General features: G+C 38.2%; 2 non-coding genes across 2 annotated transcripts; both read left to right on the top strand.

Annotated features, from left to right (window-relative positions):
* Positions 1-15,351: 15,351 nt before the first annotated feature.
* Positions 15,352-15,458, top strand: LOC141715759 (small nucleolar RNA R71). The gene has a single exon (XR_012572509.1). It is a non-coding gene; the product is annotated as a small nucleolar RNA R71 (small nucleolar RNA).
* Positions 15,459-54,591: 39,133 nt separating this feature from the next.
* On the top strand, positions 54,592-54,698 carry LOC141715842 (small nucleolar RNA R71). The gene has a single exon (XR_012572589.1). It is a non-coding gene; the product is annotated as a small nucleolar RNA R71 (small nucleolar RNA).
* Positions 54,699-72,089: the final 17,391 nt, after the last annotated feature.

The raw sequence follows: 72,089 nt of genomic DNA, 5'->3' as shown, positions 1-72,089 counted from the left end.
ACCCTGTTTGACATTACATTATCAATGGCACTATGCAATAAGTGTCGTACCTTGGCATCCTTAGCAATAGATGCTATATCTTCAGCAGTGTAATCACTCTTTTCCTTTGGTACGGTCTTTGCTGCTTCACCTGCAACTACAACATCGAGCTTGGTAGGTTTGTGAGGCCCTTCCTTGATTCTATCAAGGTATTCTGGATCTGTTGCTTCCAGAAACATGGTCATCCTTACCTTCCATATGGGATATTCAGATGGTCTCAATATGGGAACTCTGATAGTCTCATATCGACTCTGAGTTGATGTCTTTGATGATTCCTCAGTTTTGGTAGGCTTAGTTGGAGTTTCTGTGTCAGACATGATTGTTTTTGGATCTTTAACTGTATGTGTGTTAACAGAAGGCTCTGATACCACTTGTTAGGTCACACTTTCACTGTAGAGGGGGTGAATACAGTGTTTATTACAATCAAATCAAACTTCAAGAACTTATGTAACAGAAAACAAACTTTATTGAAACAATAAACTCTGTTACAATCTGGAACTGTTATCTCTCAGTGATGAACAAAATATCACGAGAGCTGCTAGGGTTACAGTAAATAATATTCTCGATAATGATAACACTTATAGTGTAAACCCTATGTCTGTGTTTATATATTACACAGTTACAAGATAATCGTTAATTGATATGGAATATAATTCTGCTTCCTAATATATATCAATCAGATATCTTTTCTTCCAAGTATTCCATTCTTTACGGAATTCCTTCTTCATGCATATCTCTTCTTATGTTTATCTTGATCTTCTTAACTTTAATCAGCTACTGTCCTTATCTGATCGTCCTTCAGCACTTAAGTTCTGATATCTATCTCATGATGCTTATCTCCTGATAACATAAGTACTGATATCCCTTAAGTTCTGACGTCCAGTATAAGTACTGATCAGTTAAGTACTGATTTGTTCTGTTCAAATAAGATCTGAAATCTAAACATAAAACATATTAGCCATGACAGTATCAAATATATCTAACAATAGTTAATAGAACTTGAACGGTGGTAGCTCAAGTAGTATTTGGAAAAGATATAAGTATATTGGAGTATCTTGTAACTTCATCTTTTAAACTTATATCTAGTAAATGATTATCTTGTGCATGTCAAAAATTTTTAGAAAAACATTGAGACAAGGTTAGATATATGAGATCACCTTGAAACGATATTTTTATACAGTTATAAACTGGAACTCTGTGTATATTATACATGTCAGAGGATTTCAAAGATTGTGATAAGTATATATGTATATATATACTGAATATTTTGCGACTTGGTCGCGTTAAGATATCAGCTTGGTTCATTTCTTCTTGACCAAGACTTTCATGAGTACTATGAGAATGCTCATATATTGTTAATTATTATACATATTATTTCGGTGGGCTTGTTGCTCACCCTTGCTTTCTTCTTTCATCACACAACATCAGATAGACAAGATGAACAGGACCAAGCTCCCAATTCGTGAGCGGATAGGAAACGTTCCGCAGTTTCCTATAGACGTTGATGTCGCTGTAGCTGAGGTAGGAACTACCAATAGGCTAGGCTTTCAACTTTTGATGTACCAGATTTATGTATATTTATGAATTGTAATAATGGCAAAGAAATATAAATTTATTCAAATACCCTTTTAAGGTGTATTGGCATTTAATTGTGTAATAAAACGACTTGTGATTATTTTTGGATATTCATCTCTGAGACTATAACTTGTGGTGTGTGTGTTTATGGTGGGGTCACAGTACAGAGTAGTTGATTATTTATTAAGATTGGGTGTTATTAAGGGAAATGGAACTCGTGACAACCCGGATCCCCGACCCCGGATTTGGGGGTGTTACAGCTGGACTGATACCTCGATCACCTACGCTGTAACCAGTAATCAGTAACCATTCCAATCTTCAAAACTTTTTTATTGAAAAAGGAGCCGAATCAATCGACATCCCAAATAATTTTATTCCCCCATTTATTTAGACAGGAATACTCGCAACAAAATCATCTTTCTCAAAACCCAAAACATTTATATATCCGATAATTTGATAAGTAAAATCACTTAGCTATTCTGAACATAGAACAACAGAAGAATATTTGCACAAACAGAATCATTTAATTAAGCGATATGTAAAACATTTATCTATCTCGAACTGAATAAGAAAATCAATATTTGCATGATGATTTAAAATAAATATCACTTGAACAATAAGTGATGATAGGGATACTTGCCTTTAGGTTTTACCAGTTAGTCACACTCGCAACGACACATCTATTCTGACATTCTGTCTCAAAACATCACCGTCTTTATTCAACTAATCATTTGGTCTACTGCTCGTGCAGTGCTGCAACCCAAGATTCCATACTATTCAACTCTACTCTTCACCCATTCCATCTGGTCTTGATCGACTTGAGAGATCCGCATCTATAATTAAAATATAGAACTTAAATTGTCTAATCGATAATCACTCGAAGAACTACGCGTCAATAGCCTATCGTCTACCCATACGATGGCCCACATATAATTAAAACAGATAAACACAGGACTCTTGATTCATATACATATATAATTCATATAGCACCTAAGCACATAACTCACGTATCACATAATTCATATCACATATGACTCAGTTCGTCAAAAGGGTCGACTCGGTACGTTTAAAACTAAAATCGGGTCAAAATATGATTTATCGATCAAAAATCGACTCAGAATGATTCGTAAAACAAGCGACCTTTCGAAACAAAAGAATTTGGGTCTCGAAAGTATTTTTATTGAAAGCGGAATATTTTTCTGAGTCTGTACGACTTCGTATCGTATTAAAAGCACGAACGGTTTATTTATTATGAATTTTTGAACATTTTTTGGAATAAAAATAGATCTCCGAATCATTTAATAACTAAATAATAGGCTCGAACACTCGAAAATAATTTTAGAAAAATTATCGAGCTTGGAAAATAATTTAAAATAATATTTTAAAGCTAGAAACTATTTTTCGGAATTTTTAAATCAAAAATAGATGATTAAATCTAATTAAATAATCAATTAAAATTAATTAATAACTAATTAAATTAATTAATCAATTAATATTTAAATTAATTGACTAATTAAATAATTAATTATCAACTAAAATTAATTAATTAAATAATTTGGATTTATTTTTGAATTAAAAAAAAAATTCAGAATTAAAATAATGATTTTCAAAATAAAATTGAATTTTGAAATAATTTTAAAAACAAAATATGTAAAAACAGTGTAGAGGTTTTGGGTTAGGGTTTATAAAGATTGAACCCGGGTCAGGATTAAACCCAACCGGGTCGGGTCACCGGAGCTCAAGAACAGGCCGGCGAAAATCTGGGTTTTCCAGATTTCGGCCGGCGAGCCCGAACTCCGGTCAGGTTCCGGCTGTGCAAACCCCATTCCCAATCGACTCGATTCTGAGCGATTTTTCGCCCCAAAAATTCTTACACACCTCCAGCCACTTATTTCAAGCTACAACCGGTCTAAATAACCTCGGGAAGGAAGAACGCCGGTCGGGAAGCCATAAAAATCGGCGACCCGAGCTCTTTCCGGCGAAACAGTGAAGTCGACCAATCCCCATCCAAAAATAACTGAAAAATACCGGAAATTAAAGCTAAAATTCATACCAATTTACTCACATAAACAAAATTGATAACCAAGTCACGATTAATTCAGAAAAATCAAAAACAAAACAAATTTAGCACTAAAACTCGACTTATCAATTCCTGAACTAAAACAACGATAAAAACAGTCATAATCGATTGTAAACATCATTTTGGAACTAATTACAACATCAAAATGAAGCAACAAACATCAGAGACTCAAAAACGATTTCAAGCTATGAACTCAAAAAAATCGATTTTCATAACAACTTCACCTCAGGCCACGATTATAGTATCAACAGATAGGGCTCGTTAAGAGCTTTGATTTGGTTATTCAAGCGTCAAAAACGGATGTCAGAATCATCCTCAACCGATTGATTGATTTCCCAGAGCTCAAGAACACAACCCTCACCCCCAAATCATTATTTTCTAAATTTCTAATTATTTAGCATAATTATGAAAATAAAGTAGTAAATCCACTATTTATATTTTCTGAAGATAAATACCCTAATAATCAATTAAGGGTATTTTTATTCCCTAATTAAAATAATTAAGCCCAAAAATACTAATTTCGGGGAATAATTTTAAAACAGTAAAATATAAAGTTCGCATCAAAATTCCCCAAAAATAGCGAATAATTCGAAAATGCAGAAATACTAGGTATTTAAAACACGAATGATTTTATAAAAATAAAAACATGGATTTTGTGGGGTTTGATGTCCTGGTGGGGTCCCGGTCCGTTTATTTTCGAAAACAAAAACGATACTTAAATTAATAAAAACCCAAACACGCATAAAATACATTCAAATGCACATAAATGAGATAAAACGATTACCTCGATAAGGACGCAAGTAAACACGCATCCAAATTACGGATCGATTCATATAAATACAATTTAAACACGTAACAAGTATCACATTGGATCGTATCGGATCCGAAAATACATTGCTTAGCCGCTAAGTAACTATATAACGATACAATTTCATATTAGATTTGGATAATTATCAAAATAGAGCTTTTTATAAAACACTATATACGAAAATAATATAAAAATATCCGTCTCTCGAGAATACGGGTTTTATTGATTACCGAAATGATTGTCGTATCGAAAATATTGCGCCGGGCCACGCACGGGTCAAACCGTAATCCAGATCGAAAAAGTCAAAACACGGAAAATGTCCGGAATTACCAGATTAGGTTAGGAAGGAGTTTTCGGAAGAGTTTCGGGTTGAAAAAACGTAAAAACGGTTGAGGTTGGACGATCCCCGGCTTTATAAAATAATTTTGGTAATTACTCAGAAAATAATTAATAATTCATAAATCAATTTAAAATCATCTAACAGTCCAAAAATTACCAGAAAAATATCACAATTATCTATATTTTATTCTGGACATATAAAAATTCAAATATTCAAATAATTTCACATCTAAACACCCAAACATCAATTCCACTTATCAGATCTTCACATTAAATCACATAAACAATTCCAAATAATTATAATAATAATATTTAAAAATATGGGATATTACAATCTACCCCCCTTATAAGGATTCCGTCCTCGAAATCAGCAGAAGAGAGCACTAAGGGCTTTCTAACCAACTTTTCATTTCCAAATAACCTTAATTTTCCAAAATCTCAAATAAATCTTGTATTCCTTGTATAATAAAACTCTTACAGGAGCTTCACTGTGCACCACTGTTCCATCCACATCTTTTGACCAATTCCTCAATAGAATCGCTTTTACTGATCGCGAGAAAAAAAGAATAGAGAAAAAGATAAAGAGAAGAAAAGAAAGATTGATAAAGAGAGAAATAAAAGAAACAGATTGACTTCGCTATATGCCAGTGATAGTTTAATCGCATTGCACTCCACTATCGTCCTTCATAATTCCATCAGATCGCCTTACTTTGACTTGGCCAGGATACTCAGCTTAACTTGATTGGCATACCTTCGATTATTTGGAATGATAAAATCATGGAATTTTAAAAGAAAAGAATTTGATACCATAACGGGACCAAAATCTGAATTTGAGAAAGATATTGTTGAAATAAAAGAATAACTGAGAGATCAATATGACCAAACGAACTTGGTATTGCGTGTCCAAATTAAGACACTACTAAAGGTTGTTAACCTTCATGTATTCACAATACACACAAGTGATGGCGTCCCATCCAACTCCTATCACACAGACAGCTATACCTTGTGTCCCTTGTAGTTAAGGTTGTTCATCTCAGTCAGAATAAAAGAAAATCAAAAGAATCCAAAATCAAATGAATAAAACTGAAAAGATTTCAAAGATGATATTTCTGAAGGAAATGAAGTCCAGAGAACAAGATTCAGTAACAAAATGATTAAACGAGTGTTAGGGAATATATCCTCTAACTAATACTACTTTTTGAGAGATGACAAAGGAATTTATAGAAAGAGAAGGTATTGCCAAAGTCTTAATATTTATCTTCAATTTGAACTCTCCAGTTGACTCGCCATCTGATTCTAGACGCTTCTTCATGTTCCAAGGATATCGATAATCTTCATCGTCGTCAAAACGTAGTAGCCTCGAAAGGTTCCACAATAGAAGTTTACAAGCGCCAGGAGTTTTATCCAGCTAAACACAACCATCTCAAACGAATGCGCCTATCTTAACTTACTCATTGGTACTATATCCAATAGTCCAATAGGAACTCGATATGAGCTCAAACGTCCTCACATAGCTATACACACTCCAACACACTCTTGTTTCCAGTTTACTATAACCTCAGCTCTGATACCAACCTATAACGCCCCCAAATCCGGGGTCAGAGGATTTGGTCGTCACTATGAAACCTCAATCTAAATCAACCTTTTGATTTAATAAATAAATGCCAGTGGAAGATATTTAGCATAAATGACCCCAAACTATACCCAAGATCTTTTAATGTTACAGTTCTAGAAATAAGACATCCAAATTCCACCAATAAATTTTCACTTTCTTTTAAAACTCTTTTCAATAAATTCCAACTCACAATTAAACCCACTAGTATAACTTCGAAATGAAGTATACTAGGCCCAAATAAAATAAACAACTATAATATAATATAATATAAATAACTTTATACAATAAAACTTACACTAGTCCGCAAACCCTGGACCAACCACCTTCCCAAAAGCTTCTTCTTTGCTTCCTTTAATTACGTAGCTAAACAGCTCAAGCTAGTCCTCACTGGAGATTAAATTTAAAAATAGGCAAGTATGAGCGGAAGAAATGCTCAGCAAGATCATTATGACATATATAGGATCGTTTGATATAAAACCGACATCTGCATCAGAGCAGAACATTTAAAATCATAATTGCTGAATCATAAAACTCTTTTTGATATTTTTGAGCGAAAGGCTTCAGCAATACTTTGAATCTTGACGAGAGCAAAGCTCGTAAAACAGTGTTTACAGAAATATCGTAAACAACAATAACATGAAACAATGATTATGGATTGAATCATAAACTTTACTCAAAACCGAACTCTAGAAATTAATACTTATTTTGTTGTCATATCAAATTAGATATCAATACGAACTTTGATGCCCACAACATCCCATACTGAAGTCAACATCAATCATCTATACTAATACCACCTTTGATATTTAACAACAACGTAAGTATCAGCATAAATCAAAATCTAAATCAAAACTGCATTTTACCAATATTCCAAAACAGAAACAGTTGATAAATCATTTATTCTATGATTATCAAAATAATAAAGAAATTTAGATATCAATTTAGATTGGAACCAATAACATTTCATGTTGTTCCCGATGATCAGTCGCGAAACAACACCGGTATCCCGCAGCCATACCGTAAATAAAGGTACTACCCGTATCCTGAAGACATACGGTACCTATAGGGCGCCAGAAAAGGCATAACTGGCCTTGAAAGATATCACAGCTGGACCGATATCTCGATCACCTACGCTATAACCAGTAACCAGTAACCATTCCAATCTTCAAAACTTTTTTATTGAAAAAGGAGCCGAATCAATCGACATCCTAAATAATTTTATTCCCCCATTTACTTGGGCAGGAATACTCGCAACAAAATCATCTTTCTCAAAACCCAAAACATTTATAAATCCGATAATTTGATAAGTAAAATCACTTAGATATTCTGAACATAGAACATCAGAAGAATATTTGCACAAACAGAATCATTTAATTCAGCGATACGTAAAACATTTATCTATCTCGAACTGAATAAGAAAAGCAATACTTGCATGATAAGATTTAAAATAAATATCACTTGAACAATAAGTGATGATAGGGATACTTGCCTTTGGGTTTTAGCAGTTAGTCACACTCGCAACGACACATCTATTCTGACATTCTGTCTCAAAACATCACCGTCTTTATTCAACTAATCATTTGGTCTGCTGCTCGTGCAGTGCTGCAACCCAAGATTCCATACTATTGAACTCTACTCTTCACCCATTCCATCTAGTCCTGATCGACTTGAGAGATCCGCATCTATAATTAAAATATAGAACTTTAATTGTCTAATCGATAATCACTCGACGAACTACGCGTCAATAGCTTATCATCTACCCATACGATAGCCCACATATAATTAAAACAGATAAACACAGGACTCTTGATTCATATACATATATAATTCACATAGCACCTAAGCACATAACTCATGTATCACATAATTCATATCACATATGACTCAGTTCGTCAAAAGGGTCGACTCGGTACGTTTAAAACTAAAATCAGGTCAAAATATGATTTATCGATCAAAAATCGACTCAGAATGATTCGTAAAATAAGCGACCTTTTGAAACAAAAGAATTTGGGTCTCGAAAGTATTTTTATTGAAAGCGGAATATTTTTCTGAGTCTGTACGCGTTCGTTTCGTATTAAACGGACGGACGGTTTATTTATTATGAAGTTTTGAACATTTTTCGGAATAAAAATGGATCTCCAAATCATTTAATAATTAAATAATAGGGCTCGAACACTCGAAAATAATTTTAGAAAAATTATGGAGCTTGGAAAATAATTTAAAATAATATTTTAAAGCTTGATACTATTTTTCGGAATTTTTAAATCAAAAATAGATGATTAAATCTAATTAAATAATCAACTAAAATTAATTATCAACTAAAATTAATTAATTAAATAATTTGGATTTATTTTTGAATTAAAATAAATTTTCAGAATTAAAATAATGATTTTCAAAATAAAATTGAATTTTGAAATAATTTTAAAAACAAAATATGTAAAAACAGTTTAGAGGTTTTGGGTTAGGGTTTATAAAGATTGAACCCGGGTCAGGATTAAACCTAACCGGGTCGGGTCACCGGAGCTCAAGAACAGGCCGCCGGAAATCTGGGTTTTCCAGATTCCGGTCGGCGAGCCCGAACTCCAGTCAGGTTCCAACTGTGCAAACCCCATTCCCAATCGACTCGATTCTGAGCGATTCTTCGCCCCAACAATTCTTACACACCTCCAGCCACTTATTTCAACCTACAACCGGTCTAAATAACCTCGGGAAAGAAGAACGCCGGTCGGGAAGCCATAAAAACCGGCGACACGAGCTCTTTCCGGCGAAAGAGTGAAGTCGACCAATCCCCATCCAAAAATAACGAAAAATACCGGAAATTAAAGCTAAAATTCATACCAATTCACTCACATAAACAAAATTGATAACCAAGTCACGATTAAATCGGAAAAATCAAAAACAAAACAGAATTAGCACTAAAACTCGACTTATCAATTCCTGAGCTAAAACAATGATAAAAACATTCATAATCGATTGTAAACATCATTTTAAAACTAATTACAACATCAAAATCAAGCAACAAACATCAGAGATTCAAAAACGATTTCAAGTTATGAACTCAAAAAAATCGATTTTCATAACAACTTCACCTCAGGTCACGATTCTAGTATCAACAGATAGGGCTCGTTCAGAGCTTTGATTTGGTTATTCAAGCGTTAGAAATGGATGTCAGAATCATCCTCAACCGATTGATTGATTTCCCAGAGCTCAAGAACACAACCCTCACCCCCAAATCATTATTTTCTAAATTTCTAATTATTTAGCATAATTATGAAAATAAAGTAGTAAATCCACTATTTATATTTTCTGAAGATAAATACCCTAATAATCAATTAAGGGTATTTTTATTCCCTAATTAAAATAATTAAGCCCAAAAATACTAATTTCGGGGAATAATTTTAAAACAGTAAAATATAAAGTTCGCATCAAAATTCCCCAAAAATAGCGAATAATTCGAAAATGCAGAAATACAAGGTATTTAAAACACGAATGATTTTATAAAAATAAAAACATGGATTTTGTGGGGTTTGACGTCCCGGTGGGGTCCCGGTCCGTTTATTTTCGAAAACAAAAATGATACTTAAATTAATAAAAACCCAAACACGCATAAAATACATTCAAATGCACATAAACGAGATAAAACGAATACCTCGATAAGGACGCAAGTAAACACGCATCCAAATTACGGATCGATTCATATAGATGTAATTTAAACACGTAACAAGTATCACATTGGATCGTATCGGATCCGAAAATACATTACTTAGCCGCTAAGTAACTATTTAACGATACAATTTAATATTAGATTTGGATAATTATCAAAACAGAGCTTTTTCTAAAACACTATATACGAAAATAATATAAAAATATCCGTCTCTCGAGAATACGGGTTTTATTGATTACCGAAATGATTGTCGTATCGAAAATATTGCGCCGGGCCACGCACGGGTCAAACCGTAATCCGGATAGAAAAAGTCAAAACACGGAAAATGTCTGGAATTACCAGATTAGGTTAGGAAGGAGTTTTTGGAAGAGTTTTAGATTGTAAAAACGTAAAAACGGTTGAGGTTGGACGATCCCCGGCTTTATAAAATAATTTTGTTATTTACTCAGAAAATAATTAATAATTCATAAATCAATATAAAATCATCTAACAGTCCAAAAATTACCAGAAAAATATCACAATTATTTATATTTTATTCTGGACATATAAAAATTCAAATATTCAAATAATGTCACATCTAAACACCCAAACATCAATTCCATTTATCAGATAATTCACCAAAATTCACATAAAATCACATAAACAATTCCAAATAATTATAATACTAATATTTAAAATATGGGATATTACATTCTTCTTGCTTCCTCTACCTACTAATGTACAACAAATTTGGGTTGCCTCCCAAGAAGCGCTTGTTTTATGTCGTTAGCTCGACGTAGAAATGCGAGATCAAATGGACAATAAAACGGCACTAACCACCTCGCGGTTTGCCGTGTCACCATAGTAATGCTTCAACCTCTGACCATTTAACTTGAATGCTTGGCCCAAATCATTCTCAAAAATCTTCACTGCTCCATGTCGAAACATAGTTTTGATAACAAACGGCCCTGACCACCTTGACTTCAACTTTTCAGGAAAAAGACGGAGACAAGATTTAAACAAAAGAACTTGCTGCCCCGACACAAATGATTTGAGCACTAGACCCCTATCGTGCCACATTTTGACTTTCTCCTTATATTTTTTTGTTGTTTTTATATGCTTGAAGTCAAAACTCGTCGACTTCATTCAATTGAAGCATCCTCTTCTTTCCAGCTGCATCCAAGTCCAGATTCAACTTCTTCAAAGGCCAATACGCTTTATGCTCTAGCTCCACCGACAAATGACACCCCTTACCATAAACCAACTGAAATGGAGACATTCCCAATGGAGTCTTGTATGTGTTCTATATGCCCAAACAACTTCGTCAAGCTTTAAAGACACATAATCGACCGCCAACAAGATGTACTAATTGTTACAAGATGAGACAAATGGCCCCATGAAGTCAATACCCCAAACATCGAAGAATTTAACCTCGAGAAGAACATTAAGAGGCATCTCATCCCTCTTATACATATTACCCATACGTTGACATCGATCACATTTCAAAACGAACTGATGAACATCTTTAAACAAGGTTGGCCAAAAGAAACCTGCTTGAAGAATACGAGCTATTGTCTTTTCTCCACCATAGTATCCTCCATAAGCCGTTGAGTGGCAATCTCACAAGATCCCCCCCCCTCGTTTCACTGTAAGGAATACATCTCCTGATGATTTGATCAGCTCCTTGTGAATAAAGAAATGGCTCATCCCACATATACCACTTCACTTTATGTAGAAACTTCTTCCTTTGAGCATATGATAAGTCAGGAGGCATGATATTACTCACAAGGTAGTTCACAGTGTCTGCTAACTATGGTTCTTCCTCTTGCACTCCAAACAGCTGCTCATCGAGAAAAGACTCTTTTATTAATGTCTTATCCAGTGAAGTTGCAATTGGATCCTCTAAACGCGAGAGATGATCAGCGACTTGATTTTCAGTCCCTTTACTGTCCTTGATCTCTAATTCAAACTCTTGGAGTAAAAGAACCCATCGAATCAATCTAGGCTTCAAGTCCTTCTTCGAGACGAGATATCGAATGGCAGCATGATCAGTGAAAACTGTCACCTTCGTCCCAAGCAGATAAGATCAAAATTTCTCAAAACCATAGACGATAGCCAAAAGTTCTTTCTCTGTAGTAGTGTAGTTCAGTTGAGCACCATTAAGAGTCTTATTAGCATAGTAGAATACATGAAATATGTTATTCTTTTTTTGCCCAAGAACTGCTCCAACTACATAGTCACTTGCATTGCACATCATCTCAAATTAGTTCACTCTAATCAGGTGCAGTTATGACAGGTGGCACGATTAAACTCTTCTTTAAGAACACAAAAGGAGCCACACACACATCATCAAACTTAAACGGGACATCCTTCTCCAGAAGATTGCACAAAGTTTTAGAAAGTTTTGAGAAGTCCTGATGAACTGCCTATAGAAGCCCGCATGACCAAGAAAGTTGAGAACTCCCTTAACAGAAATTGGTGGGGGAAGATTTTCGATGACCCCCACTTTGGCTTTGTCCACCTCAAGACCCTTAATAGAGACCTTGTGCCCAAGAATAATGCCTTGTCACACCATAAAGTGACATTTCTCCCAATTGAGAACCAAATTGGTCTCAACACATCTCTTGAGAATGTCGCCTAGATTCTGCAAGCACTCATCAAATGAATAACAAAACACAGAGAAATCGTCCATGAACACCTCCACATTCTGACCAATTATATCAGAGAAGATAGCCATCATGCATCTCTGAAATATGGCCGGTGCTCCACATAGCCCAAAAAAAACTCCCCGGAATGCAAAAGTACCAAAAGGACATTTAAATGTAGTCTTTTCTTGATCTTCTGGAGCGATACAAATATGATTATATCCCAAATAGCCATCCAGAAGACAATAGTATTCATGCCCCCAATCTATCAAGCATCTGATCAATGAAAGGAAGAGGGAAGTGATCCTTCCTTGTAGCCTTGTTTAGCTTTCTATAATCCATGCAAACTCTCCACCCCATGATTTTTCATGTAGGAATAAGCTCATTCTTCTCATTTGCTACCACAATGATACCTCATTTCTTTGGCATAAACTGAACTGGGCTCACCCATGAACCGTCAGAAATAGGATAGATGATACATGCATCTAACCACTTGAGGATTTCCTTCTTCACAACCTCTTTCATGATCGAATTTAACCTTCTCTATTTTTCCACAGTAGGCTTACTTCCTGGCTCTAGCAGAATTTTGTGCATGCAATATGAGGGGCTGATTCCCTTAATATCTTCTATGGTCTAACCAATTGCCAATTTGAATTCTCTAAGAATTCTCAAAAGCTTCTCCTCATCGCTTCCTGAAAGGTCAAATGTAATAATAACAGGCAAAGTAGATGCATCATCTAAAAATGCATACCTCAAATGTTCAGGTAAAGGCTTAAGCTCAAGAGTAAGAGCTTCCTCAATAGATGGCTTGAGGTGCTTAAGAGCTTTATTCAGCTCCTCCAATCCAAGAGATTCAAAAGGCATATCCATTTTTCGCTTCCATGGAGAAGCATTCAAATATTGCAACTGCTCATCCCCTTTATCATCTTCACTATCGAAATTCCCCAACAAGGCCTTCTCTAAGGCATCGGACCTTAGCAATTGATCGAGTTCACAATTGACCACATAATCGACCATCTCCACCTTAAAACACTCCTAATTTTTTATAGGGAATTTCATGGCATTGAACACATTAAAAGTTACATCATGATCCATCAATCGCATGGTGAGCTCACCTTTCTGCACATCTATCAAAGTTCGGCCAGTAGCCAAGAAAGGTCTTCCCAAGATTATGTGAATCTTCTTATCCTCCTCGAAATCAGGAATTACAAAATCAGCAGGGAAGATGAGTTTATCCACCTTGAACAAGTCATCCTCCATAATACCTCGCGGATATGTAATAGAACGGTCAGCCAACTGCAAAGTCATATAAGTAGGCTTTGGATCAGGCAAGTCCAACTTCTTTAAGATTGAAAGGTATTCAGATTGATGCTAGCTCCCAAGTCACATAAGCATTTTTCAAATGACACATTTCCAATGATGCATGGAATAGTGAAGCTTCCAAGATCTTTAATCTTCGGAGGCAACTTCTGTTGCAGCACAACATTGCATTCCCCCATGAGAGCAATGGTCTCTAAGTCATCAAGCTTCACCTTCCTAGAGAGAATAACTTTCATAGACTTCGCATAACTAGGCATTTGTTCAAGAGATTCAGTGAAAGATATGTTGATGTGAAGTTTCTTGAACACCTCTTCTCAAAGTACTTATCCAGCCTTTTCTTCTACAGCCTCTTAGGAAAAGGAGGTGAAGGATAGATCTGTTTCTCTCCTGTATTACCCTCAGGAGGAGTGTGCTCAATAGTAGTCTTTCTTGGTTCCACTTCTACTTCCTTCTGCACTTCTTCTTCTTCAGCCTCAATTTTAGATTCTGGAGTATTTGCTTTTTCAGGAGTCGCAACCTTGCCAGACCTCAATATAATTGCCTTAACATGCTCCTTAGCTTCCTTCTTTCCTGGTACTTCAGTATCACTCGGAAGCATGCCAGTTGACGAATCAGTAATGCATTAGCTATTTGCCCAATCTGATATTCCAAGGTCGTGATAGACACATCTTGGCTCTTGCACATGAGCCTCAACTCCTCCAATTTAGATTTTTCATTAGCTTGCGGTAACTATAAAGTCGAAGTTGTTGCCGAGGGGAATATTATGGTTGTTAAAAACTAGGAGGGTTATACTGCTTTGCTGTGTATGGCTGATAAGATTATTGCACCGTATTTTAATTATTACTCCAGCTAAAGTTAGGATGATTGTGATTATTTGGATGATAAGTGGCTGGAGCTTGTTGCTATGATCTCTGAAAGTTACTCACAAATTATGTTGATTCTCTAGAAATAGCACACTGTTCAGTTTCATATGCCCCCGCACAAAGCTCACAAACACTATTGATTTGATTAACTCCATAATTCGCCAATGAGTCCACTTTCATCATCAAAGCTTGAAGTTGAGCAGCTATAGCAGTAGCTATATCCACTTCAAGAATTCCTTCTACCTTGCCTTGCAACATTCTTTGCATAGGATTCTGGTATTCATTAGCTGCAATTAGCTCAATCAACTCATAAGCGTCATTATAGCTTTTGGCTCATAAAGCTCCACCAAACGCTGCATTGAGCATAGGTCTAGACTGAGCGCCCAACCCATTATAGAAATAGTTTATAATCATCCAATCAGGCATGCCATGGTGTGGGCACTTCCTTAGCATCTCCTTGTATCGATCCCAAGCCTCACACAGAGATTCTCCAGTTTGTTGTGCAAACTGAGTAAGAGCATTCCTGATTGCACCAGTCTTCGCCATAGGAAAAAATTTAGTGAGAAACTTTTGAGCTAGATCTTCCCATTTGGTGATAGTCCCTGGTGGTAGAGAATGTAACCAGCACTTTGCCTTATCCCTCAGAGAAAATGGGAATATTCGCAGGTTGATAGCATCTTCAGTCACCCCATTAAACTTAAAAGTGTCGCAGATCTCGATGAAATCCCTGATGTGCATGTTGGAGTCTTCTATAGGAGAACCCCAAAACTGAACAGAGTTCTGTATCATCTGAATCGTGCTCGACTTGTTTTCAAAGGTGTTAGCTATGATGGCTGGTCTGATGATGCTCGACTGAATATCACTGATCTTAGGCTGAGAATAGTCCATCAAAGCCTTAAAAATTTCTGCTTGATCTCCCATCACTACTAAAGCTGGTTCCTCGAATTTCTCTTCGTCCTCAAAAACTTCCCTTCGAATTACTATAGCTTCTTCCGCGGCTTGATCCAGAGTTCTCTTACGAGTCTGCGAATGCGTATGCATACAAGCTCGCTAGAGTACCTGAAACATGACAAGGAAAAGAGTAAGTAAGTAACAATATACGAGTCAATGAACTTTAACGATCATTGATGAAAAACACATAAACTACAAGTTAACACCGAGTCCCCGATAGCGGTGCCAAAAACTTTTTAGTCGCTAAGCACGCGCTAATAATTCATGCAAGTATACGCGATCGCAAGTAATATAGAATTATTTCTAGTTCGTTCCCACGGAGACTGGTTAAATTAACTATGTGATTTATGCACTTATGCAAGAATGATATGGCTATTATTCAATGCTAAGACGGATAACAATTTGGGTTTTGATTATACTACGATTAACTATTGAGAATTATACTAAAGAACATTAACTAAAGAGTGCAAAGAGAGTTGAATAATATATGACATAAACATGGGATTCTAACTTCATTAAGTACTTCATTCAATAGCCTTTTCGTTCTTAACCTTAGCATGTAATGGTGATGACACTAATCAGATAACATGAAACTGATAAACACCAACTTTCATTGTACGAATACCATACTTTAAGACATCCAAAAAAGAGATAGAAGTTGAATATACACCAATTATATTAAAAACTTATATGTCTATAGAATTTGATAAAATAAGAGTTTAATGCACAAGTTATCTATCGTGATTACATAGGGCAAGTAAGATGGTTAAAATTACCTACGAATCATGCATAACAATAACACGTGAACCTATGCTAGCATGGAAAGTTCTAAATCCTTAAATTCACTATTGCTTTATTAATAATTAACACGCTATCTTATAAGTTCGCGATGCTCATAAGACGAATAAGCACAACCAATACTAGGTTATCATACAATCACCACACACTAAGACATCGAAACAAATCAACTAAAGAAATCCATAAATCCTCTAGAAACCCACGATAACGATTAACCCATAATTGGATTCATCATCAACATGGGTTCCGATGAAAGCATGGTATAATAAACGTAGTCTTTATAAACAAATAATAAACAAAGTACATAATTCATAGTATTAGGTTCAACAAAACAAGAAACGAGCATCTACGATTACAACTTAGAATAAAGATTCACAAGAATAAACTAGATCTTCTCCGCCTTCATTGAATTATGCTATAGGTCTTCTTATCATCTTCTCCTTAAGCTTCGATATAAAAAAACGTCTTTTTATTGTCTTTAAATAGCATCCCAATTAAGAAAAAAGCCCAGAAAAATAGTCTTCTATTTGAAACAGGAAACTGGATTCCCCACCTGGCGCGGCCGCGTGCTTTACTAGCGTGGGCACGCTGACATTCTGTTTCTGTGGCGCGGCCGCGCGCTAGCACAGCGCGGGCACACCGGTCTTCTGGAAAAACTGGAATTGCCTTCTTTTATTGCTGCAACGAGTTGGTCTTCACGAGCCTTTATTCCTTGACACAATCCTAACACCATATTAGCATCAAATCAATGCTAATTCACCTGAATCCCGGATTAATGCTTGAAATGTAAAAACATTAGAAAATACATTAAAACACCAACAACTTGAGTACAAATACACCAATTCAAAGCTTAATAGAGTGTTATAAAGTGTCATAAATGCCACTCAACAAAAACATCAACTCTGGTTGTCAGATCCTTACATACAACTCAAGAAGCAACTACTTCTCAAATCAATCAGATCAAAGAATCATTGATTGCTTCAAAGCTAACTACTCATCAGGAAATTCAGAAATAAATTGCACAAATAGTTTCCAGACAAACTGCAATTGAAGCTAATCAAGCTAGATTGGAACCTAAGCAAATTCACATGTCTGATCAACTTACAGAGGTACAAAATTAAATGGAGCTGATTTTTTCTCTACTGCTTGGTGATGATGCCAAAAAGGGGGGGAATTGTTAAAGCTGGTGTAGGCAGCTGACATTAACAAATACTGATGAAGAAATTCCTGATGGAGGTAATAAAGGAGAACAGAAGGATAGTAAAAAGAGAAGAGGTGAAGAGTTTGTTGGAGTTAGTGGTTTATCAAAAGCAATCACTATATCTCAATCTATACAAGGTGGAGAGAGTAAGGGAAATGAAAGAAGAGTGAGAGAATTGACTGTGACTACAACAATGCAACAATATTTACAAGTCACAATTGTTGATGAAGACCAAGGTATTCTAGAGATAGAAGCTGGTGCTGAAGCAAGTCAATATCTTCAAACTCTGAAAGTGAAAGGAAGAAAGACAACTCTATTTTACAAGGATCCAAAGATTCAAGCATTTGACTCTGAGGTGAGTAGAATAATCTTTGAAAGAGAAAATCCTGGAGTTGAACAGCTAAGGCAAATGGAGAAAGACTTCAAGAATTCCATGAAGACAGTAAATACTGATACTACTGTTACCTCTCAAGTACTTTATGAAGATGATCATTCTAATAGACCAACTAAAGGTGTAATCATAAAGGAGGTAAGTCAGACAGAGGATGAAAGATCTCTCAGATCTCAAGCTATCTTAACTGCTGACAGGAAGCTTAAAGAAAAAGAGAAGATAAGAGAGAAGTCAAAGTTTTCAAAGTCTAAAGCCAAGGCTGTTGCAAAGAAGAAATAAGTATCTGAAGCAACTAAATCACAAATACTGATAGATCCAATCTATACAGTTGCTCAATCTTTTGATACTGATGAAATTACTGAAGAAGAAGAAATCAGCCAAGCTCACCAAAGAATGAAGATTTTTGGAACTGACTGGATTGATAAATTGAAATTAACCTCTAACATGGATCAAGTTAAAGAAGAAGTTGTTATTCAACCAATCATAACCTTTGATTTCACTCATGTTGTTGATTTCTCAAACCCAATTCAAGCAGATTTATCAAATTCTGATTTTGAAGTCATAGTCTATGATAAACAAGAACTTACTTTTGAAGAAAAGAAGAAGCTACTACGGGGAAGCAAGAAACCAGCACCTAGAAAAGATTCTTCTAAAACATTAAAGAAGATTTATAATGGAAGTTTTTAATTTAGAAAACCTTGAATCAGAAGTGGTCTTGGAAGATTAAATGCTGATGATCCATTTGTATGAGATGCTTTGACTTTAAGAAAGTAATATAATTTGACAGAAATTGGAGACAATGTAATTTTTTAAGACTTACAGAAGATCATATCAGTGTAAATTATTATTGATCGTGCTGAAGAGAAAATAATTTATTTTATGGAGTCTGGGAGAAGCTTAAGGTTGAATCAAGAACAGTTAAGAAACAAACCATGGCAGGAATTGGAACTTATTGCTACAATTCTCAAGGTAACTAATTATGTAACTGCCAGATGGTCTGCATTCATAAAGAACCTGATACAGTTAAAGCAGAATGGAATGCCTTACAAATCAAACTATATTCTAAAGTACATTGATTAAACTGAATATGTTGTTGATATGCCTATTGGAGGAGCCAAGATAGAAATGAGTCTAGGGACTAAAGTTTTAACCTTTAATCCTGATGGAAAGAAAATTGGGTTTCTGGAGTTGGATGATCTATCTCTTGGAAATTCAAAGTTACATAATCTCAGGGCTGCCATCTATCAGAATGATGAATCAACAGATGAACTAAAGGAACATAAATAGAGGATGCAATGGTATTTGGACTTAATGGAAGAAAATCTGTTGAGAAAGTTTCTTGAAGATTTTCCAGACATGTGTTAGAGTTCAAAATGAAGAGTAAATTCCGATATTCACTGAAGTAAGAAAGAATATGCTTACTTGATTTCTACATTTAGATAGTTTTATCATCATCAATTGGAACTTGTACATATTTCCATAATGCACAAGTTGGGGGAGATTGTTAGATATAATTGATGATATCAGAAGAAACTATCAGAAGTTCATATCATGACTTATATCAGCATTTACTGAAGAGTGACATCACCAGTACTTATATCAGTACTTGATGATCAACTAATGATGTTATTAGGATTTGTCACTTCAGTAGATATTCGATATGGAGAAGGAAAGCATGAATTCAAGGCGGTGAATGACTTTATCTCGGAAGCAATCATACATGGATAAGTTTCCTTATTGTAATAGAATAGCATTCCTTATTTAATTATGTAGCTCTGCTCTATATAAAGAATATATTAGGTTTATGCTATATGCATTGCGAATATTGTTATATCATTCGCATAACCTAGCATCTCTCAAGGGTATCTGTTCATCCTTTTGAGAGAGTACGTTTGTAATCAGTTTTTATCCGTTAATATAAAAAATGTTGATTCTGTTGAAGCTTTGTCGAATTGATTGTATAATCTTTATTTACCCCCTACAGTTGATTACAGACCTAACAGAAGAAGAGAATAGATGGAGAAGGTGTAAGAAATCAACAGAATGTCCAAAGAACTCAAATATCATAAACTCACCAAACTCAAACCCTTAACCCTAGCCAAACATACACTTAATCAATCCTGACCTCAAAGCCCAAATACCTTTACAAACCAACTACAAATTCCCTACTCAAAATACCTGTCAAAGCTAGCCAAACCTCACTCAAGAAAACATCAAAACCACCTTCATTCAAACCTCCAACTAAAACTCACTTCAAGTAGAAAACCAAGAAAATTTCAAGCTGATGCTGGAGCTATTGGGAACCGTTTCAATCGGGATGACTTTCTACCAGTTTCAAGAAGCATAACAGATGATGATTATCACCAACAACTAGCTGATGAGATAGTCAAAGTTTGGGTTATTTATCCGGGAGAAGTCAGAATCTATTACAAGGATGGCTCCTTCATTTTTCTTAATAGAGAAGTTATAGAGACATATTCAACTGTAGAATTTAAGAGGGTGATCAGTTTGATGAATGATAAGGATGCAAGTATAAAAATGAGGAAGACTGTGTTAGCTGAAAGATTGAGGGAGAGGAATATAAAGCATGCTAGGCTAGGCTAAGAGGGAAGAAAGGGAAAGAAAATATGCCAAGGAAATTGAGATATTTGAACAGAGATCTAATGAACTCAAGGAAAGGGGGTTGAGCAGGGTTTCAAAGGATGGATATTTTCTAAATATAAAGGTTGGCATATTCTCAAAATTCAGATTTCATCTCCTCAATAATTACTCATTGGAAGAATGACTCAAGATAGTGGAAGCTCTAAGAGGGACTAGAATCATTGAAGAACTTGAAGTGCTAGTCAAAATTAAGGACCTCATTAGAAAAGAGCATGGCTATGATAAATTCACCTAATGTTTGTAATATGTCAACTGATGTAAATTTTCAATATATAAAAAGTGTATTTGTCAATCTGTTAATTTTATTGTATTTGATTTTAGCTTGGGTTTAGTCTTATTATTAGGCATGAATTTGTGATAAGCAATCTTCTCATAAAGTGGGGGAGATTGTTGTGCAAGACATGCCTGTATTATAACAAGACTAAGTCATATTGACAGCCCTAAGGTTAAGTTGTTTGATAATCAATATTTGTATTATGTAATTATATTTCATGAGTCTGTAAAAATGTTAAGTAGATTAGACCGGGGGATTTTTCTGTGAACAGTTTCAAGCTAAGTTATAAACTCTGGACGAAGATCATGTCCTGATCATGCCTTAGAGAAAAGTGTAGAAGTTTATAGTTGAATAATGATATTCTAGGAAAAATGTTCTTAGTCTAGATATCAACAAGTCATGCATCAAGGGATATCGAGAAGTCAGTCGAGCAGTCCAAAATGACTTATAGAGAAGTCTCAAGAGATATCGACAAGTCATTTTTGCATGTAGAGATCTCAGATATCGACAAGTCAAATGAAGATGTAGAGAACTGGAGATATCAACAAGTCAATACCTGATCTAGAGATCTCAGAGATATTGACAAGTCAAAATTGGTATATAGAGATCTTAGAGATATCGACAAGTCATTTCTGCATTTAGAGATCTCAGAGATATTGACAAGTCAAATTCTTCATGTAGAGAACTCAAGATGTCAACAAGTCAAAATCCCATATAGAGAACCGGAGATGTCGACAAGTCATTCTGCTTGAAGAGAACTAGAGACCTCAGTAAGTCATTTACATATGTCGAGAACTCGAGATATCGATAAGGCATTATACTTATCGATATGTCACTTCTCTACAGAACAAATGGAGATCTCGACATACTATCTCAAATTCAGAATACAGATAAGTTGACGATTTAAGATTATCAGTCAACAAAAAATTCATTCACTGAATCGGAAAGACTACAAAACCAGCTTGAAGAATACAAGATAAAGGGCCAAGATTCACTGGACAAAGGATGGTCACAGACCTGCAAGATTCTACACAGATTTTCTAACACCCAGAAAGGAAATAGACAAGGTTGCTTTAGAAATTGGTTTAATACATTTTAGTGCAAGTTTTGTAAACCCGTGTTGCTAGTCTATAAAGCATGCACGGGTCCTTAGTTTAGGAGTAACAAATAAATCTAGAAAATCTTGTATTATCTCAAGATAGTAGCTGAGTTCTTATTTTCTAAGAACACATATTTGTAGCAATATAAACTTAATTAATACAATTAAGTGAGTTTTTAAAATATCGTGTCTTTGTGATTTCTGTTAAACATAATATCTCTACAATTCTTAAAAACTTTGTTCAACCATAATCCAAACAGTTTTAAAAGATAAGTAAAATCCAAGAAACACATTCACCCCCCTCTGTGTTATATTTTTTTGTATTCAATATCTAACAAAATTGCTTTTAAGAAAGCACAACAAATTATCATTAAGCTACTAAGTTTTTAAAGGAATAAAAAATATAAGTAAAATGTTAAGAGATTACTTTTCTTCTCTAGCCTGAGCTGACCATTTTGCTTCCTTCTGCCTTAACTGGTTTAACCATGTTACCTTTGGAGAAAACCATAAAAGATTTTTTTCATCTTTATTTTTAGTATTCAGCATCCCCGTGAGGTATTCCAGATAATCATTACTTACTACGTTCAGTTGATCCTTGAGTAGTCTGAAAAATCTTCTGCAAATATATTGATCTCTGAATTCCATCAAATGATCTGGATGATGGTGAATTTTTTTTCCAGTGAAAGTAATAACTAGTTTCTTTTACAATGCACCCTTGGCATTCCAACCATTCCTTATCTGATTGATCATATTAAGAACTATTCTTCTAGAAATTAGAGTGAACTCGCCAATTCTCTTCATATGAGATAATATCCTTCTTAAGGTCTTGTACCCTTTTTTAAGAATGTGTTCAAGAGGCCATTGTCTGCTGGAGCCTCCTTTGTAACCGAACACAAGTCTTTCAAGCATTTTGGGAGTAGCATCCAAACCTCTGATTTCATGAATCTCATCCAGATATAGATCAAACATTTGTTTCTCCTCAATGTATGCAATGTAGATGCGAGATTCCTTGTCTTCAGGACTTTTCACACATTTGAGAACTAATGGTTTTGGATGTTGCTTTTCAATCTTTCCTTTTTTAAGATCCTTTTTATATAAGTAATGTGGAAACTGACATTTTGTAGCTCAATGAGTTCCTCCTTTGGAAATATTGGTTCACCATGTATGTTGAACTCCGGTGTCACTACTATAGGTTCATGAATTTGAACTGTAGGATGTTGAAAGGTAGCAGCAGTGACAACTGGTTCATCAGGTAACAACTTCTTCTTGGCTCTGGACTTTCTTTTACCACTTTTCTTTGTTGTTCCTCTTTTAGGCTTCTTGACTTCTTCTGCTTCAGTCTCAACCTCTAATTTTTCATTTAGTTCCTTTTAAAGCTCTTTGGCTAGCTACAACTGATGGTATGTATAGATCATTTTCTAATTGGATCTGGTGGAAGTTGTAATGGCCTTGGGCCTTTGGATGCTTGGGCTTCGTCCTTATAAATTTAATTATCTGTCTTCCAAAAAAAATCCGGACTTGGCCTGGCTATTAGCGCTGGAGGAGAATAAAATGTTGGGCAAGTGAACTTTTTTGGCCACAGTCCAACTTCATAGCACATATATCAATACAAATATATAACATTCTTTATGTTTTTTTGGCATTTAAATTAATTAATATGAAAAGTTTTATAAAAAAAAGAATAGCTAGGTCGGAGGGTTGGAAAATTTTCCGGTTTTTATTTGTGGCCATATTTTGTTAACGTGAAGTAATTGTGGGGTCATCAATTTGCAAAACTAGCTAGGCGCGTTGAAGTTGCTCCGAATTCCAAACGTTGTACTGCAGTACTTCACAGAGACGAAACTTTTAATGTATACTACAGCATTATAAAAGTGGATGAGTTTAATGAAATGCATACATATACAATGCACATATTTATGCTATATATATAGAATTAGAGATGCACAAAAAGCACGGGCCCGGAAATCTGGCCCGACCCGATCCGGTCAAAGCCCGGTCCGGTCTGGCGTGGTTCCGGCCCGGGCTTAGGGTCTCGATGGGCCCTGTATTTTTAGGCAAATCCCGGCCCGGTTAAAAGCCCGGGCTTCGGCCCGGCCTGGCCCGATTAAAAGCCCGAAAAAGCCCGGTTAAAATATAATTATTTTAATATATTTTCTTATATATTTATGAATTCACATTTACTATAAATATAAATAATACTTTAAACACATATATTTTTATATATTTGTGATTAATAATATTATTTATATACTTCATTGCATAAATAATGAAAGAAGATATAGTAAGTACACTATACATATTTGGATAACAATGATAAAACATATTATTCTATAAACATGTTTATTTTTTGCCGAACTTAAATGTTTGCAACGAAGTAATGTTTTCATAAAAATATTCCATGTAAACTAATACATTTTTACGATGATCTAGTTGCTAAAATATGTAGTCTTCGGAATCTCTAATAAAACTCGATCCGATTTAAATTAGAAAAAAGCCCGGCCCGGCCCGATCCGATTCGGCCCGACAAAAACCCGGTAAGTCCCGCCTCGAGGGCCCAAACGGGCTCTGACATTTTCGGAAAGCCCGGCCCGGTCAAAGTCAAAGCCCGAAAAGCCCGGCCCGGTCAAAACCCGGGCTTTTTAAGGCCCGGTCAAAGACCGGGCTTTTTAAGGCCCCAAATAATATATCTAATAATATATCTATCTATACTATACTATAATAACCGGAATGGGCTATAATTTGGTTCAACGGTTACTCCCTAAATTTGGTTATTAAAGAAAGTAAATAAATAGTGGTATATATCCGCTAAAATACTGAATGGTTAAACTACTAGATATAGTCTACTAATCCTACTAAATTACGACCACAGCGTATCCTATTATTAAAAAATAAATAAATATTGTTATATATCCGCTAAACTACTAAACTGTTAAACAACTAGAAATAGTCTAATTATTCTACTAAAGTTATTCTACTATTTTTATTATAAACTTATAATTATTATATATTTACAAAAATATTTTAAAAATTAGAATATGATAAAATAAATAAATTTTTTAAATATTAACGGGAAGCCGTGCATCGCACGAGATTTAAACTAATATAAATAACATATAATTCATAATATTGAATTGCTGACAGTCAACATGCACTAATATTGGAATGGTAATTGATGTATACAAATTCTAGATTTCTTTTAAATTTGGAACCTTACATTTCTGTTTGCTCTGCCTCAATAGATCTTCAAATTTTTTATACTTTAAACACCGATATGAAATTCATATATTTATCCTATAAAAGGATGAGGAATTTGATAGGGTATAAAGCAACCTGGCTAGGGCCCAACCCAGATCTAGGGTGAGGCAGGCTCAGCTGATGGACCAAGAACCCCCCACCCAGTGCAGTCGAGTGGAGAGACCCAGGCTCAGAACCAATCCAGGACCTAGATCATCTCCCAACCAGGATCCAGCCCAGGACCAGGATTACCCAGCTAGGGCAGACCCGAGGGGGGTCCTGACAAGTACATGCACACCCCACAACCCGCCAAGGAGGGGTACGTGGGCACGTAACGATGGTAGCTATCAAAAACTAACATATCAGACAAACACGGTGCGTGTCAGTGTATCGTTGGGGCATCCTGAAGGTGGTTCTTTCCTAGACATGTGTACGCAATCTACCCAAGCCAGGCATCATCCGCCTCCAACAACGAACGGCCCTGATCTAGAGGTACCAACCCCTAAACCCTATCTTTGGGCTATATATACCCCAAAGATGAAGGGTTTTGGGGTTAGACACATTTTTACACACACACACACACTCTATTATACACAAGCATATATGCACACAGCCACCCTTTATCCTGTCTATCTTTATCTTCCCCAAACAAGCTCTTACTCTCACACCAGAGGCGCCGCGGGGTCAAAATCCCCCTCCGGTGTTGTTTTGCAGATGCCACATAGCAGCTACACCCCACTCGCAAGAAGGAAGGTTCAGGCACGGCGTCGGAAGGAGCCACCCCGCTCACCGGAGTTATCATTTGGCGCTAGAAGAAGGGGGCTCCATCCTTGGGTCTCGGTGCCCCTAGATTCACCTTCATCAGTAAACTCTCAAGAGAGTACACTTCTTAAACCTGTAAGAACACAAGAAACCATACCCTAACTTGAATATGAATGTTATTCATTTAAGCCACGTTTGTGTGAGCTCGTTACTTTAGGCCACGTTTGTGTGTGCCCTGTGTCATTTGTTAGTTTTGATTGTTTTGAAACCCAGATCTACTTTAGTTTGCATACTGTCTTTGTGTTTTACAGCCTGCTATCCTTATTTGATAATATTGTTAGCAAAACCCAGAAAGTTTGTTTGGTGTTATTCTGGAAATTTTTTCCTATCTTCAAAAAAGCAACCTTAGATCCACATTTTTAGCCTCAAATATTGGTCAGTTGTTGTTTGTACACTTGTGATAATGGCAAGAGCAGGAAAGAGTACGGCCGGTAGACCCTCCGCTAGTACCCAGGTCCAGGATCAGGACCACTCTCAGGCTCAAGAACCTGGGGGCGACCGAGAGACCCTCCAGGAGTAACTATTGACACAGAATACCCCGGTCTTGGAAAGGATAGTAACACCCCGGGATGCCAGAAATGTCATTGAGTTGAATCAGTATAAGTATACCAATGTTCTAGCGGCAGAGGAGCATATGGTCAACTTAACAAGTAATGAACTGGCTGAAGCAATTAGGCTTTATAGAGATGAGCAAGCCCAGGCTCAGATAGAATATGAGCAAGAGGATGATCAAGAAGAGTTCGGAGTCTCTCAACAATCTAGGAGATTCATCTTCGACCGAATCGGAGAAAAGGGGAAGAAAAATCAGAAAGAGCAAAGGAAGAAAGAAACAGAAGCAACCAGGAAGAAAAGGTTGGAAGAGATGAGAGAGCAGATAAGGAGAAAAGAAGAAGCAAAGCTTGAGCTAAAGATTCAGAAAAGAATGCAGCTAGAAGAGGAGAGGCTCCTAGAAAAGGCCAATGACAAGAGGACCCGAAGGGACCCCACCCCCAAGGTCATTTCTGATGATGACGAGGAGGGACAGAAGGACCTGAAAGATATGAAATTTAAAGAAAAATGGAGAAGGACTCTGGAATGGAGATTGGGGAAACTCTAACACCCTTTAGCCATTCTTTAGAGGCCATTCCCCAGCAGAGAAATCTCAAACATTACAACTTTAATTCTTTTGATGGATTGGGGGATCCAGAAGAACACTTGAATTATTTTGAGAAAATTACACAAATATACTACTACAACTTAATAAAGTCCAGGTTCTTCACCTCCACTCTCAAGGGGGGCTCCTAGATGGTTTAGCAGGATCCTCTCCAGAAGCATCCAGATCTGGAAAGACTTTCGTGGGGCCTTCCTCAGAAGGTTCCGAGCAAACAAAACATATGAGCTTCACATGTGCAATCTTGAAACCATACGACAATATGACAATGAAACTCTCTCTACCTATATGAGGCACTTCCAGGAGGCAATAAACAAAATCTCGAACTTAGACGAGCGGGAGGCGCTAAGCATATTCCGAAGGAACCTGGATCCGGAACACAATGAAAGAGACAAAGAGTCACAGAGCCTACCTGCTGCATATTCTATGGATGCCAGATTCATCAAAGAGACAGACGTGCTCCAGGCTATAAGGATGACCCGGAACGGGGGATCCAGGAGCAAGAACTCTGATGACCGACCAAAAGGGGGTTACCATCATGACAAGAAGTTTAAGAAAAGCCAACAAGCTTAGCAGACCAATGTGGTTCAAAACACACCAATATTTTAAAGATTGAGTCCTAAGACAGAATCTAAAAGTGACCCCGGGCCAACCAGGCAAGCCAGGGAGCCTAGACAGGAACCAGACTGGACCCCACTAAACATTACCAGAGAAGAGATACTAAAGAAGATCAAAAGAAAGCCATTATATTATCCACCAAAGCCCATGCAGACCCCCCGGAGAGCCGCCCTTACAATAGGCAATGCGATTATCGTGAAACGCATGGGCACAAAACTGAGAATTTTCTATCTCTCAAATACTTCATTGAAGACCAAGTCAAGAAGGGTAACCTAAATCAGTATATCTCCCGGGATATAAATCAGAAAGAAGAAAGACCAAGAAGAGGGAAGAATATAATGAATGTGGTCCTAGGGGGTCTCACTCGCCTCCTAGAAGCCCAGGCTCAGGAGATGAGGTATTCTCCCTGCAATCCTACCCAGAGATGGTAATATCATTCATCAGTAAAGATTATGAAGGGGTCAATCCGAATTACAATGAAGCTTTGGTAGTAACATTTAATATTTTTGATAACGAGGTAAGGAGAATGATGATAGACAATGGCTCTTCAGTAAACATACTCTTCAAGCATACTGTGGACCAGATGAAGCTAGGGAGCGTTCGCTCAAATGAATGCCGAGAGGATCTCCTCTATGGGTTCGGGAATAATTTGGTCCCGATCCAGGGAACCTTATCCTTGCCAGTGATATTTGGGTCAGCTCCAAACCAAGTCACCCATGTGATAAAATTCTATGTGATCAACACTCCCTCATCATACAACGGCATAATTGGCCACTCAGCTCTAACCAAGATACAAGCAATCACCTCAATATAACACCTCAAAATCACATTCCCGACCCCAATGAGAATAGGAGAAGTTAAGGGAGACTATGAGGTCGCTGCAAGATGCTATAGCCAGGCCCTGGTCATGGCCGAAACCCACCAAGATAACAAGAGAAAGGCCACAGTCCTTCACAAACAGCAAAGCATTAAGAAACATCACCCCCACTCAAGACATGATGCAAGAAAGGAAGTCCAGGTTATATAATCCAACCCGAATCCAAAGGTAACCAAGCCAGGCTCACAAGAGCAAGAAAGCAACCAAGTCACAGTAAAGATTGAATTGAACCCAGGCCTCGGCCAGGGCAATCCTACTATGCAAGCAACCAACCCTGAAACAAGTGAAGTAAGGGAAAGCAACCAACAAGTAATGACAACCCATGGTCAAATCTATATATAGAAGAATACAGAAGCCCGGATCCAGCAATTGGTATCAAACCAGGATCAAGCCAAGATCGAGGCTGCAGTGGAAATAGAAACAATTTTGGTTGATGAAAGTAATCCTTCCAAGAAGGTAAAAATAAGATCCGGCCTCAGAGCTACTTTCAGAGAAGACCTGGTGTGTCATTGCTCCGAGGGTACTCTGACATATTTTCCTGGAGACCAAGAGACATGCCCGGGTTGGATGAATCTATAACAATGCATAGCTTAGATGTCAACCCAGAGAGGAAACCAGTTAAGCAGAAGAGAATAAATTTTGCCCCAGAGAGGCAGAAAGCAGTAGATGAAAAAGTTGAGAAACTACTCAAAGCTGGGATCATATGCGAAGTTAAGTACCCAGAATGACTGGCCAACGTGGTTATGGTAAAGAAGGAAAATGAGAAATGGAGAATGTGTGTTGATTACACCGACTTGAATAGTGCATGCCCTAAGGATCCTTACCCCCTGCCAAATATTGATCAATTGATTGACGCCACATCCGGGCACGTCATGCTAAGTTTCATAGACGCCTTCTCGGGGTACAACCAGATCAAGATGAATCTGAAGGACATCCAGAAGATAGCCTTCATCACCCACAGGGTAGTCTATGCATATGTCATGCTGCCTTTCGGATTGACGAATGCAGGCTCAACCTACCAGAGAGCAATGAATAAAATCTTAAAAAACCAGCTTGGAAGGAACCTGAAATCCTATGTTGATGATTTGATCACAAAGTCCACAAGCATCCCAGGTCACATAGAAGATCTTAAAGAATGCTTTGACAACTTAAGAAAATACTCATTGAAGCTGAATCCAGAAAAATATACATTTGGAGTGGGGGCAGGAAAATTCCTAGGATTCATGACCAACAACTGGGGAATTGATGCCAACCCAGAGAAGATAAAATCAATCCAGGAGATAAAGCCTCCTAGGACCCAGAAGGATGTTCAGAAACTAGCAGGGTCACTGGCAGCACTTAGAAGATTCATCTCAAAGCTAGCTGAGAGATGCCTACCTTTCTTTGACCTATTTAAAGGAGAAACCAACAAGAGGGAAATGAATTGGAACCCAGAATGCCAAAACACATTTGAAGAAATCAAAAGGTATCTCTCCCAGCCACTAATCTTAAATAAAGCCCAACCCGGGGAGCCCCTATTCCTTTACCTATTAGCAGGGGCCCTGACAGTTGGAGCAGCACTGATCAGGGAAGAGAATGGCAAACAACAACCAGTTTACTATGTAAGCCAAGTACTGAAAGATGCGGAGACCCGATACCCAAGGCTAGAAAAGTTTGCTTTTGCCTTGGTCACGGCATCCATAAAGCTCAGACATTACTTCCAAGGAAGGGAGATCCGGGTGGTGACTATCAACCCTTAAGGAAGATAATACGCAAGTTAGGCGTCTCAGGAAGGCTGATAAACTGGGCAGTTGAGCTAAGTCAATTCAACTTGAGTTTCATTCCAAGAACAGCAATCAAAGGCCAGGCCCTGGATGACTTTATCATAGAGTGCAACTTCCCGGAAGATGAGCCTAGGCCCATGAGCATTGACCCTGAGAGCAGCAATGATCAAAACCGGGGATCCTGGGCTCTCAAATTCGATGGATCCTCAACGAATGAAAGGTCAGGAGCATGGCTCATTATAAAGAGCCCATATGGCTTTACAATCCAATCTGCGATCTCCTTTGGCTTTTCAGTAACAAACAACCATGCAAACTATTAAGCCCTAATAGCAGGATTGAAGCTAGAAAAGACTCTCAGGATCCAGGACCTCAACATCTATAGTGAGTCTCAGATTGTAGTAAGACAAACAAATGGCGAGTACGTAGCTAAAGATCCAGTTTTGGCTAAGTACCAGGCTCTGGTCCCAAGCTACCTTGCCTCAATACCACGAAGCCAAGTCCTAAAAATCTGCAGAGAAGAGAATTCAGAGGTAGACAACCTGTCCAAGCTGGTTCAGAATTCATCAGACCTAGATTGCTCTGTCTACTTCGAAGAACTATAAAAGCCCAACATAGATTCTGAAGAAGTCTTGGAGATAGAGAACACCCCGAATTGGATGACTCCGTTCATCAACTACTTGGAGAAGGGAGAACTCCCCGAAGATAAAGGGAAGGCATAAAAATTAAAAGCTAAGGCAGCAAAATTTTTCCTTGAAGAAATAATACTCTATCGCCGGACCTTCTCCTCACCTATCCTGAAATGTATTGGCCCAGATGAGGAAGAATATTGTTTAATGGACTCCATGAAGGGATATGCGGAGATTATATGTCGACGAAAGCCCTGGCTCACAAGATAATAAGGCAGGGTTACTACTGGCCAATAATCCACAAAGATGCAAGCAGCTTTGTGAAAATATGCAAGCAATGCCAGATGTTCAGTAACGTATCCAGGATAAGCCCAGTCCTACCCTCATCAGGCTAATTTCCAATCCCCTTCGCTTTTTGGGGGATAGATATCATGGGACCCTTCCCCCGGGCCAGAGGAGACCTGAGATACCTACTAGTCTCAATAGACTATATGACTAAGTGGGTGGAAGCAAAGGCAATGAGAACCATAAACCAAAAGGATTACATAAAGCTCATAGATAATATCTTGATGAGGTTCGGAATCCCAAAAGTCCTGCTATCAGATAATGGACCCCAGTTTGTTGGATCAGAATTCGAATCCTATCTCCAAGAACGGGGTATCAAGCATAGGAAATCGTCAGTATCCTACCCTCAAGAAAATGGTCAAGTGGAAGTAACAAACTGGATCCTTATCCGGGGCATCGAGAAGAGGCTTAGAGAAAGTAAAAGTAAGTGGCCAGAAGAATTGCCCAATGTGCTATGGGCCTATAGGACCAGTCCCCGGACAAGCACAGGCGAAACGCCCTTCAAGTTAGCTTATGAAACAGAAGCAATGCTGCCCATCGAGATAGGATCCCCCTCTCACCGAGCAATCAACCTTGATGAAATAGCCAATAAGGAGGGGCTTAGGACAAACATTGAGCTAATTGACGAGGTCCGAGACCAGGCTGTTGTAAGGATGGAAAAGTACAAGGAGAAAACTAAGGAACACTTCAGCAAGAAGTCCAGGGTCAAGAACTTTCAGGTTGGAGACCTGGTACTTCGAGACACGGAAGCTTCAAATCCAACCAATACCGGAAAGCTAATGCCCAAGTAGGAGGGGCCTTAGAGAATCAAAGAAGTATTAAGGCCAGGGACATACAAGTTGATGAACATGGACGAGTCCTGTGATGGCCTCAACCCCGGGGTCAAGAGTTGACGTCACCAAACACTAATATCAAAATATAAACCACAAGATTATTATTAATATATACTAACTTGACCCCAAACCAAGATTCGATCCAAGTTCAAGTGTGATTCAGGTTCACATTATTACAAACCATTTATTCAACATCTAACACACTCTAACTTTGTTCAGGAACTTATCAGACCGTATGTGGCCTGACAAACACTACCTCAGAGGAGCTGGGTCCTGAAGGGGCGGGAAGACGGGTATGTCTGACTGGTCTTCTAGGCATCTGCGACATATAGACATAACAGGTTGCAAGGGTGAGCATAATCGCTCAGCAGTATCAACATATGAATAACATGATAAAACAGTAATCTAACGATGATAGGAAAAGAGCTATAATCATGTCAACAATATTGTATAATGAAAAACTGAGATAACTGGATATCACTGACTAGCATGCTTTATCAAAACAACGTAGTAGTGTGTTGTGTAAGTACCAGAGTCCAATTTTAGCATGCTATTCACATTTATAAAACCGCTGTATCAACTACTTATACCCTTACGGGAATTGCAAATCGAAATCAGATACGTAACGGATATATGAAAACAGCTAATCAGGCTATCAACACCAGACGGCTCTAACTGCCATCCCATTTACCTGTTCCGGAACTCAGATACTAGCTAGGTCTCTGACCTGCTGGACTAATCGGTTTTATAATGTACGCAACCGAATTAGCCTCTTACGCCACCTCAACAGGCCTACTTTGTCCCCTATGTATCCCATATATGATCGTTTTATACAGTTTTCAAAATACTTGTACCTATCTCATTTTTAAAATCATTCATTTTACCAGCACACATATAAAATCCAGTTCGCAAATCATTTCATTCGAGATAGGTATCTTTTGAAGTTACTTTTCCCCAAAACAATTTGAAAACACTGATTTATAACTACAGGGAATACGTAACTTAAAACGTTTCTGTTCCATTACGAGAATAAAACATTTAGCTATTCATACGTACTGAACCATAAAAGAATGGCCAGAGGTACTTGCTTTGCAACGCTTTATAAAACCCTAAGTAGCTTCCACGCTGACTGCGGTCTTGGTGAAACTCGACTGGGATCTACAAATACAAAGTATCCTAATCAGTTATACTGACATGCTTGATATCCTCAAATCCTAATAACCCAATTTGATAATCTGACTCGTATAGCTATTATACACATAATCACGTAATCACGTAATCCGAACACAAATAGGGGTAACACGTATAATATAAATAAGTACATTTTAAAATAAATTTTTAGAAAATTTTGGCAACAACTCCTTTGTTTATAAGCCTACCCATCGATTACAATCGACGTCAACAATTACAATAAGTCACAATCTCATCACAATGTTAATTCCATAATCTCATATTTTTTCGTATAATTCCTAAAATACAATTTATTTTCGAAAACACTTTATTTATTTATACAATTTAGGACTCAGACCAACGTCATCACCGTTCACCGTCCGCTCGTAACTAGTCATCGTGGTACGGCGGCAAAATTCTCGGGGTTCCCGATTCGGATTCTAACCAAAGATTTTGCCGATTAATTACTGAAATGTTTCCCGTATAAATTCATTTTTATCACGAATATAACTCAAAATTCCCTGCAATAGAGAAATTATAATTAAGAATCTACACAGTCCAATACAACAGCACATAGGCGGCCCAATAAAGTCCAACAAAAAAAACCAACTCCATAACCAGGCCACAGGGAAGGCCCAATAACAGAGCCCAACTGCAAAGCCCAACAACAGGAACCCTAAACCAAGCCCAAACCAAAACACAGCCGCACAACGGCACAGCTACACACGCGCCACCGTGCCACACACACACATACACTGATACACACACACACACAGTGATACACACGCACACACACTGATATACACACAATCAAACACACACAAACATAAACACATACATAATCATATACATGTATATACATATATATCAGCAATATAGAAATCGAACCAGCCAAGCTACAATTAAGCGGCGGCTCATCGGAGAATTAGTCGGACAACGAGGGGAAGACAAAACGAAGTCCAGGGAAGCATAAATGGAAGGAAGAAAATAAGAGCCGAGAGAGAGAAAATGAGAAATTGGGAGGGAGAGACGCGAGAGAGATGAAGAGAGGAGGGAGAGAGACGAGTGCAGGGGGGTGGGGGTATGGTTGTTTATTATATTTTTTTCAATTCATAAGCACCTGATATGTATCCATGAATAAACGAGAAGTAAACACGTGTCCTGCAATAGCGCTTTGCCCCGAAAATTTGAAATTAACGAATTGAGGTGTACGAAAAATCATTTCAGAAAATTACGAAAATTACCTAAAAATGTCATAAATATCCCGAAGTTTACGGAAACTTAAATTTCAAAATTTTAAAATGACTTTTAAGGTGCACGCTATACCCGCTTTTTAACAATTAAACGAAGGACGTGCGGGTAAAATTAATCCCAAAAATTTCCAAAATAATTTTAAAATTCTCAGAATAATACGAAATTAATAAAATATGAGTTTCATGATTTTTGAAGATTTCCAGAATTAAATATGGATTTTATTAATAACTATAATCAGAAAAATATTTAAAGAGAAATAATTAGTGAAATATTGATTTCTCAATTTTATAAAGTCCTAAAAATAATTATTGAAATTATAAAATTATAAAACCTATTTTAGAAATAATCCAAATATTTATGGAATTAAAACTGTAATAAAATCACTTTTATAAGAGAAATAAAATCGTATAACTCAATAATAAATCACACAATCCAATCTCACATATCAACAGATCACAAATAAATAAATAACAATCAACAACTACTGCCAAAATTAATACACACTTTTATTTAATTATTTAAACCTTTATTACACTTTGAAAATATTAAAAAATAAAAGAATATACACGAGTCGTTATGTCATTTCCCCTTAAAATGATTCTGTCCCCAGAATCTGACTTAGCTAAATAAATGAGGACATTTATCAAGCATGTCTGACTCTAATTCCCAAGTAGACTCTTCTACTCGAGGATTTCTCCATAAGACTTTCACTATGGGATCGACTTATTCCTAAAAACTCGCTCTTTACCGTCTAGGATTCAGATCGATTATTCCACATAAGACAAATCTGGCTGTAACTCAATCGGTTCATTCTATGACTTGATTCGAACAAGGGATATAGGGCTTCAACATAGATACGTGGAATACATTTTGAATGTGCTGCCACTCCGGTGGTAAAGCTATCTCATAAGCAACCTTTCCCACATTCTTCAAAACCTCAAAGGGTCCTATAAATCTGGGGCTAAGTTTACCTTTCTGACCAAATCGTACTAACCCTTTCCAAGGTGATACCTTTAATAATACCAGAGCCCCTATCTCGAAATTCATATCTTTTCTATGCAAATCAGCATTCTTCCTCTATCTATCTTGGGCTGCTTCTAACCTTTTCCGAATCAATACTATTACACCTCTGGTTTGCTGAACCAACTCGGGACCCAACATTTTCTTCTCTCCTACTTCATCCCAATATAACGGTGATCTACAGTTACGTCCATACAAAGCTTCATAGGGTGGCATCCCAATGCTGTCATGGTAACTGTTGTTATATGAGAACTCAATCAAAGGTATGTTTTCATCCCAATTACCCTTAAAATCCAAAACACAGACTCTCAACATATCCTCTATGGTCTGAATCGTTCTTTCACTTTGGCCATCTGTCTGAGGATGATAAGCGATGCTCATATTTAACTTTGTTCCTAGGCATTCTTGAAATTTAGTCCAAAACCTGGAATTAAATATCGGATCTCAATCTGACACTAGAGACACAGGCACTCCATGTTTCGTAACTATCTCATCCAATTATAACTTAACTAACTTTTCCAATGAATATCTTCCATTGATCGGAAGAAAATGCGCTAACTTGGTCAATCTATCAATAATTACCCAAATAGCGTCGTGATTTTCTCTCGTCCTTGGCAATCCCACTACAAAGTCCATAGTAATCTCTTCCTACTTCCATTGGGGAATCTCTAAAGGTTGTAACAATCCACTTGGTCATTGATGTTCCGCTTTCACTGTTTGACATGCGTGACACTTGCTAACTCATTTGGCAATATCTTTCTTCATTCCTGGCCACCAAAAGTTTCTCTTCAAGTCTTGGTACATCTTAGTACTACCAGGGTGGATAGAAAACCTAGAATTATGCGCTTCATTTAATACTTCATTCTTCAATTCTGTTACATCAGGAATCCAAACTCTGGATGAAAATCTATACAAACCTTGATTATCTTTTTGAGTACACAACCCTTCTCCTGTCAAAGTATCCAACTCTTGTTCCATAACTCCTTCTTGACACCTTTTTATCTTTTCCATTAATTCCGGCTAGAAGGTAACTTCATATAGCTTTTCCTGACTTTCACTTGGTACTTGAACCTCAATCTCCATTCTTTCCAAGTCTTACGATAGTTCGTCCGCAATCCGAGCCATATTTAACCTTTCTTTTCTGCTCAAGGCATCAACCACCACATTGGCTTTACCTGGGTGATAATTAATCAAACAATCATAATCCTTAATCAATTCCAACCACCTTCTCCGTCTAATGTTCAAATCCTTCCGCGTGAATATGTACTTCAGGCTCTTATGGTTCGTATAAATATGGTATTTCTCTCCATACAAGTAATGACGCCATAACTTCAGAGCAAACACTATAACCGCCAACTCAAGGTCATGAACTGGATATTCCTGCTCGTGAGGCTTTAATTGTCTGGAGGCATAGGCGATAACTTTGTCATGTTGCACTAGTACACAACCCAATCCTTTCAAAGAAGCGTCATTATAGATCACAAAGTTTCCCTTCTCATCTGGCAATGCTAATATTGGAGCTGTCACTAACCTCTTTTTCAATTCCTGGAAACTTTCTTCACACTTTTCTGTCCAAACGAACTTCTCATTTTTCCTGGTCAACTTGGTTAATGGGGATGCAATCTTCGAGAAATCTTTTACAAACCTTCGATAATATCCATCTAATCCAAGAAAACTTCTTATTTTTATCGGAGTCTTCGGTTGCTCCCACCTGGATACGGCTTCAATCTTTACTGGGTCTACTATGATACCCTCATTACTCACCACATGTCCAAGAAACTGTACTTCTGCCAGCCAAAACTCACACTTGGAGAACTTCGCATATAATTGCTTTTTTCTCAATTTCTGAAGGGCAATCCGTAGATGCTTTGCATGATCTTCTGGATTCTTTGAATATATGAGGATGTCATCAATAAATATAATAACAAACTTATCCAAATACTTCTTATACACCATATTAATTAGATCCATAAAAGCTGCTGGTGCATTTGTCAATCTAAACGACATCACTAGAAACTCATAATGGTCATACCTTGTTCTGAATGCCGCCTTGGGAATATCTTCAGGCTTTATCTTTAGTTGGTGGTAGCCAGACCTTAAATCAATCTTTGAGAAGTAACACGCCCCCTTAAGCTGATCAAACAAATTGTCGATGCGTGGCAAGGGATACTTATTCTTTACTGTCAACTTATTCAACTCTCGGTAGTCAATGCATAATCTCATACTTCCATCTTTCTTCTTTACGAATAGTACTGGAGCACCCCACAGAGAAATACTGGGTCGAATAACTCCTTTATCCAATAATTCCTGAAGTTGCTTAGCAAATTCTTTCATTTCCATTGGGGCCATCCTGTATGGAGCCTTAGAAACTGGTTCAGCTCCAGGTATCAAATCAATGGAGAACTCTATCTCTCGATCAGGTGGTAATCCTGGTAATTCTTCTGGGAAAATGTCAGGGAATTCTCTCACTATGGGAATCTCATCCAAAGTAGGGGTCTCTTTCTTCGTATCCACCACATGAGCCAAATACGCCTCACAACCTTGCCGCAACAATCTCTTTGCTTGCATTACTGAAAGGAACTTTTTATCTTGCCTCTGTCCTTGATAGCCGATTCTTTTATTATCTTGGGTGTATATAACAACTCTCTTTTTCTTACAGTCAATATTCGCCTTATATAGAGACAACCAATCCATGCCTAGAATAACATCAAAGTATCATAACTCGAAAGGTATTAGGTCAACAGGGAACATATATCCTGAAATCTCTAAGGAGCATTTAGGACAAAATTGACTTACGGGCACTTTATCTTTATTAGCCACTTCTATGGTCAAAGGTTATTCTAAATCTTCCGACATATTTGCATTTTATTCACACAATTCATAGATATAAAAGATTTGGATGCTCCTGAAATAAACAAAACATTAACATGTACGGATTAAGAGAAAGCGTACCTGCAATAACATCGGAATCATGAACTGGAGATTTCTTGGTCATCTTAAAAGTCCTAGCTCTAGCAGTACTAGTTGCTGGTCCTTGGGACACGCTCTTCCCAATATTACCTTGGGTCACCGACTTGCAATTCCTAGCTATATGTCCCATTTTTCCGCAACTAAAAAAAGTTACTCCTTGAGTCTCGGACTTACACTCCGTGGAATAATGACCCTTTTGGCCACACTTAAAACAATTGATATTTTATCGGCACTGTGCACTGTGCTTCCTCCCATATGTCTTACAATCAATCACTGGCTTATTAACCCTTGTCGGTGTAGAGTTAACTGAAGTAGTACTGGGTCTAGCCTGGGAGAAATTCTGCCTCTTGAACTTCTTATTCTTATTCTTTCCAAACCAACGCTGGAACTTCCGACTTGCTATTCCTGATTCTGACCTAACAAGTCCACTTTCAAACTTCCTCTTCTTCTCACCCTGCTCATTTGTAGCTAACCTCTGATCAGTTTCTATCACTAGGCAGCCTGGACTACCGAAGTATATGTCTTGAGTTGTAAAGCTACAACTTCACTCCTTATTTCTGACTTCAACCCTTGTTGAAACCGCTTCTCTCTTTGAGCTTCTGAACTCACATATTCCGGTGCTATACGGGCCAACTCCGTAAACTTCGCTTCATATTCTGTAACACTCCTATCTCCTTGTTTCAATTCCAAAAATTCCATCTCCATCTGACTCTGGAGACAGTCCGGAAAGTATTTCTCCAAAAACAACTCTGTGAATCTGGCCCATGGAACAAGACCTTCTCCTTCTAGGGCTCGCGTAGATTCCCACCAATAATTCGAATCATTCTTCTGGAAATAACTAGCATAATCCGTCTTTAAATCCTCACTCACCTTGGTGAGCACAAACGCCTTTTCCATTTCCTTTAACCATATCCTGGCAGAAACAGGATATACCTCTCCTTTAAACTCTGGGGGCTTCACCACCTGGAAAGACTTAAAACTAACACCCTGATTTTCCCCCCTCATTTCATGCTGTTGCTGGATTTGCAGTTGCTGCTGTTGGATTTGCTGTTGTTATTGCTGTATGAGATGTTGTTGTTATTGTTGCTGCTGTAATTTTTGTTTTTACTGCTGGAATTGTTGTTGCTATTGGGCCAGCTGTGTAGACTGTGCAATTTTTGTTGTTGCTGCTGGAATTGTTGTTGCTATTGGGCCAGCTGTGTAGACTGCTGACACAAAAATTCATCAATTCGCTCATGGAAGGATCCCCAGCAGATCCATTATTGGGTTGAGAGTTCCTCTTTAGTGGCATCTCCTGAATTATAACAGTCATATATAAGAAAATGGATCGCTCCAAGCAATTTATATATATGCATCAGGAGAGCATTGCCCCTAAGACAATATCCTCATCCCTAGTTTAATTGGATCTATCCGGAATGAATGATCATAATCTAAAAATGCCAGCAACAGAAGCAACAATAATAGTAAAAACAATAATAGCAACACACAATATATATAAAAGCTAAATAGTGAAATAAAGTGGCTATAATAAAATAACCAACAGGAATCCAACTAGTACAACTGAAATCCAACTAAAAAGAAACCATACGAATACAAATCAAAACTAGCTGTCATAGCAGCCTCCGCCTACTACAAACTATCATAACATACTATACATATACAAGGTAAACAACTACAGAACTCCTGGAAGCCAACTCTGAGCTCTGTATCTCTCTGCTGCAATCCTGGTCTAACTACTCCCACTGCCACCGATGGAACCTAGCTCAAACACTAACCAGTTCACTATATCTTGATACTGCACAACCCTGAACTCTGAGCTAATAAAATGGTCAATGGATCTAGCCATCTCAACAGCCATCTGGTCAATTACCGAACATGGGCCTGCACCTCAGGGGAAGGGGCAGAAATGTCGTGGAAAGGTGCAATGGGTACCTGATCAAGCTGAGCAACCAATCCCGGACTCTGATTTCTTATAAAAGAGGTGTTCACCGCTCGGTGAACATGGTAAGGGATCGGTGAATAAGTACCACTAGGGGGCACATGATGTATTGGAGGTCTCATCGAGGAGGAATTGGGACCACAGCCGGGAGGAAAATCCCTAACGGCAAAAACAGACCTACATACCCAACGGGGACGAGTACTAGGTCCAGGGATGTCTCTCGGCACAAAGGAAGGAACTGGTGGATGAGGCATAAGGGTCTCCTCATCAACAACATCCAGGGTCCTCTCAGAATCTGAGTTATCCGGGTCAGAGGGATTTTCCCGAGAAGGAGAACTTGAAATCACAATAGGCCACTCCCAACATAATAAATAAATAGGGAAGACACAACCAGGTCAAGGCAATTCTATCAAAACATTTAATAGATGCCAAGGTAACACCGTCGGAACCATCGACTGACTCTAAAGGTTTGCTCCTTTATATGAGTTGCTGACTCACACCTTAAAACTCACTTTATCACCTATTCGACACAAACCCTAACCTGGATCAAGGACTTAAACCTGTGGCTCTGATACCAACTGTGACGGCCTCAACCCCAGGGTCATGAGTTGACGTCACCAAACACTAATATCAAAATATAAACCCCAAGATTATTAATAATATATACTAACTTGATCCTAAACCAAGATCTGATCAAGGTTCAAGTATGATTCAGGTTCACATTATTACAAATCATGTATTCAACATTTAACACACTCTAACTTTGTTCAGCAACTCATCAGACCGCATGTGGCCTGAAAAACATTACCTCGGAGGAACCGGGTCCTGAAGGGGCGGAAACACGGGTATGTCTGACTGGTCTTCTAGGAATCTGCGACATATAGACATAACATGTTGCAAGGGTGAGCATAATCGCTCAGCAGTACCAATATATGAATAACAGGATAAAACAGTAACGTAACAATGATAGGAACAGAGCTATAATCATGTGAACAACATTGTATAATGAAAAACTGAGATAACTGGATATCACTGACTAGCATGCTTTATCAAACAACATAGTGGTTGTTAGGGCGGAAATACGTGTTAATAATACACGCAAGTATACGCATTCGCAAGTAATATAGAATACTTTCTAGTTCGTTCCTACAGAGACTCAGACTAATTACGTTCAATTAACACTCACTCACCAATGTATGATTACTTCTCAATGTTAAGACAATAACACTTAGATTTGATTAACTAATTTTAGCTACAATTAACTACGAGAATTAAGCACTTACTTGACACTTGAATTAACAATATTAAAACACACATGAAATCACAACTTCATTACTACTTTCTTCAATAGTCTTTGTTATTACCCTTAGCATGCAACAGTGATGATATTAATCGAACAACACGAAACTGATAAAAGCCAACTTTCATTGTACTAATACCATTCTACCAAGCATCCACAATTAAGATAGAAGTTGAATAGGCATCAATTATGTTGAGACCCTATATGTCTACAGAATTTGACAACATAACGATTTAAGCACAAGTTATTCCTTATGATTACACAGGGCAAGTAAAATGGTTAGAGTTACCCACTAATCATGCATACACATACATGAACCTATGCTAGCATGGCAAGTTCTAAACCTCAAGATCCACCATCGCTTCTCAAGAGATTAACATCCTATCTTATATGTTCGCGACGCACATAAGACGAATAAGCACAAACAATACTAGATATCATACAATCATCACACACTAAGGTATTAAACATTAACTAAAGAATTCCATAGTAAATCTGTTACGACCCCATGATCACGATTAGCCCATGATAGCAGTCATCGTCATCATGGGTTCATATGAAAACATGATAATAACAGAGGAGAATAATAACTAAACTACTTATATTAAACCAGAGTACGTCACAAGAGTAAATAGATTCAAAGTAAAGAAAACTAGCATCCAACATTACAACGAAATAAAGAATCATAAGAAAATATGCTTCCTCTTCGTTGCGGTGTGCTAAAACGGTCTTCTTCCTTATCTCCTCGCTCCTTGATAATACTACGATCCAACACTATGTGAAACGTCTCTGAAAACTACTTTTATAAAAGTCCCATAAAACCCAGATAACTCAGAAGTTGGAAGTTAAACAGAACCAGGAGTCTAAAATAATTTATCTGAAATTCCGTCCCTGAGCGGCCGCTCAGCATTCCTGAGCGGGCGCTCAGCTTCCTGAGCGGTCGCTCAGCAGAACTGAGCGAGCGCTCAGACCCCTTCTGGAAAATGCTCTGTTTCTGCTCCAAATCTTTGCTGCAATATGGTCCTATCTTCCCACTTGCAATGCCAAACACATGCCATGGCTTATTCTTGATGAAATCTCTCCAGAAATGCAATTAATACCCTAAAATGCATAAACACTAGAAAAACACATCAAATACACAAAATACTTCATTTCAAGACATCAATTCAAGCCATTATAAGACGTTTTAAGTGGTATAAAATGCCACTTATCACACCACGTAATTTAATTCAATGTTTGTCCTCAAGCGTCACAGACTCAAAAACAACATAAAAATATGCATGAATGCAATCTATATGAAATGCAGCGATCCCCCTTACTACGACTAAACCAACCAACTTACGACATCTCAACAAATACAATTAGGTGAATAAAGATTAATCAAATCATGCAAACTAACATACAGCCGGAAACATGGTGTGTGCGGATGCTTAACAGATATGCTTCGAAACTAGATCAATTATCATAACTCGACTATCCTCAAGGTAATCACATGATTATACGAAGAATAGGCACAAAATGACTTATAACACTTCAAGATTACTGGAGCTTATTACGGAATCATGCTTTTTATTTAACACGACAAACAAATGCTTATTTGACCGTGCAATGAGTGAGGTCCACAAAAGACTTTTACAATGGCATCCATGTAGCGAGCGTTAAGTTAGCGAATCTCAGACTATAAAAGCCTTAGGTCACTAGGCACAAAGTTCCCTAAGAACTTAATAACTCAAATACCAAAGAGCCCACTCGTGATCAATTATGCATTAACTCTTTATTTTTTTTTCTTTTCTTATTTTGTTTTTCTATTTTTTGTTTTTTTTCAATTTCTGAGCAAGTGCGTTTCGCTCCATCTTGCTCAACCCTAGACTACTCGCATAAAAATACGAGCCGGCTACTAGCCATTTGACGCCTAGCCACAATTAGCAATGAATTCCATTTTTTACTCCAATTTTTCTTTTCATGCCTTTTATCACTAAGAACATATTATAAATTCTAAGCATAATCAATAGATTAACCTTGAAAACCATCAAACCATAACGACAATCTAGTCCCTAAGCATTCTCTAAGACTTAGTGAAATTACAAGTATTTCTAGCATGCATGTCAACCTACAAGACTCAACATCACTTTAAAGCTATCACTACACTCGCATCAACATCACAAATCAATTGGTAAAGCAACACAAAAGGGATCATGGTATATGCATGAGTTACATGACATGATAAATAAAGCTATAAATAAATAAAAAAAAACTATATGGCAAAAATATGCAATTATATGAACTAAACTATCATGAATATGCAACTATATGACACACAAACAAAATATTCCTTAACTACCACCCCCAAACTTAAAATCTTCACTGTCCCCAATGAAGGTAGTAGAAAGGAACACAGGGTATACCTACTCGGAGAGATCATCATCATCATCACCCTCAGAGGGTGGAGTATCAGGAGGCGGATATGCAGAGTCCTCACCAAAAAATGGCCACTGGATGTCAGCTCTAAGGCCTCTAAAAGCAGTCCCAAGCGCAAGGGTGAGCTCCTCAGCAAACCTGCTATGCGTCTCGTACATAACATTCATCCTCCTAGACAGCCTCCTATACTGGGCATCAGCCATCCCAGCACCCTCCTGAGCTCTAGAAGAACCAGCCTCATCACGCCCAGGTCTCGCCATAGTAGCACCGCATGCTGGACGTCCTCTTGGAAGACGATAACCCAACCCATGCTCCTTGGGCTCTCCACCAGTCCACTCCTGCATCGCATTCAGAGTCCCCGAGTCAATAGGAGCGGCCGGCAGCTGCAACTGCTCATCAGACGACCACTGAACTTCCACTGCTCGGCAAAGCTTTATAACCGTGGATGCATAAGGGATGTTCATGTGCTTAGATCCCCTCAAAAACTTCAGAATTCCTTGGTAGATGAACTCACCAAGGTCCACATATTACTCCTCATTCAAAATACCCCATAACAACTGTGCTCGCTCAACTCTGACCTCATGTGCATGCAAAGTAGGCAGAATATTAGTGCAAATAAAGGCATTCCATGCACGGGCATACCTGTTCATCGCAATTGCCGGAAAATGGCGATACTCGTTAGTCCCAGTCTTGAAAGTCCAAACCGTGCCCGGCCTACAGAGAGTAGCACAAATCAAATCCAAGTCAAAATCCTCAGCAGTCTTCTCATTCCAATTCTCCTCCGTGGGCTTCCTCTGTCGTTGCCCAATCACACGGCGAATCGCCTCAGGGTGATAATCCACCGTCATCCCCCGCACAACAGAAAACCCATTCTTTTCAGCCTTCGTGTTCGCATAGAACTCGCGAACAACGCTCATCGGAACTGCCTCAGGTGACTCACAAAAAGCAATCCAACCCTTCTCAGCAATCATTGACAACAACTCACCATCCCTCCCCGATGGTAAGAATCCCATCTCCTTCAAAATCGGCTTACCCAGAAGCCTAGTATACTCCTCCTCAGCAGCACTATCGAACAAACGAGGCCTCGCAGCAGTACCCCTTGAAGAATCAGCAGTAGGAACACTGCTGCTGCTATCAATAGTCCTGGATCTCTTGGGTGCCATCGAAACTGAGAAAAAGTGCTTAAGATTTGTGTTTTTGAATATGGGAGAGAGTTTAAGGTTTGAAAGTGTATGGGGGAGTATATGGAATAGTTGTATGTATATATAGGGTAGAGATTAGGGTAAAATTTGATTAGGAGTGGGGTTGAGGGTTAAAAACGTGGATAATGGGAAGATAATTCGTGGGTAATGGGGGTGTGTTTTGATTTTTGATTTTTCAGATTTTTTTTGGATTTTTATAAGACTTAAAAAAAATTCTTCCAGTCGGGCCCTGAGCGGTCGCTCAGCAAAGCTGAGTGGGCGCTCAGCTTGTTGAGCGGTCGCTCAGCAGAGCTGAACGGGCGCTCAGGGGTCTTCTGGAAATTTTTTTTCCTTGCCCTGTTTTTCTGATTTTTTTGTGGTTTTGGATAGGTTACTAACTTCTAAGGGTTCCTGTAACAACAAATCATCGGTTGCCTCCCAAGAAGCGCTTCTTTTTCGTTATTAGCTTGACATAGCGTACCTTAATCAAGTTGATAATAAAATGGCACTAACCACTTCCCGGTTTGCCGTATCCCCATAGTAATGCTTCAAATGCTGACCATTAACCTTGAATGCTTGGTCCGAATCATTCTCAAAAATCTCCACCGCTCCATATGGAAACACAGTTTTGACAATAAAAGGTCCAGACCACCTTGATTTCAACTTTCCAGGAAAAAGTCAGAGACGAGAGTTGAATAAAAGAACTTGCTACCCCGGCACAAATGACTTAGGATATAACTTCCTGTCATGCCACCTTTTCACTTTTTCCTTGTACATTTTGTTGTTCTCGTAAGCTTGGAGTCGAAATTCATCAAGCTCATTTAGCTGAAGCATTCGCTTCTTTCCAGCTGCATCTAGATCAAGGTTTAACTTCTTCAATGCCCAATAGGCCTTATGCTCAAGCTCCGCAGGTAAATGACATCCCTTACCATACATAAGTTGAAATGGGGACATCCCAAGTGGAGTCTTATATGCTATTCTGTAAGCCCAAACAACTTCATCGAGCTTTAAAGACCAATCCTTCCTTGATGGACAAACAACCTTCTCTAAATGCGCTTGATCTCTCTATTAGACACTTCCGCTTGACCATTAGTTTGTGGATGATAGGCAATAGCAACACGATGATTCACATTGTAGCGCTGCATCATAGAAGTGAACTTACGGTTGCAGAAATGCGACCCTTCATCACTTATGATTACTCGTGGTGCTCCAAACCTTGTGAAAATCTGCTTATAAAGAAAATTCAATACTACCTTTGCATCATTCATTGGCAGAGCTTTGACTTCTACCCATTTTTGAGACATAATCGACTGCCAGCAAGATGTACTGATTATTGCATGACGAGACAAATGGCCCCATAAAATCGATTCCCCAAACATCAAAGACCTCGACTTCAAGCATCACATTTAACGGTATCTCATCCTTCCTTGTAAGATTTCCCACTCTTTAGCAACGATCACACCTTAAAATAAACTGATGAGCATCCTTAAACAAAGTAGGCTAGAAAAAACCTGCTTGCAGAATACGAGCTACCGTCTTCTCACCACCATAATGTCCACCATAAATTGTGGAGTGGAAGTCTCGTAATATCCCCTCCGTCTCACAGAATGGGATACATCTCTTGATGATCTGGTCAGCTCCCTGTCTAAACAAATATGGTTCATCCCACATATACCACTTCACCTCATGCAGAAACTTCTTCTTTTGAGCTGTATTCATATTAGGAGGCATTATATTTCTGACAAGATAGTTCACAATATCTGCGAACCATGGCTCTTCCTCCTGAACTGCGAACAACTGCTCATCCGGAAAAGATTCATTGATCAATGTCTTATCATGCGAAGTAGACTCGGGATTCTCCAATCTAGAGAGATGGTCAGCTACTTGATTCTTAGTACCTTTTCGATACTTGATCTCTAACTCAAATTCCTGTAGCAAGAGCATCCAACGAATGAGTCTAGGCTTCAAATCCTTCTTGGAAACCAAATAGCGAATGACCGCATGATCAGTGAACACTATCACCTTTGTCCCAAGCAAATAAGATCGAATTTTTTTGAAACCAAAGATTATAACCAAGAGCTCCTTCTCAGTAGTGGTGTAGTTCATTTGAGCTCCATCTAAAGTCTTACTAGCATAGTAGACCACATGAAAGAGATTATTCTTGCGCTGCCCAAGAACTGCGCCCACCGCATTATCACTCGCATCACACATCATCTCAAAAGGCTATGTCCAATCAGGTGCTGTAATAACTGGTGTAGTTATCAAACTCTTCTTGAGCGTCTCGAATGTCGTCAAGCATTCATCATCAAATTTGAAAGGCACATCCTTATCAAGCAAGTTGCACAATGGCTTAGATATCTTCGAAAAGTCCTTGATGAAATGCCTATAAAAACCCGCATGACCAAGAAAACTACAGATTCCTTTCACAGAAATAGGTGGTGGTAGATTTTCAATGACTCCCACCTTGGCTTTGTCCACCTCAACACCCTTACTAGAGACCTTATGCCCAAGAATAATGCCTTCACGCACCATAAAGTGACATTTTTCCCAATTGAGCACCAAATTAGTTTCCACACACCTTTTGAGCACCGCACGAAGATTATTCAAACATTCATCATACGAATGTCCAAAGACGGAGAAGTCGTCCATGAACACCTCGACATTATTTCCAATCATATCAGAGAATATAGCCATCATACATCTCTGAAAAGTGGCTGGTGCGCCACATAAGCTAAATGAAAATCTGTGAAAAGCAAACGTGCCAAATGGACAAGTGAAGGTAGTCTTTTCTTGATCCTCTGGTGCAATACATATCTGATTATACCCCGAATAACCATCCAGAAGATAATAATACTCATGACCGGCCAACCTGTCAAGCATCTGATCAATAAATGGAAGAGGGAAGTGATCCTTTCTCGTGGCCTTGTTCAACTTTCTGTAGTCCATGCATACCCTCCATCCTGTGACTGTTCGAGTGGGGATGAGCTCGTTCTTCTCATTTGCTACCATAGTAATACCTCATTTCTTAGGTACACATTGCACGAGGCTCACCCAAGAACTGACAGAAATAGGATAAATGATTCCTGCATCCAGCCACTTCAGAATTTCTTTCTTCACCACTTCTTTTATGATAGGATTAAGTCTGCGTTATTGCTCAACAGTCGTCTTACTACCCTCTTCTAGCAGAATTTTATGCATGCAGTACGAAGGGCTAATCCCCTTGATGTCTGCTATAGTCCATCCGATAGCCGATTTGAATTCTCTAAAGATCCTCAAGAGCTTGTCCTCCTCACTACCTGAAAGGTCAGATGCAATAATAACAGGTAAAGTAGATGCATCACCTAAAAAAGCATACCTCAAGTGTTCAGGCAATGGTTTAAGCTCCAAGGTAGGTGCTTCCTCAATAAATGGTTTGAGCTTTCCTTTAGCATTTTTGAGGTCAAAAGTACCCAGAGATTCAAATGGCATGTCTAGCTTTCACTTCCAAGGAGAAGCATTTAGAAATTGTAGTTGCTCATTGCCATCCTCATCCTCACTGTCAAAATCCCCCACTAAGGCTTTCTCTAACGCATCAGACATTAGCATATGATCAAGTTCTGAAGTAACGGCAGAATCAATCAAATCCACCTTTAAGCACTCCTCGTCTTCTGTAGGGAATTTCATTGCTTTGAATACATTAAATGTCACATCCTGATCCTGCACCCTCATAGTAAGTTCACATTTCTGCACATCTATCAAGGTACGGCCTGTAGCCAAGAAAGGTCTCCCCAAGATTATGGGAATCTTCTTATCTTCCTCGAAATCCAGAATAACAAAGTCTGCAAGAAAGAAGAGCTTATCCACCTTTACTAGCACATCCTCCACTATGCCTCGTGGGTATGTAATAGAACGATCAGCCAATTGTAGAGACATGTAGGTGGCCTTTGGATCAGGAAAATTCAACTTTTTGAAGATTGACAACGGCATCAGATTGATGCTTGCTCCCAAATCACACAGGCACTTTTCAAATGACAACTTGCCAATGGTGCAAGGAATGGTGAAGCTACCTGGATCTTTAAGCTTTGGAGGTAACTTTTGTTACAGCACAGCACTGCATTCTTCCGTTAGAGCAACGGTCTCAAGGTCATCCAGTTTCACCTTCCTTGAAAGAATACTCTTCATAAATTTCGCATAACTAGGCATTTGCTCCAGAGCCTCAGCGAAAGGTATATTGATGTGAAGTTTCTTGAACACCTCCAAAAACTTACCAAACTGCTTATCCAGCTTTTGTTGTTGCAATCTTTTAGGGAAAGGTGGTGGAGGATAGAGATGTTTCTCCCCTGTATTACCCTCGGGCAGAGTGTGTTCAACAGTAGTCTTCCTTAGTTCCGCCGCTTTCTCCCGTTGCTTAGCTTCTTCATCACCAACTTCAGCTTCTCCTTCTTTTGCTTTTTCAGCATCGACAACTTTTCCAGACCTTAAGGTAATAGCCTTGACTTGCTCTTTAGCTTCCTTCCTGCCTGGCACTTCAGTATCACTGGGAAGTGTGCCAGGTTGATGATTGAGCACTGCATTGGCTATTTGACCGATTTGATTTTCCAAGGTCTTGATAGAAACCGCCTGACTTTTGCACAACATCTTAAGTTTATCAAAATCAACATTAGAGGGTGGAGCTGCACCTCCTTGTTGAGGATATGATTGCCTTTGAGCATAATGCTGTGGTTGCTGGAATCCAGGTGGATTGAACTATAACGACTCGTGTGTTTTTGAAATATTTAAATATGTGATTATTACGGAAATTATTAAATAAAATATGTGTATTGGATTTGACCGCTCTGTGTTGGTTGATTATTATATAGGTGTAATTTATAATATACCGAGTTGTTCGTGTGATTAATTATGGAGTCATATTGGATTGTTTTCATTTTCGAAAGTGGATTTGGTGCAAAATTTATTTGCATAAATATTGGAAATGTTTCAAAAATTATTTTTATGATTTTATAATTACAATAATTATTTTTAGGATTTTATAAAATTAAGAAATCAATATTTTATTAATTATTTATCTTTAAATGATTTTCTGAATGCTTTTATTTGTAAAATCCATATTTAATTCTAAAATTCTTCAAAAATTATGAAACTCATATTTATTTAAGTTTGAAATATTCCGAGAATTTTAAAATTATTTTGGAAATTTTCGGGATTAATTTCAAGCGCTCGGTGTTTCGCTTCATTGATAAAAGCGGATATAAAGTGCATTTTAAAAATCATTTTAAAATTTCAAAATTCATGTTTTTATTAACTTCGGGATATTTGTAATATTTTAAAAATATTTTCCTGATTTTATGAATCTATTTTAAGTGCACCTCGGTTCGTTAAATGAGAAATATGGGTATAAATTGCGTTTCAGAAATTATTTTAAAATTACGAAATTTATGTTTTTGTAAACTTTGGGATATTTACAACATTTTAAGATTATTTTCATAATTTTTAAAAATTGTTTCGCGTGCACCTTTGTCCGTTAGTTTTGAATTTCGGGATTAACCGGGTTTCAGAATTTCAGTAATTATCTAATAATATGTGTTTGAATAAACATACATTGTACTGCAAACTGTACTATCGGGTGTACTGCAATGAATTCTACAGCAAAATAATATAAAAAAAAAACAAAAAAGAAAGAAACAGAGGGTAAAGAAATAGAAAGCACAGGGGGGTTTTGTCTCTCCGTTCTCTCGTCTATCTCTCCTCTCCTGATCTCACAACTCTTCCTTCATCCCTTTATCTCTTTTGTTTCGTTTCTCTTTTTCCTTCGCATTTATTCCTCCTTCAGCCCCTGTTACTTCGTCTTGAATTTCCGGTGAGTTCAGCCGGTTGTGTCCGGCGGTCCTTTCAATTTATGTCCCTGTTTTCAGAATCATACATATATATGTATCTATCTGTGTATATATATATGAGGTGTGTGTTTAAGTGTGTGTGTGTGTTTGGGTGTGTGAGTGTGTGCCGTGCGTTTGTGTGTGTGACTCCTCTGTGAGGGTATGACTGTGTATATCGGTTGTTATTTCCGGTCGTTTCTGGCCGTGCCATTTGTTCCGATTATGTCCTGTGCTTAGCAGCGCGTATGCGCGTCGTGATGCCTGTGATTTTATTTTAATTACTGGACTGAATTTCTTTTGTTAAATTTTTGCAGAAAATGAATATTCGTGATGTAAATGAATTATTCGGATGGGAATAATGTATATTAATTGGTGAAGTTCCGTTGGATGTCCGATATAAATAGGAAACCCGCGAATTTTACCGCCGTCGACGGTGATCTTCGGTGAGTCGACGGTGGACGATGATGATGTATATCTGAGTCCTAATATTTTCAAATTAATAATTAAAATCGGTTATAAAATTTATTTTAAAGTGAAAAGTATGATATGATTATTGGAGTTGTGCTAGTGTAGGGATGACTGATTGGATTGATTGTAATTTAATGTTGTTGTGGATTTGGTTTGAGGCGTCGAAGTGTTTCGACGGGTTAGTCCGATAAATAAAGGAGGTGCTGCCCAATTTCTGAGAAATCGAATTACGGAAATACGGAAGCGTATCCAGCAATTATCGGGCCGTCAAACGAGTATATGTAAATATATCTATGTTGTATACGAAATTTGATTATATGTGGTGGCAAACTGTTCTGCCAAAAAGTAATAACCCTAATTTTTGTTAAATGACGAGTATACGTATATTTTGAAAACGAACACTGAACCGGTTTCTCGAGAACGTGAATGCTGACTGTGGGATGTGTTATTGTATTGTACTAATGTATATAATTACGAGATGGGTTTGAATATTATTGAGTAGAATTGGTGTCAAGGATATGTCAAGCATACCTAGATGTCTAATGTAGGGTATTTCAACCCTGTAGGTTATAATTGGGAACCTGAAAGTGAATGATGGACTAGAGATAACATAGTGGCCAGTCAACGAGCTCAGTAGAGTTTCAACAGAAAAACCTGAGTGTCGAAGTTGAATCCAATGGGATCTAGTGGTTAGACGTTAAAGCCTGAGCGGCAGCGTCGGATCAGAATTGATCAATAGTAATTGTAAAGCCTGTAAGGCAAGTATTTCTGAACTTTGCTTCAAGATATATATTACCAATGTTTTCGAACTGTTTCATAACATGTCGCTATTATTCAAAATAACTCTTGTTTTATATTGCAAGTGTTTTAAACTATTAAACCTTGAACCCTGATTTTCTTGATCTTGAGCCATAAGCTTTATTCCTTGTAAACCACCCTTTGTTAATCCACAAGATACCAAATCACACAAATACGATACTACTTCCCAAATGTATAACTACCAAACACCAAATACTGGAAGAAAATTTATTTGAAAACACAGGAATTTTCATACTCCAAACGTTTTTAATAACATCAAATAACCGTACCCTGAAACATCATCACTGGTCTGATACCTGACCCTTGTACAAACTGAAAGCCGTTTCTTTTACATACCCTGGTATACCCTTGTGACATCCATGAGTTTCCTTATGTTTTATTCAAATGTTTAATCATCATTGATTATGATCTTGTGTTATCGAATTATATTGTTTATCGTATTGAACTGCTTTAGAATTCGATAGTTTTTATATATGTGGACCAGATTCGTGGTCAGACCATACCATATGTGGACCAGATTCGTGGTCAGACCATACCAATGGTCAAGTTAGGCCAGTGTGTGCCTTGGATCCAATAATTAGAGCAGTGTTGTGTGTTTGCTCGGGGTTAGTGCGTGACTGATCAGCAGCCTAACCTTGGTTTTTAAAACTTAAAATGAATATCCAATTCTAATGAATAGTTAAAAAGAAACTTGATTCCTTTGAATCATCTCATTTGATCATGGTTTAACCTCAGTTATCGTTATCATGACTTGCTGAGCTAGATAGCTCACCCTTGCGATTCTTTTATATATTTTACAGTTGAAAAGAATATAGATGATAGTGAAGTTCCTCAGTCCAAAGTGCGGGCTAAGGTTCCAGTCGAGTTGGATCGAGCTAGCAGAAGTTTCATGCGGTAAAGAGATAGTCAGATTGTAAGAATTATTTTATTATCAATTGTAAGTTAAATTAGTTGGGTTTTGGTATAATGTAATAATAATTAAGATTGTAGCTTATTTTCATACTTTAACCTGTTGCGATCTGTGGTTTTGTGAAGCAGGGTCATTATAAATAATATTTCTTATACAGGTTGATATATTGTGTTTGTGTTGTGGACCCCAAACTTCTGACCTGGGTTTGGAGGGCGCCACATGAACTGTTTACTTACGCCTTGTTGATATGGTTGCTGAATAGCATTCTGATTATTACTCCAGCTGAAATTTGGATGATTTCTGTTGTTAGGATGATAAGTAGCTGGCACAGGCTGCTGTTGTCATTGATAATTGTTCACATACTGAACAGATTTATTAACAAGAGAACACTGATCCGTAGCATGAGAACCTGCACAAAGCTCACAGACCATAGCTATCTGATTGACTCCATAGGTGGCTAGAGACTCGACCTTCATAGACAGCTCTTGGAGCTGCGCTGCAATAGCTGTAGTTGCATCAACTTCCAGAACACCTGCTACCTTCCCAGGCATCATCCTTTGAGTTGGGTTTTGATGTTCATTTGCAGCCATAGTCTCAATAAGATTATAAGCCTCAATACAGTTTTTGGCCCACAAGGCGCCTCTAGCTGCTGCATCGAGCATGGGCCGAGATTGGGCCCCCAAACCATTATAGAAACCAGTGATCACCATCCAATCATGCATACCATGATGTGGACACTTTCTCAATATTTCCTTGTAGCACTCCCAAGCTTCGCACATAGATTCTGTAGGTTGCTGCATAAACTGAGTAAGAGCACTCCTCATAGCCGCAGTCTTCGCCATTGGATAGAACTTTACCAGAAACTTGTGCGCAAGATCTTTCCAAGTAGTGATGGACCCAGCTGGTTGAGAATGTAACCAGTCCTTAGCTTTATCCCTCAGTGAGAATGGGAAAAGCCTCAGCTTGATAGCCTCATCAGTCACACCATTATATTTGAAAGCACTACAGATCTCGACAAAATTCCTGATGCGCATGTAGGGATCTTCAGTCGCAGCACCTCCAAAAGAAACAGAATTCTGCACCATCTGAATAGTGCCCGGCTTGATTTCAAAGTTATTGGCCTCAATAGCCGGGTGCATGATGCTTGACTGAATGTCATCAATTTTAGGCCGAGAAAAGTCCATAAGTGCTGGATCTACTGGAACTATACGATCACCCATTATTACTGGCTCTTTCTGCTCACTTCCTGAATCCGAATCTTCAAAATCTATCTTCTCCGGAATATCAAGAACTTCGTCTGTCTCCTCAGCCGTATCTAAAGTCCTCTTGCGAGTACGAGAACGTGTTTGCATAAACGCTCGCTAAAGTACCTGAAACACAACCGGAAATAATAAGTAACACGTCTTAATCACTGAGTCCTAATGACCACTGATGGTAAGTACATAAACTAAACAAATACGCCGAGTCCCCGGCAGCGGCGCCAAAAACTTGTTAGGCGGAAATATGCGCTAATAATACATGCAAGTATACGCATTCGCAAGTAATATAGAATACTTTGTAGTTCATTCCCACAGAGACTCAGACTAATTACGTTCAATTAACACTCACTCACCAATGTATGATTACTTCCCAATGTTAAGACAATAACACTTAGATTTGATTAACTAATTTTTAACTACAATTAACTACGAGAACTAAGCACTTACTTGACACTTGAATTAACAATATTAAAACACACATGAGATCATAACTTCATTACTACTTTCTTCAATAGTCATTGTTATTACCCTTAGCATGCAACAGTGAGGATATTAATCGAACAACATGAAACTGATAAAAGCCAACTTTCATTGTACTAATACAATTCTACCAAGCATCCACAATTAAGATAGAAGTTGAATAGGCATCAATTATGTTGAGACCCTATATGTCAACAGAATTTGACAACATAACGATTTAAGCACAAGTTATTCCTTATGATTAAACAGGGCAAGTAAAACGGTTAGAGTTACCCACTAATCATGCATACACATACATGAACCTATGCTAGCATGGCAAGTTCTAAACCTCAAGATCCACCGTCGCTTCTCAAGAGATTAACACCCTATCTTATATGTTCGCGACGCACTTAAGACGAATAAGCACAACCAATACTAGATATCATACAATCATCACACACTAAGGTATTAAACACTAACTAAAGAATTACATAGTAAATCCGTTACGACCCTATGATCACGATTAGCCAATGATAGCACTCATTGTCATCATGGGTTCATATAAAAACATGATAATAACACACGAGAATAATAACTAAACTACTTATATTAAACCAGAGTACGTCACAAGAGTAAATAGGTTCAAAGTAAAGAAAACTAGCATCCAACGTTATAACGAAATAAAGAATCACAAGAAAATATGCTTCCTCTTCGTTGCGGTGTGCTAAAACGGTCTTCTTCCTTATGTCCTCGCTCCTTGATTAATACTACGATCCAACACTATGTGAAACGTCTATGAAAACTACTTATATAGAAGTCCCATAAAACCCAGATAACTCAGAAGTTGGAAGTTAAACAGAACCAGGAGTCTAAAATAATTAATCTGAAATTCCTTCCCTGAGCGGCCGCTCAGCATGCAGAGCGGCCACTCAGCTTCTTGAGCAGTCACTTAGCAGAGCTGAGCGGGCGCTCAGACCCCTTCTGGAAAATGCTCTGTTTCTGCTCCAAATATTTACTGCAATCTGGTCCTATCTTCCCACCTGCAATGCCAAACACATGCCAAGGCTTATTCTTGATGAAATCTCTCCAGAAATGCAATTTATACCCTGAAATGCATAAACACTAGAAAAACGCATCAAATACATAAAATACTTGATTTCAAAACATCAATTCAAGCCATTATAAGACGTTCTAAGTGGTATAAAATGCCACTTATGAGTGGTGTGCTGTGTAAGTACCAGAGTCCAATTTTAGCATGCTATTCACATTTATAAAACCGCTGTATCAACTACTTATACCCTTACGTGAATCATAAATCCAAATCAGATACGTAACGGATATGTGAAGATAGCTGATCAGGCTATCAACACCAGACGCCTCTAACTGCCATCCTATTTACCTATTCCGGAACCTAGAGACTAGCTAGGTCTCTGACCTGCTGGACTAATCGGTTATATAATGTGCGCAACCGAATTAGCCTCTTACGCCACCTCAATAGGCCTACTATGGCCCCTATGTATCCCATATATGATCATTTTATCCAGTTTTCAAAACACTTGCACCTATCCTATTTTCAAAATCATTCATTTTACCAGCACACATATAAAATCAAGTTCACAAATCATTTCATTCGAGATAGGTATCTTTCGAAATTACTTTCCCCCAAAATAATTTGAAAACAGTGATTTATAACTACAGGGGATACGTAACTTAAAACATTTCTGTTCCATTACGAGAATAAAACATTTAGCTATTCATACGTACTGAACCATAAAAGAATGGTCAGGGGTACTTGCCTTGCAACACTTTACAAAACCCTAAGTAGCTTTCACGCTGACTGCGGTCTTGGTGAAACTCGACTGGGATCTACAAATATAAAGTATCCTAATCAGTTATACTGACATGCTTGATATCCTCAAATCCTAATAACCCAATCCGATAACCCGACTCGTATAGCTATTATACACATAATCACGTAATCACGTAATCCGAACACAAATAGGGGTAACATGTATAATATAAATAAGTACGTTTTAAAATAAATTTTTAGAAAATTTTGGCAGCAACTCCTTTGTTTATAAGCCTACCCGTCGATTACAATCGACGTCAACAATCACAACAAGTCACAATCTCATCACAATGTCAATTCCATAATCTCATAATTATTTTCATACAATTCCCAAAATACAATTTATTTTCGAAAAACATTTTATTTATTTATACAATTTAGGACTCAAAATTCTCGGGGTACCCGATAATTCGGATTCCAACAAAAAATTTCTCCGATTAATTACTGAAATTTTTCCCGTATAAATTCATTTTTATCACGAATATGACTCAAAATTCCCTGCAATACAAAAATTATAATTAAGAATCTGCATAGTCCAATACAACAACACACGGGCGGCCCAGCAAGGCCCAACAAACAAAAAAACCAACTATATAACCAGGCCACAGGGAAGGCCCAATAACAGAGCCCAACTGCAAAGCCCAACAATAGGAACCCGAAACCAAGCCCAAACCAAAACACAGCCGCACAACTGCACAGCCACACACGCGCCACCGCGCCACACACACACACACACATATACACTGATACATACACTGATACATATGCACACACACTGATATACACACAATCAAACACACACAAACACAAACACATACATAATCATATGCATGTAGATACATATATATCAGCAATATAGAAATCGAACCAGCCATGCTACAATTAAGCGGCGGCTCACCGGAGAATTAGTCGGACAACGAGGGGAAGACGAACGAAGTCCAGGGAAGCAAAAACGGCAGGAAGAAAATAAGAGCCGAGAGAGAGAAAATGAGAAATTGGGAGGGAGAGACGCAAGAGAGATGAAGAGAGGGGGGAGAGAGACGAGTGCAGGGGGGTGGGGGTATGGTTGTTTATTATTTTTTTTCAATTCATAAGCACCTGACACGTATCCATGAATAAATGAGAAGTAAACACGTGTCCTGCAATAGCACTTTGCCCCAAAAATTTGAAATTAACGAATTGAGGTGTACGAAAAATGATTTCAGAAAATTACGGAAATAATCTAAAAATGTCATAAATATCCCGAAGTTTACGGAAACATAAATTCCGATATTTTAAAATGAATTTTAAGGTGCACACTATACTCGCTTTTTAACAATTAAACGAAACGACGCGCCGGTAAAATTAATCCCAAAAATTTCCAAAATAATATTAAAATTCTCAGAATAATACGAAATTAATAAAATATGAGTTTCATGATTTTTGAAGATTTCCAGAATTAAATATGGATTTTATAAATAACTATAATCAAAATATCATTTAAAGATAAATAATTAGTGAAATATTGATTTCTCAATTTTATAAAGTCCTAAAAATAATTATTGAAATTATAAAATTATAAAACCTATTTTAGAAATAATCTAAATATTTATAGAATTAAAACTGTAAGAAAATCACTTTTATAAGAGAAATAAAATCGTATGACTCAATAATAAATCACACAATCCAATCTCACATATCAACATATCACAAATAAATAAATAACAATCAACAACTGCTGCCAAAATTAATACATACTTTTATTTAATTATTTAAAACTTTATTACACTTTGAAAATATTAAAAAATAAAAGAATATACACGAGTCATTATAAGTCCCAGATCCCAAACACCTGGCATGGTCTCAGGCTCAGAAAATTCTATCAGTAGAAAAAGCAACCAAAAGCAACCAAAAACCTGTAGCCTATGGCAAGCAACCAATCTATGATTAAATATTTTATATCGAAAAAATTTCAAATAAATGAAAATAACTTTCCTTTTTAAGTCAATTCTTATTTTAACAATTACTACAAGCAAAGCAACCTTCAACCCGGATAAGCAATCATACCCGGGTTGAAAGCAAGCATCAAAAGCAAACATCAATCCGGATATGGAACCATACCCGGGTTGGAATCCAACTTTAAAAGCAAACACCAATCCGGATATGAAGCCATACCCAGATAGGAAGCCAACAATAAAAACCAAACACCAACCCAGATAGGTATCCAAATCAGGATTGGAGACAACTATTGTGTACTTCGATAATTTTCTAAGTACACAAACAAGCAAAAGCAAGCACCAATCCGGATAGGATGCCATACCCGGATTGGAAACCAAATTTAAAAGCAAACACCAATCCGGATATGGGGCCACATCCGGATTGGAAGCCAACAATAAAATCAAACACCAACCCGGATAGGTACCCAAATCCGGGTTGAAAGCAACCACTTTGTACTTAGGTAATTTTCTAAGTACATGAAAAAAGCAACAAATACGCAAACCAGGTAAGGATTCATACCCGGATCCACACCGGCTATAAACCTATTCCAAGTAGGGAGGCATCAACCACCTACTTAGAAAATTCCCCAACTGCAAAGCAAGCCCAAAAGCAAACAAGACCTAGAATTTTGTCCAAGTGCCAGCCATCATTCCGGGTATCAGAACCCCTCTCATCTCAGATATCAACTCACACCCGGATTGGGGGCCTTTGTTTAGTAGCTTGGATTTTTCCCAAGTACAAAACAATCCAGAAAGCAAACAAACCCAAGGGGCTATCTTACCCAGATCAAAAGCATAAATAAGCTACTTATAATACTTTCTAAACAAGCAAATTATCCAAGCAATAATCAAATTTAAAACATCAATCCGAATTAGTCACAATTCGGTCAAATCCAAATATTACAAATTGTTCATAATCAAAGTACCAGAGAAAAGTAGAGTACTGAAATAAAGCAACAAGTTACATGGGAAAGGCCCGAAAAGCTTGGCAAAACTGAGGCGAATCTAAATGAAACTGGGGCTAGGACCATCATAGGGTTCTTGTTCCCCCTTACCCTGCTCAACAGCTGTTTTAGCCTCCAGGAACTCCTGGATGAAGCTCTCCCAGTTGGTCAGGGAATCAGTCTTAATGTGCCTCTCAGCAACGAGCCAGGACCTAAAAACCTCGGGGACCCCGGCTTGAGCAACTTTTAAGTTATAAACGTCGCTGGATTTGAACTCAGCAATGATGGCCTCCTTGTCAATATTCTCCTTGGCAGCTAGGTCAGCCTTAAGCTTCTCCACCTCCTGGGCGAGGTTGTTAGCCCGGATCTTCTCGTCCTTCAGCTGCGACTTCATCCCCGATTCAACAGTCTTGAAGCCATTCCGGGCCTCATCTAGCTCGTCCTTCGAGTTATCAGCCCTTAGCTTCTGGACCCTGATCTTGTTGTTGGCCTCCCGGACCTCGGTGAAAGTGATATCAGAGCAAATTGCTATGGCATTCCCACCTGAAAGCGGGAAAGGGAAAACAGTTAAGGGAAGCAATGCAATTCAGGTGAAAAACCAAAAACTTCTTAAAGTTTACCTGTCCCTACTGCCCAGTGACCCTCTAAAAAGCTGCGGCTATACTGGATCCCTCAACTTCATCCCAATCCTCTTCAGCGGGGATATCAGACATGAATCCGGCTAGCTCCACCAAGGACTTAGTCCCAATCTTCACCGGATCCCCGTCCGGGTCCTTTCCTTCCGAGTCACAAACTACCCGGCTGGAGACAGCAGTTTTTCGCCGGGGAGGCTTAGCCGGGACGCTCTTCCTCTTCTTTCTTGGGGGATCATCATCATCTGGGATATCTTGGATAACAGACTCAGAGTTACCAGGCTCATGACCCAGAACAGGGACATTCTGGGGGGAAGAGGACTCGACGCCACCCTCAATATCAACAGACCCAGACCCAGGTCCCGGAGCGCCCTTGGTTGTTTTGAAAGCCAGGACCAGGGTGTTGAAAGAAGCAGCATAAGCAGAGGATGACATTATTCCCGTAAGAACAGGATTATAGTGTGGCAGACGTGAAAGAAGATGACAAAAGATACAAGTTAAAGGCCAATATAAATATACGATGATCCGGGATAAAGCATATGTCACCTAATCTGGATCAAGCAAAACAACTACTTCTCCAAAGGAGATTCTAAAAGTAAAACAAAGAATATAATCTGGATCAACATTTACAGCGGACAACCCGAATCAAACAAAACATCTACTCCAAAGAAGATTCTAAAAGTAAAACAAAGAATATGATCTGGATCAACATTTACAGCGGACAACTCGGATCAAGCAAAACATCTACTACAAAGAAGATTCAACAAGTAAAATAAGGGATATGATCAGGATTGACATTCACAGAAAATAACCCGGATCCAACAAAACAGCTACTTCTACAAAGAAAAGACCCTAAAAGTAAAATAACAGACAACCTGAATAAAAAACGGCTACTTCTACAAGGAGAACATGAAACTTACAACCGAGTTCAAAAAGCAACTTATGCTTTATAAAGGTATCCCGGGTTGGCTGAACCTGAGAGAGTCACAGAACGCTCTAATCTGATTTAGAGCCTCCCCTTCCAGGACAACAGGCTTGAACTTAGTCTGGATACCCTCCATGGTAAAATAAGGCAAATAAGCCAAGTCAACCCCTTTCAGGAGAATTATCTCACCATACCAATACCTCAGGAAAGTCTGGTGCATCACAGGTTTAGCCCTACCTGGACCATAACCGCACTCAGAAGCCCGAAACCTGATCTCATAAAAAGGTTTCTGGCTAGACTTAGAGAGGTAAAAAATCTAGTGAAATAGCTTCAAGGTAGGCTGAAACCCGGTTTTGTTGCAGCATGCTATGAACCAAGTCATGGACTTAATCCCATTTGGGGTGATCTGTATATGACAAATCTTGTATACATGCTTACATAGATGCTTGACAAACATGTGGCAGCGAGGGCTCCACCCGGATCTGAGGTGCTCTAGCCAAACTGGAACAAAACCGTCAGCGGGATGGTGATAGATCTCTCGTGAGGTTCCGGCCACCTCCACACAACATCAGGAGTCAACTGGAAAGTGGCCCGAATGGCCTCATCCATATCAACTGGATCAACCTTCGTGAAAGAGTCCTTTAGTTGGTAGTGATCCCGGCTAATGGAGAACTCGGCAAAAACTCTCTCAAGGGCCTCCTGATTGTATACCCCAGGGTGACTGTTATTCAGCCTCTCATATTTGATCCTACCATAGTATACACTATCGTCGACCTGTGTGGCTCCCCAAAATCCGGGGTCAGGAATCTCGGAGGCCACGCCATCTTAATCACTATATACCACATACCTCGCATCACAATATATAAATACTCACACTTTATGACCCCACACTTATCACACACACTTATAGGTTATTGTCTTGGAAATGAACCATTCATTAGTAGAGTAAATCAAACCACAAAGTGATAATTATTATAACCCAAAAGTAATTAAGTCTTACCAGGGAATAACCTTTAAGTAAGGCTAGTCCGTCGACCAAATATTTGTTTCTTATTTATTACCTTACATAAGTCATACTTGTAAATAAGACGAACAAAAAAGAACTGAAAACCAATCCAGCTTATTCGGTCTACCTGTGGTACAGCACCAAACAACCTACGGAACAGCTAGCCATTTCCTACCCGTTTCCTGGCTGCGAGTTTCATGATAGGCTTCTTGATTTACTATTGTGTTGTGTCAATTTAAGAAAATAAATGTGAGCTATAATGCCCAGCATAATAATGTACAGTATGAAATGACTGTATGATAAACTCAAGTAAAATGTCATATGTAATATTTATATTTTATTCAAAAATAGTTTTTATTGGTGATACACACCTTCTTTTGAAAACGATTCTTTAGTGGACTTTAATATCCTGCAAATACCTTAATGGTAAATCCAACACCTAGGGTTGGGTTACGGTATTGCATCACAATTCCAATTGGAAGAATAGGAAATTCGTTGGAGCCACCGCATATGATGATCAATCGTACTACGGAAATAGTAAACATTTCTACTAGTAGAAGGACGACATCTTCGTATCCCGGTTATCACCCTGGCCGTATTCGGGCTACGTTTCCCATTTTGGGTATACACATACTTCACAAGTTCCTGAATACACATAGTACATTCGCCTGCGGTACCTTTGGTAGTCCATCTTGCACACATAGTACTAGAGTCTACCCATCCCTTGTCCTTTAAAAGATTTCTATCATATCTCGAGAACTCGAACCACATCGAAGTTTCCCCAAGCATTTTGCTTGTTGATAGAAACAACTTATTTTATTAGCGTAGATATGTATATGTACACGTACTTCCGAATTTTTCGAAGGAAGTACTAAGGATGTGAGTTAACCGTTGTCAATAGATAATTAAATAAAGGGGAGTTTCTTTAGAAACTATATTAAAAATACATAAAATAAGTCGAGATAATATTCTTCAACGATCTGAAATTATTCGAATGATTTTCCGAAAACCAGAAAGTATTTTAAATCAGGTTTTATGATTTTTAAATCATAAATAAATTATTTACTAAATAATAAATAATTAAATATTAATCGATAAATAATTAAACCTCGAATGAGTTTACTTTTAAAAGAATATTTAAAATAATATTTCTCAACTAATTTATGTTTACGTAATTTAATAATCTTTAATGTTTAATCGGGTTTGAAATAAATGATCGTTAGAATATGCTTCTTCAATAATAAATGAATAGGTATTTAATATTTATTATTCGAACAATAAAACATAGTTGAGGGAATACGATATTTGGAAATTGTTTTAATAAAAGTTCGAGGTATTTAATGTTTCGTAAGTGGACGTTGGGTCCCTTAATACGTAACTAATATGGACTTTTAATCGTCCTATAATATCACCAGAATGATTCCCGGGTTTTTATTTTGAAATCCCGACCGACTCTCGGTCTTATAATAGTACGTCACGCTTATAACGGAATTAAATATTTTACGATATATACTTACCGTACAACATCGCTATATTATGCAAAAATTCAATTACTACGTATCATGGCAAGCATGGTATTTATGCAATGATAATAAAACAATCCTTTCACAACACAACAATTAATGGAATTGGGTTCGTAAACTTTCCTGGGTATCTCGAGGTGGAGGATGCTCTAGGTTCCGCTCGGAAATCTATAATCATAAACAAAATTCGTTTCGTTAGGTCCCGTTCTAATTTACGGCAACTCGCACTCACGCGCTACTTATTATGCACCCTCTCACCTTATATTACCCTTATTATTTCTTTAAGTCATTTTTCTTATTATGGTCGTTTCCCTTTTTTGAAGTGTCTTAAGTCCGTTTTCATTTTCCTCGTCGGTTCCGCTTATGGATTCTACGGTTTTCTAATCGCACGGTCTCGGTCTCCAATATTTTTATAAAATTGAAAAATCATTATTTTCACTTGAAATTTTTATGGCAGTTAGGAAACTCAATTTACTACTCTTTTTAAAAATCTCATGATTTATGAACATTTTTAAGTTGATTCTTTTTATTTTCAAAGTTCGTAATTCGTAACAGTTTTTGTCGCGTAAATCACTTTTAGTAAATCGGCCATAACTTTTGATCCGTAAATTGGAATCAAGCGATTCAAGCACCTAAAAGATCCTTATAACATTATCTATCATAATAAAGGGTTATTTTTCAAGAATCTACAGTTTAAATCTTCGGGACTTTCTGTAGAAACTTAAAGTTACGCTTTGTTCATTTTAGCGAGATTACGGTTACGATCGGAGTTTCGTTCATGCCTTAAATCTTTATACTACCACCAACAATCAACATATCATTATCATCACACTAACTCCTCTCAATAACATCATATTCTTGAGGCAACAACAATCAAACTTAAATCTACTTAGCTAAACATCAAGATTACAACAATACTTCCACCAAAACTAGTTTTACAACTATGTTCTAAAAGAATCTTGAACTTAATTCTTAAGTAAGGATGGTTCAAATATTTATACCTTTCTTGAGATCTTGAGATGTGTTCTTGATGATGGTGAAGTCTTAGGAGTTCTTAGTATGATTTTTGGAACCTAAAATAACCATTCAAAGCAAGAAAACAAATAAAAGTTACTATCATACTATTCACTATCATCTTTCTTGAATTTATTTCACCCATCAAACCTTGATAAAAAAGAGCTCAAAGATTTATATTACTTTAGTTTTGGTGGTATGAAGCTTGATAATTAATGGGGGAATTTTTCCATGGCTAGAGCTTGGTGATTTGAATTGATTTCTTTTTGTTTCTTGCTAGGGCCGATTGAAGAAGAAGTGGGAGAGAGAGATTTTTTTGTGTTGCTTCTTGGGAGCTTCTTGAATAATGCTTGTGATATCTTGTATTTGATTGTTATTCTCTAGTATAAGTCCTAGGATTTGATTTTTGTTGCCAAATCTCTAGACAGTTCTAGCTAGGCTTTTTAGATTATAAGCTAAGCTAATTAGCTTAGCCATTAGCTTCACTATTTTCTAGCCCTTGGTTGATCATCCTACCCTCTTAGCTCACTATTTGATAAAGTAACCATGGTTACTTTTCTACCATGGTTAGTTAGTGCGTTACGTTTATTTACTCGTTTACGCCTTCATTCAGTCGCTTAAACGTTTTCGTAATACTTTCTCGCAAATGGTTCACGACGAAAATCCTTTCGTATTTATTCCTTATGTTTTGAATTATCGTACTTGGATATAAATCCTTAGGGTTTTAAATTCGTAGTTATATTGTGATTCCCGTAATCCTCGATGATTCATAAATATGGTCATTTTCAAAGTTCATTTTCTTTGAAAACTAATAGCGTTTACATACACTCATTTGGTACGTATAATCATAATATCAACTTCGAAACTCATTTTCTCATACACAACATAGTGTGGGCTAAAAAGTTTTTCCCGTCTGTCAGGGTTACTATTCATTAAACATTTTTACAAGTCTCAAAAATTCAAGTTATTACAGTCTTCCCCTCTAACAAGGATTCCATCCCGGAATCAATTAGAAAATAAGTGGGGATATCTATTTCTCATCGCGTCTTCAAGTTCCCAAGTTGACTCTTCGACATTTTGATTCCTCCACAAAATTCTAACCAGCTTCACAGTCTTGTTCCTCAGCAATTGTTCATTTTGGTCCATTATCCTTACTGGCTGCTCAATGTAGGTCAGGTCGGGTTGTAAATCTACCTGCTCATATTATATCACATGTCGCGCATCCGCATGGTACTTCCTTAACATAGACACGTGGAACACGTTGTGCACTTATTACAGATTAGGAGGCAAGGCGAGCTCGTAAGCTAGAGGTCCTATTCTCCTCAAAAGTTCAAAGGTTTCTATGAATCTAGGACCCAGCTTCCCTTTCTTCCCAAATCTCATCACTCCCTTCCATGGAGATACTTTCAATAGCACTGGATCCCCTACTTTATATTCCCTATCCTTCCTGGTCTGGTCGGCATACTTCTCTTTTCTGTCTTGAGGTGCTACCGGTCTCTTCCTGATGAGTCCCACCATTTCCCTGGTCTGCTGGACTAACTCAGGTCCTATTATCTTGTGTTCTCCAACTTCATCCCAACATAGGGGAGAGCGACATCTCCTTCCGTAAAGAGCTTCATACGGAGGCATTCCTATGCTAACGTAATAGCTATTGTTGTAGGCAAATTCGATCAGGGGTAAGTGGTCATTCCAATTCTCTTTAAAGTCGATGGCACACACTCGCAACATATCTTCTAGGGTCTGAATAGTCCTTTCGCTTTGTCATCAGTCTGGGGGTGGTAAGCGGTACTCATATTTAGTCTGGTGCCTACACATTCTTGAAAGCTTCTCCAAAATTGGGAATTAAACCTTGGGTCTCAATCTGACACTATAGCAACAAGAACGCCGTGTCTGACTACGATTTCCTTCAAGTAGATAGCCACCAGCTTGTCTACGGTGTACCTTTCGTTGATTGGTAGGAAGTGTGCGGACTTAGTTAGTCTATCTATAATAACCCATATGGCGTCGTGATTGGTCTTCGTTCTTGGTAGGCCTGTCATAAAATCCATGGCTATATGCTCCCATTTCTATTCCAGAATTTCCAGGGGCCGTAATAGTCCACTTGGTCACTGATGTTCAGCCTTCACTCTCTGGCATGTCAAGCACTTGCCGACCCACTCTGCTACTTCTCTCTTCATGTTAGGCCACCAATAATATTCCTTCAGGTCATAGTACATCTTCGTACTTCCTGGGTGGATTGAATATCTGGAGCTGTGCCCTTCATGTAGCAGCTCATCCTTTAACTCTTGCATATTTGGAATCCAAATTCAGGGCGCATACCTCATAATCCCTTTCTCGTCCTTCTCGCATCTCACTTCCTCACCGGTCAATGCTCCCCTTTCTTCACTCATCTTCTTTTCTTGACATACTCGTATCTTTTCAGTCAATTCTGGCACTAGCTTAATCTCAAATAATCCTTCTGTTCCTTTACCAGTCATTCTCACGTCAATTTCCATCTTCTCAAATTCTTTAATTAACTCCTCCGATGTCATTATTATTTTGAGTCTTTCCTTCCTACTAAGGGCGTCAGCCACCACATTGGCTTTACCCAGGTGATACAAAATTTCACAATCGTAGTCCTTAATCAACTCTAACCACCTCTTCTGCCTCATGTTTAGTTCTTTCTGAGTAAAAATATATTTGAGGCTCTTATGGTCTGTGTAAATCTCGCATTTCTCACCGTACAAATAGTGCCTACAAATTTTCAGGGTGAACACTATGGCTGCTAAATCTAGATCGTGCATTGGGTATCTGATCTCATACTCCTTCAATTGCCGAGAGGCATACACGATAACATTTCCGTGCTGCATAAGCTCACATCCTAGTCCTTTATGTGATGCGTCACTGTATATCACAAACTCTCCCTTTCCATCGGGAAGAGCGAGCACTGGTGCTGACACCAGTCTCCTTTTCAGTTCCTGAAAGCTTTCCTCACATTTCTCTGTCCACACAAACTTTTTTGTCTTCTAGGTAAGTCTAGTCAGTGGGCCGGTTATCTTAGCAAAGTCTTGCATGAATCTCCGGTTATATCCTGCTAAACCCACAAAACTCCTAACCTCTGTTTGGGTAGTTGGTCTTTCCCAGTTGGACACCGCCTCTATCTTGATGGGGTCAACTAAAACTCCTTTGCTACTCACCACATGCCCTAAAAACTGAACTTCCCTTAACCAGAACTCGCATTTCGAGAACTTGGCATATAATTTCTCGTTCCTCAAGATTTCTAAGTTTATCCTCAAATGTTCTGCATGTTCTTGCTCTATCTTTGAGTAGATTAGAATATCATCTATAAAAACTATCAAACATATATCTAGGTACGTTTTGAACACTCTGTCCATCAAATCCATAAAGGTTGCGGGTGCATTGGTTAACCCGAATGACATGACTAAGAACTCATAGTGTCCATACCTTATGCAAAAAATAGTCTTTGGTATATCCTCCGGTTTAATTTTCAACCGGTGATATCCTGTTCTCAAATCTATTTTGGAAAAGTGTACAGTAGCCTTGAGTTGGTCGAATAGGTAATCAATCCTAGGGAGAGGGTACCTATTTTTAATGGTCAGTATATTCAACTCTCAGTAGTCTATACATAATCTCACACTCCCGTCCTTTTTCTTTACGAACAGTACTAACGCTCCCCATAGTGACACACTGGGTCTTATCATTCCATTATCTAATAAATCTTGCAGTTGAGAAGCTATTTCCTTCATCATAACTGGGGCTAGCCGATAAGAGGCCTTGGACACTGGTGTCATTCCTGGTGCTAATTCTATAGCGAATTCTATTTCCCTGTCGGGTGGCAACCCTGGTAAGTTCTCTGGGAACACATTCTCAAATCCATTCACTATGGGTATGTCCTGTATTTTAGGAACTTCCTTCTTAGTATTCATCACATAAGCCAAATAGGCCTCATTACCTTTCCTTACAATCTTTTTGCTTGTAGCATGGTCAGAAATTTTTGGGTCTGTCGTTGACCTCAAAACACTACTTCCTTTCCATTTTGTACTCTTATCTTTACTCTCTTCCTCTCACAATATATTTGCGCTCCATTACTAGATAACCAATCCATTCCTAAGATTATATCAAATTCTCCTAACGCAAATGGGATTAGGTCAACTTCAAAGACTTTCCCTTCTAATTTCAACTTGCATTTACAGTGTACTTGATTCACATGAATTATTTCTTTGTTCGCTATTTCCACTTGTAATACCTCACGTAATGGTACGACATTAAGTTTTAACTTTTTAGCAAAATCTTGAGATATAAATGACTTGGTTGCTCCAGAATCAAATAGGACATTTGCATGTTCGGAATTTTAACAGAAGGGTACCTGCTATCACGTCGGTGATTCAGACAGCATCCTGAATGGTCATGTTGAAGGTCCTAGCAGCTGGGGGTCGGTTGGATGCAGCTCTGCTCATTCCTGAGGCTGGGGGCTTCAATGTCGGGAAATCCTTTCTCATGTGCCCTAGCTTCCACATTAGAAACACGCCACATTGAATCGGGTGCAGTTGTTGGCAAGGTGTCCGGTTTGGTCACACCTGTAGCATTTCAGAGGGGCTCTCGCCTGGATGCACACTCTAAGTTTCTTTTTCCACATGTTTGATATTCCGGTATTAGGGTACGGGGTTGGCTATGAAATGTTGCCCTAGATTGTCCGCCACCCTGGCCAACACTCTCACTTGGGGCCTTTCTGAATCCGGGGCCTCGCGCAGGTTGGGACACCAAACCCCTGACGAACCTTCTTGGAAGGCTCCTGTTCCCGGTTCCCCCTCCTTGGCTTCCTATCTTCCTCTTCCTATTTTCCTTTTCCTTCAAACTTTTTTCACTGCCAACTTCAATAATCGAGGTTTTTTACACTAAGGTGGCATAATCTGTCAGCTCTAGTACTGCCACTCGGTTCTGGATCCATTGTTTCAGACCAAGCTGAAACCTCCGCGCTTTCTTCTCTTTGGTATTCCCGAACTCAGGCACAAATCATGATAGCTCAGTAAACTTGGCCTCATACTCTGCCACAGTCATCTTATTTTGTTTAAACTCCATAAACTTAATCTCCATCTGGGTTTCCATAAACCTAGGGAAATACTTGTCTAAGAACATTCGGGTAAATCTATCCCATGGAATCACAGCATCAGTTTCTAGGTTTCATTTAGACTCCCACCAGTAATTAGCTTCTCCTTTCAGCATATAAGAAGTGAAAATGGCCGTGTGTCATTCTTTCACAACTAGTATCTCGAAGGAAATTTCTATCTCCTTGAGCCAAGCCTGTGCTTCAACGGGGTCGGTAGATCCTAGAAACTCTGGGGTTTTGAGAGATTTGAATGCCCTGAAGGCAGTGCCTGCAGTCTGTTGGACAACATGCGGCTGTGGAGGAATGGACTGTTAGTTCATATTTTCTCTTAAAAGTTCCATAAACTCATTCATGGGGTTCCCTCCTTGATGGGTATCCTCAGCCTCTTCTTCTACGTACTCTTCCTCATCATATTCATTATAGTCTATGTCCTCTTCACTTTCTTCATTCATTACAGGATCAGGTTCATTCCGTTGTTGGTTAACAGATTCTGCGGGATGTGCCCTGGTTCCTCTTCTACGGGGTGGCATCGTTCTGATAATGAAAATTTGTCAATTTAGTTGCAAAAAAAATAATTTACCTTTGGATTTATTTATTCATATGTAAGCATGTCATTTATTATCTAGCATATTTTTATCAAGTGCAATAATATGGAAATTAATTTCTTACTAACTGTTAGATATATATACCATAGGGTCTCCCAATTATATATTAGGGACAAAATAACTACCCGAGTTCATACATGGCTTGATTATAATACATTATTACTTATCTTGAATACTAAAATGCAAATACATAAACCATGCACCCTGAAGGGCTAGGAACGCTATCTACTCTCAGCTATCCTATCAAAATTGGTGACAAGTCACCCACCCTTCTTCAAGGTCCATAAATGGTCACTAGTCCCTCAGTCATTGTCACTGCACGTGAGGTCACGCACCCTCCTCATCGCTCCTGCCAACATCAGCTCTGCATCAACTACCGGGATATATCCTCCAACCGCCGTCATCCTCATCTGAACCCGGGTACGGAGCTCGATCCCATCGATCTCCCTGCGGGCTATGGCCGGGGAAGCAGCTCTGAAGTCTCCTGGATATCCTAGTCTGATGGCTCTCTCAGCTGTCAGTGCTTGTCGTAGCTATATGATGCAGGCAGATGTCGTGGTGAGCTCAGTGTTAAGCTGAGGCACTATCCAATCGTGTCCAGCTACATGTATGGTCGCCGGGGGTGGTAGAGGTGAGTCTGGGTCGCTAGAGGATATGTCATAAGCCTCGTAGGTCTGCACGTCCATCCCATCCTCCTCGTCATCATAAGTATAGGGCAAAGGGCTCTGTATTCCTGGGTGTGGTGTAGGAGAGCGAACAGTCAGGAGATGGTACATCTCTACATCCCTCCAGCTTAAGCCATCTCCCTAGGGCATCTCAACGTCATCAACTATGGGGACAGTCAGTCTCCTCCTCCGGGGCATCCTCAGTAGGGTCATCATCTGAGTCATCAATGGGTGGGTCCTCCGGCTCGGGAGTA

Source organism: Apium graveolens, chromosome 3 (genome assembly GCF_009905375.1).
Source record: "Apium graveolens cultivar Ventura chromosome 3, ASM990537v1, whole genome shotgun sequence".
Lineage (NCBI taxonomy): Eukaryota > Viridiplantae > Streptophyta > Magnoliopsida > Apiales > Apiaceae > Apium > Apium graveolens.
The sequence above is the reverse complement of the archived record's forward strand: the minus strand, read 5'-3'. Positions and strand labels throughout refer to the sequence as shown.